A 60,974-nucleotide genomic window follows, 5' to 3' on the forward strand; every position below is an offset into this window, starting at 1 on the left:
TTACAATCAATTGATCGTCAAAAAGGGTTACAAACCAATTAAATGGGAAAAGTACACTCTTCAACAACTGATGCTGGGAAAACTGCATATCCACATGCCTTAGAATAAAGTTGGACTCCCTCCAAAGACCAAATCTAAAATTTATCTCCAAATATAACAGCTAAAGGTAAGAGCTAAAACTACAAAACCTTTAGAAGTAAACAGAAGCATAATTCGGTGTGACTACATTTCACAGTGACTTCTTAGCTATAACACCAAAAGAAAAAACAGATTAACTCAACTTCATCAAAATTGAAAACTTCTGTGCTTGAAAACATACCATCATTAAGAAAGTGGAAAGGCAAACCACTGAGAGGGAGGATACAGGATATATAAAGATCTCTTACAATTCATAAATAAAAAAGAAAACCCAGTTTAAAAGTAGGCAAAGGATGTGAATAGACATTTCCCCAGAGAAGATACATGGCTGGCTAATAAGCACATCAAAAAATGCTCAGCATCATTCCTCATTAGGGAAATACTAATCAAAACCACAATGAGGTATTATTTCACATCACTGGGATGGAATCTTTTTTCAATCAAACTGATGGAAAATTAGTATTGGCAAGGACGTAGGGAAGTTAGAGCCCTCGTACAATGTTTACGGGAATGTAAAATGGCACAGCCACTTTGGAAAATATATTGGCAGCTCCACAAAAGGTTACAAATAGAGTTTTCAGATGACCCAGCAATTTGACTCCTAAGTACATACCTAAGTGAAATGGAAAGATATGCGTACATAAAAACTGTATATGAAAGTTCACGGCAGCATTATTAATAATAGCCAAAAAGTGGAAATAATGCAAAGGTCCATCAACTGATGAAAAGATCAATAAAATGTTTGGAATATCCATGCAACGAAGCATTACTCAGTAATAAGACAGTAAGCACTGTTACGTTTTTGCAGGTGGCTGACTAGAAGCATTTCTAACACCACTTATCCTCATAGAAGAACCAAAATCGTGTGTAGACAATCACACTTTGAATATATTATGCAAGAGGGAACACAGGAGTTCAACAGAAAAGTGAAAGGAAATTAAACATTCTGGGAAGCACAGGGAACATAAGCAGCCCATAGGCCCGGGGCCAGCTGAAAACTGGGAGTGAATCCAGGATGCAGGAGAAGGTGACCGAGTTTCTTCCTGTGGTCCACGTTCCCAGTGGGGAATCACATAATCCAGGCCATGGGAGAGCACCTTGAACCTCCCCAAGCCCAAGTGTAATTTAGGGAGCAGCCAGAAGAGTGTGAGAGGAAATAAAACCAATGGAATATTTAGGGCTATGTTGTTCTGCATAGGCTAGACCAGTGCTGAAGTGTAAGTTCAGGGAGAAAGCTTCACGAAGAAGAGGAAAATTGTGTGCCAAGTCTGAATAAATGAAGCCAGATGAACAGAAACTGAAAAGCCAAAAGGACAGCGTGAGTATGGTGGAGAGATGTTGCAATCAGCCCAATTAACTGTGAGGATAAACTCCAATGGCAGGCAAGTAACAACATGCGTCCACACAGTAACTTGGAAATTAATATTCATTCATTTTCACATTACTCATAATAGCCAAAGAGTGGAAGCAACCTAAAGGTCCACCAGCTAATGAATGGGTAAGTGGTATAGCCATACAGTAGAATATTAATCAACAATAAAGAGAAATGAAGTGTTGACACATGCTACAGCACAGATGATCCCTGAAACATTATCCGAAGTGAAGGAAGCCCATACTAAAGTAATATATTGTATGACTATTTTAATGAAATGTTCAGAACAGGCAAATCTATGCAGACAAAAAGTACACAATGCTTTCCCAGGAAGGGGAAGGTGCAGAGACAAGGGGGAGCAGTTCATCTGTAAAACCTGGACTCAACTGTCAAAATAGCCCACATAATGGAATCTTAACTTCAAAATCCTCATTTCAGATAGGAACATTTCCATTTATCTCCTTCTTCATGGTCTTAAAATGTAGCAACATAAAGATATTAAAATGGTATTTTCAGCACTATAAGTCTCCATTATTAATATTAGTTTATATCTACTGAAAAATTGTAAATTAACCCATAAAAATCTCATAGGTGACACAATGTCTTTATTCAAAGTAAAGCATGTCTCAGCTCTAACTTTTATTAGCTGGAAACAAGGTGCATTTCCAGGCTGGTGTTGCAAATACATTTATCACCTAGATATTTTTATATTCAACTAGATTCAAGGTGGCCATAACCAAATATATTGCTTTAAATTTTCTTTCTAGAAGTTTGAAAAGTATGTATCTTTCTTAATACTTACTTCTGCTTCCCATTTTGAATGTTGATACAGTCTTTCTTTTACTTGATTGAATTCATTGATTAAGACATTTAATCTTTCTTCTGCTGGAAGACTTTGGTTTCCACTCTGAGCTTGAAGATTTTTCACTTTGTCATACAATTGGTCTTGCACATTAATGACTGCCTTGTCCTTATTGTTAGCTTTTTCAGCACCTTCCAGTTGCTGACCAAGCAACATGTTTTCATTTTCCTCTTGTGGTACTCTAACCATGTTTGCCATCTTTTTACTTTTTCCTGTAAGTCTTTCACACAGAACATTTTTAAGTTCTATTTCTCTAGCACTTGAAAGAACCACATCTTGCATTCTCAAGACGCTAGCAGAATCTGTATCTGTATTAGGGAGAAAACAAGATAGACATAAACGATATGAGTACTTTTTGCATATGAAGCACTGTATGCTTAACATTCACCCATTCATACACTGAACAAACATATATTGAGTGCCTACAAAGTGGAAGACATTATGCTCAGCTCTGCAGATAAAACAGACATCTGTTCTTATTTAAATGCTTCCAGTGTGGTGAAGAACAAAGACAAAGTAAGTGACAATTATAAACTCAGACAGATACTGTAAGAAAACTGAGTTCTATGATCACATAAGAAAAACTGATCTACACTGGGCCCAGGGAAGCTTTCTCTGAGCAAGAAGTGGCTACCCTGAGAAAGGAAGGATGGAAAAGAAGCGATCAAAATGAGAGAAGGAAAACATTCTATGGACTGTGGTGAAGCTCCGCTGCAATCTTGTTCCAGCCAACTTAGAGTAACAAGTGCTGGCTGTCCTTATTACCTGAAAGAACCAAAACCAAACAGGTAAGGTACATTAAACAAGGATTTTCAAGACAGTGGACCTTCAGGCAATGGAGACCAGGATCCTTGAAAGAAAGGAAACAAGTGAAGTAAGCCTTATGAATGCCCCAGCTCTCTGCCTTGATCCACGGTCCAGGCCATGAGTAAGGAAGGAAAAACCTCAGGTACAGTCTCCCACACTCCCTGAGTTGAGTTGATGAAACTGACAGTCTGGTAAAACCAAGGCAGACAGAGATCACGGGACAAAACACTGGAGAGGAGAGAGCAGCACAGGGAAAGAAACTGGGAGATCTGCAGAGATCCCCCGTGGGGTATTTAGCAGAGTAATGAACAGTGCATGTGTGCTAGGAAACTACCTAAGACCAAGGGGGGAAAAACAGTTAAAAGAAATAGAGGAAACCATGCCTGGTGTTCACACAGAGCCAGGAAGAGTGGCCATTCCCCTGAGCCAGGCTGCAAAAAAAATCATACTAGAAATAAATAAGCAAATTAAAATTTTAAAAATATTTACAACTTTATCAAACAATGAAATACAGATAAAACTGGTAAAATAAGGAAAACCTGTATACTAAAAACTATAAAATATCACTGACATAATTAAATACAACTTACATAAATGGAAAGATACCAAATATGAACTCAAAATGGAACATAGATCCAAATATTAATATAAGTCCTAAAAGCATAATACTTCTAGAATGAAGCACAGGAGAAAGTCTTTGTGATCTTTTGCTGGGCAAAGACGTTTTAGACATGACATAAAAAAGAAAATCTATAATTGAACAAACAGATAAATTGGACTTTATCAAAACTATAAACTTTTTCTGTTTAAAAGATACTATTAACAGAATGAGAAGTCAAGCCACAAACTGGGACAAAGTTCTTGAAAAAAAAAAAAGACATTGTTAATAAAGTAAAAATATCCAAAAACTAATTTTTTAAGTGGCAATAGAAGTGAAAAAAAAGTTCACAAAGAAGTTATACAGATGGCCAATAAGCACATGAGAAGATGCTCAACATTATTAGTTATTAGGATAATGCATATTGAAACCATTATGATATGCACAGTACACACGCATCAGAATGCCTAGAAATTAAAAATTTTTAAAAATGGCAATACATGATGTTTGCGACAATACCGAGCAACTGGAACTGTCAGATACTGCTGATGGGAATGGAAAATTGTGGAAATACTTTGGGAAACAATTGAGTAGTGTCTTAATAAAAGAATATAAAGTGGTATGAGAAGACGTTTGCGTGTGATGAATGTTAACTACCTTGACAGTGGTGATGGTTTCACTTGTCTCCATATATGTCAAAAATTGTCAAATTGTATATTTTATATATGTGTTTATCGTATATTAATTATACCTCATGAAAGCTATTGATTATAGCGACAAGCATCTAAGACAGTGGCTGGGACACAGACAGAAAGAAGGGTAGAAAATAACGGAGGATAATGTTGGAGAATTGAGATTTTTAACGTTATAGCAATGAGAAATGATAGCTGTGTTTTAAGCAAGAGAGGACCATGATCAGATATTATTTTTCAAAATATATAATTATGGTTGAAGAGTAGACCACAGTTGGGGCAGCTAGGGTAGAAGGGGAAACAGTGTAAAGTTTATTCCAGTATTCCAGGGGGAAGTTAATGGAAACCTGCCCTTGAGTATAGGTTCAGTGGAAAAGAGAGTCAACAAAAAGACTATGAGGGCCATTCATACTGAGAAAAGCACACTAGAATTATAATAACTCTTCGGCTCAGGGTGTACAATATACCTTAGTTCTAACTCTACATTAACATAAAGTATATTTCTGGGATGAACGTGACTAAAATACATCGGTGCTATATGGTGCAGTGCTAAGCAATGGGTATATACATTACTAAAGGATACGGAAGAAGGCCTTAGATTGATACAATGGTTCTACCTTTACAGTCCATTCCAAGCTGTTCAACAGGCAACATAAAATGCTGATAATAGGAGGAAGGCAAGTCATAATCCTCTGGGGCCATTTCAGATGACCAAGTTAAGTCATTATGGTCACCCATAGAATGTATTTGTTCTTTGACCTGCAAAATAAATAACACTACTTCAATACGTCTCCAAAATACTCATAGCATAAACAAAATGTACAAAAGTGCTGGTTTTCCAACTTTTATGTAAGTAAAATCACAGGTTCTTCTAAAACGAACTGATTTTTGTTCAAAGGATACCTTTATCAATGGCTACTGCGTCTTAATCGCTTTTTCAAAGTAAATGTCTTTACAATAAAATATTCTCTATTTTCTTATTTTATGTTGTATAGTCTATATTCTAACCATAATACTTTTGATAATTTATTTTTAAATACCTTGTTCTTCTCCTTAGATGTTTGCTTTGCAGGCCTGGAAAAATAAAGCAATTTCTTTCAGACAAATAATAAATATGTAAAATATAAAGAATAGCTAAAATTTTTTATACATAAAATGTCTAATTTTTATGTAATAAAATTCATATGTAAATTTATTTCTCCTATTGAAAAGATTAAGGGTAATATAAAATATAATAATTTTTACAAGGAAGTTTAAATGATAGAAAGTAATTTTAAAAGGTAAAGAAAATATATTAATAATATCATAACAAAGAATTAAATTTAGATCAAGCTTTCTGACATTCAAAGCAAAAGGAAAAACATGTTATCTGCATTATTTAATAGAAAGAAACATACCAGGGTATATTTATTGTTGTTATTCTCCTTTTCACTAAAAACAAGCTTTTACTGGCACTCAAACCTGTTTGGGAAATAATACTGATGTCCTTATATGAGGGAAATCCCTTTTTGACCATGTTATTAGCTAGCTTATTCAGGACTTACTATACAGATACTTTGCATTATTTTAAGCACTGTGCACGCTGGAAACTCATTTTTGTCCTCACCATAATCCTGTGAGGTAGATAACACATTAGGTATTTCATAAAGGAAGAAGCTAGGCACAGAAAGGCCACAGAACTTGCTCAAGCTCACACAGCTTGTCCATAGGCCGAGTGCGGTGGCTCCACGCCTGCAATCCTAGCACTCTGGGAGGTGGAGACAGGTGGATCGCTCGAGGTCAGGAGTTCAAGACCAGCCTGAGCAGGAGTGAGACCCCATCTCTACTAAAAAATAGAAATTATCTGGACAACTAAAAATATATAGAGAGAAAATTAGCCAGGCATGGTGGCACGTGCCTGTAGTCCCAGCTATTTGGGAGACTGAGGCAGGAGGATAGCTTGAGCCCAAGAGTTTGAGGTTTTTGTGAGCTAGCATGACACCATGGCACTCCAGCCCAGGCAACAGAGCGAGACTCTGTCTCCACACACACATAAAAAAATCTTGTCCATAGCAGACCCAGCATTCAAACTCAAGGTTTCTGGCTCCAAAGCATGGGTTTCACCATATGCTGTGAAAGTAACACTTGTAAGCAAAATGTTTGTACCCCCATAATATCCTGAAATTAATTAAATAAATAAATATTTTTTAAAAGGTTAGAGGATAGCAGAGAAAACCATATTATCATTCCATTTCTGGCTAAAATCATATATAATGATTTCTGAATCTTGTAAATGTTTTCTCAAAAGGTTTTATACCCAGGCAAATTTGGAAACCTACTTTTAATAAACTAAAAATTTATTTTTTCTACAGAAAGTCATCAACAGGCATTCATTCATCTATTCAACTGTTCATTCATGCATTCAACAAATACTTATTCAGCACATAATACATATCAATGACACTGTTGGTACAAGGAAACTGTTTTTTATACTTTAGAACTTTATAATCCAGAACTAATAACCTGTAGTAGATAGTAAGAGTTTGCTTTTTTTTTGCACTTGAAGAAAAACCTCCCCTTCCCCCCAGAATCTAAATAATTATAAAGTTGACACATATACCTGATAATTTAGAGCACCTTACCAAATCATAGGTATTCGTTATGCTACTGGCAAAGGTACTGTAATATATACAGTTAAAAATGAATGTTTAAACTATAACAAGTATGGCTTAAGTGTTTGTAGGTTTATAACTGCACTTTTTAAAATCTATGTATTATAGTTTAACTTTTAGGTCATCATTGGCATCTTTAATTATATTAGACTATTTCATTTTTGAACCAATTCTGAAGAAATAACATCCTACTATAAAATCATACATGAATAGAACTTCTAAGGACAATTCATTTACTACAAATGGTCAAAACATAATGTATCAAGCTTTGTAGTGCTTAGACATGTAAACAAAATTAAATTTCACATACATGTCCTTCTCTACTGGATCATTCCCAACAGCATACAGATATACTCTCTAAAAGCTTCCAGTTTAAAATAAAGAAAGAAAACTCCCTTGAATCCCACATTCTTCTTCAGTTACCTCCCGTTTCTCCACTGCCTTTCCCAGGAACATTTCACTCGAGAGTTGTCTATGCTCTCCACTACAGTCAGGGTTCCATGGCGAACATTTATGAAACTGCTCCTTGTCCAAGTTCACTTGTCTTCATCTTAATTAATCATTCCACAGCATTGATACAGTTGAGTATTCTCTAGCTTTGGCAGACTACACTATTCTATTTCCAGTGAAAGTAATCACTGCTGACATTCTTTCACAAGGACATAAAGGACTTATAGATTTTTATCTTCCTTCATTCTATTTCACTTCAAGTTCTGTCATTCACACCACCAGTTACTAAACTGGCTTTCTCATACATTGCTCATTACAGATTCGTTTGAGGTCCATTTTTCATTTTCATTTTTCTTTACTTCCCTTATACTGCAATGCAGGACCAATACTTTAAAAAAACACATAAAAGAGATAATGTTTTCTAATAGTTATATTGACAATATAGAGACAATTTTTAGAAAATTAAGAGTCTTCTCCATTTCAATTCATTTATTAATTCAAAAAACAGTTATGAAATACCAACAACATGCAAGGAAATGTATATTCCCTGCTTCAAAAAACAAGTAAATTGCAATTATGATACAATGGGATACATAAGAGTGGATCTTTCAGCAAAGTTCTATCTGAGCACAACGAAGGCTTCACGGAACAGACAAAATGTAAAAGGAGCTTACCAGGCAAAAAGTAGGAGAAAGCCAACCTGCTTAAGAAAGAATGTGAGCACAGAGATTAGGGACAGGGTGTCTAGGTATTTCTTAGGAACTTGAAAGGAAAAGTATAAAAGACATAGAAGAAAATGATGAGAGGTGAATGATATGCTAACCTTGAATGCTACCCTGAAAGTCTGGAGCTCACTGCCTACAAGCAATGATTCTTAGGCACAGAGGCCATAATTAGATTTGTGCTATATTTTTGGTTTTCTGTTTAAATATGATAATGTTTCATTTCAAAAGCTATAAAATAGCATGAAGTACATATAACATGAATGTAAGGAATCGGGAAATATCTTGGGGGAAATCTTTACTTTTAGAATACTTATACTTCATTCTATAGTGTTTGAAAATGGTAATATTGTAATGAACTATAATTTTGTTTGAAAATAAAATAATTTATTGATTTTTGTATACTTTTAGCCTAGCTAATTGTAATGTAAATAGTTGGATTCACCAACAGAAAAGTGTATTTACCTTTTTTGTGCAATAAACACATGTGTAAGAAAATCACTATCATATACCTATATACATTTACAAAGAAACTGAAATTTCCCACAAGAGATTATGTTAGGAGTTGAGCATGAGCCTCTAAAAATATCAAAAACAAAGATAAAACAGTTATAAAACAAATCATGTAGATAACTTCTCTGGTTAAGACTAAGCAGGCAAAAACAAAGTGGTAGGGGAAAATATCTTCCTGAGAGCAATTACTAAACAATTGCCCTTGACTCAAACTGCAAAAATAAGTCTACAATTCCAGAATAACAAATAGTTTTCATTTTGAAAATAGTTCATAGAAGGCAACTTTTAAACAGAAAATATCTGGTCCTCATACTTAGAAAATGAGTGATCTGTAGCCATGGTAACAAGTAGGCACCCCCAAGTAGTTTTAAATCTAGTCAATCCATCAGTGACCACTGGCCTCATTCACCAATCAATGTCAGCCACTTGCTTCTGAAAGACAGCCCGTCAGACACAAACTCATTCCAATGAACATGCCTGGGAGTGCCCAGCACTCAACCACTGCCATCACTCAAATAACCGTGCCAGTACAGATCATGTCAGCCTATGTATTCCTCTGAGAGGCTGCCAGTCCTCAAATGCCACTTCTCCCAAAAACCCCGTATAAGATCAGCAGCTGCTCTGTCAGAAGAAACTGTGCCTCACCAGCATAGCTCTCTTACTAGAGAAAGCATTAAATTCCAACTTTATCTTCTTCTTTCAGATATTGAAGGCTCATCATCCTTTGGAAAGAATTTTTTTAAGTACATTAAATTTACCTCTCTTCTATTTCACTTTTCTTAATAAAACACAAATGGAGGCAGGGCACAGTGGCTCACGACTGTAATCCTAGCACTCTGGGAGGCCGAGGCGGGTGGACTGCTCGAGGTCAGGAGCTCGAGACCAGCCTCAGCAAGAGCGAGACCCCATCTCTACTAAAAATAGAAAGAAATTATCTGGCCAACTAAAAATATATATAGAAAAATTTAGCCGGGCATGGTGGTGCATGCCTGTAGTCCCAGCTACTTGGGAGGCTGAGACAGAAGGATTGCTTAAGCCCAGGAGTCTGAGGTTGCTGTGAGCTAAGCTGATGCCACAGCACTCACTCTAGCCCAGGCAACAGAGCGAGACTCTGTCTCAAAAAAACAATAATAAAATAAAAAATAAAACACAAACGCAGTTTGCAATTCCTTTGATCTGTCTTACTATATTTAAAATGATCATAATTACAGTAAAAGAAATAATACTGAGTAAACACATTATTGGGCTTTTCTTCCTAAATGGAAACAAATTAATAGACAGAATATAGCTTATTAGAAATATCCAAAAGAATCCAAAAAATGCATAATTGCCAAGTAAAATTGTCACAATGAACCCATGTCACACTTTTTTATTCACAATTTTTTAATATTCTATTTACTTGGAAAAATAAGTTCATAATGAAATAAAATAGCATTTATGCAAAATATTTGTATATGTGCTTATGTTCATATTTTTAATGAAGGGATTTTGGCTTTTATAAATCTTACAGCGGAATCTAGTGATGCTCACAAAAATGAAAATCCTACTCTACTAAATGATCCCTAAAATATTTCTAGCTTTATTTTTTTTTAATTCAGGATAGCATGGAGGTACAAACGTTTTTGTTACATGTAATGCATTTGTCTCACCCAAGCCAGGGCTACAAGCCTGCCCTTCCCCCATACAGTCCGCTCTGCTTCCATCAGTTGTGGGTTCATCCCCCCAACCCTCCACATGACCAGGACCCAATGAGTATTACTACCATGTGAGCACCTTAGTGTTGAACAGTCAGTACCAATTTGATGGCAAGTACATGTGGTGCATGTCTTTCCATTCTTGTGATTTTAAATGAGAATTAGTCTGATGATTAAAACAATACCCACAGGGTAAACTCCATACACTGTTAATACAATTCTATGGAGTAGCTCCTTACTACGTTACATGCTAGGCTGTTTTCTAGGCACAGGGAATATGGCAGTGAACACACAAATGTCCTATCATGAGAGTGAAGGAAACACACAATGACAACAAACAGAATAGACGGGCAAACTACATCGCATATTAGAGGAGAAAAGGTAAAGCAGGTTAATGAAATGCTTATGTGTGGGAGAAGAGGGATGGTGGAAGTGTTAGCATGTCTAGAAAAGGCCTTGCTGAGAAAATGGTTGTTAAGGAAAGAACTGAAGGAATAGACAAAAAGTGGCCAGGAAGCTATCTGAGAGAAACCATTTAAAATAGAGAGAACCGCCAAGTACAGAGGTATGCCTGGACAATTTAAGAACAGCAAGAAGTTCAGTGAGGCATTAGCAGAGCTAAAGGGATAGAAAAATGAAAAATTAAGTCAGAGGTACTAAAGGTCAGATCATGCACAGCAATTTAGGTATTAGGAGGAATGGTGACATATACTCTGGCTGAAAAGGGAGGCAATGGGGACATTCTGAGCAGAGGAATGACATCATCTGACTTGTTTTAATAGGAGCAATGGGTTAAGCATTGATGGAAAGAGGATTAGGAAAAAAAGGCCATTTAGCAGTGCGTTACACTCATCTAGACAGCAGATGGTGGTGGCTTAGACAGGCAAGTGGTGAATGGCTTCTGCACATATTTTGAAGGAAGGCCTGACAAGGTGTGCTGAGAGATTAGATATTAGATGTCAAAGATGAGAGAGAGGGGGGGGGGGTGTCAAGGATTACCCCAAGGTCTTTGTCAGAGTAACTGGAAGCGTTGCCATTAACTCAAGTAGGAAAGACTCCATGAGGGGGAGGTATGAGGAAGAACATCAGTAGCTCAAATTTGGGAAAAGTTTTCAATTAGCAATAATCGCGCCTCAGATAAACCTCCTTGGCTATGATACTGCCACTGCACAAAGCTCAATTTTCAACCTGGTAATTTTGTGATACCTAACAGCTACCCAAAGAGAGGGGTCAAGTAGGCAGTTTGGGATATAGGTCTGGAATTAAGGAAACCATTAGCACACACAAGGTAATAAAAGTCATGAGAAAGAAGATTGAGGACTGAGCCCTGTGACACTTCAATGTGCAGAAGGTGGGGTGTGAGGGCAAGCACACAAAACAGACTAAGATGGATGAACTAGAGAGGAAGGAGGAAAAACCAGGAGTGATATCCTGAAAGTCAAGGGAAAAAATGATTACGGAGGAGAGAGCTTTTCACTGGGGAAAAGATTGCTGATAGGTTCTGTAAAATGAGGTCTAAGAAATTATATCGAGATTTATTAAAGTGAAAATCAGTGGGAACTTTGAGAAAACCAACTTTGCAGTAGTGGTGCGGGTGAAAATTGCTGGAATGAGTTCAAGAATGAATGGAAAAGAAATTCAAGTCCATGAGCAGAGACAGTTTTTTCAAGGCCATCATACCTAAGTGGCCTGATCATGGATGCTCTAATGTTCTTCTTGTTTAGCTATATATTTCAATCACTATACAATAATTATATAGTATATTTTCACACTTTATAGGTTTCAAAATTATATACATATGGCATTTTAAAAATGCCAGACCAAGGTATTAAGTAATGGATTCGCAATAATTATAGAAATACAAGACACCTTGAACATTACTCAATTATATAAGCCGATTATCATTTTGCTCATACTTATAAAAAAAAGACCACAGAAAGACCAAAATGTTCAAGAGCAGTATTTTTGCCTTTAGAAAAATGATCCAACTACAAGATATTTTACACTCATCAAATATACAAAGCAATCATCCATACTAAAATATTGATTCATCGACAGGAATAAAAGGAGAAAATGCAGAAAATAATCTCATTTTTAAACTGAATTTTTGTAAGTTACGTAATGTGAAGTCACTGTTGAAAATATGGTGGGATGCATACTGACACATGTTATCTTTTTAAAAAAAAAGGTTAATGGCATGCAGTTAGGGTATCTTTAAAAACAAAATTCACTGCTTTAGGAGCACCTTGGTTTTGGCACAAGGGTCAGCAAATTAGGGGCCTTGGGGCCAAGTCAAGCCTACTGTCTGTAAGTAAAGTTTAACTGGGACACTACCATGTCAATTCACTTACTGTCTATGACAGTTTGTGGACTACAACAGAGACCCTGTGGTTCACAAAGCCTAAATCATTTACTATCTGGCTTTCTACAGAAAGAGTTGGCCAATACCTGGTTAGTAGATTAAAGATCCTTTGATGTATTTTAGTAAGTTTTACCCAAAATATGGAAATGTTTATACGGAATATAGATATGCAATCCTTTGGCAATATCTGGATTAATGTGACGGTCCAATAGGTCAGCATTCACACATTGAGAACAAAAAGCCAACAACTGAATAACTAGCAGTTTTCTTGGGAACAAGGTAGAGCTTCAGTGTAGCACGTGGCTTCCTTTTGAACCTCAGCAGATATTACAAGAATTCTAACACAATTTGCTTAAGATATGTCATGAAACTAAACGTTTTAAATATCTGTCAACTGTGAAATAATCAGTACACTATAGATCCAACCTCATTGTTTCAATGGTTGCATATGACATTATGATATGGATATGACAATGTAACTATTTCCTTATTGAACGGTATTTAGACTTTCTCTAAGTTTTTGATATGATGATGTTACAGTAACTATCTTTAACATACATATACATGTATGTACTTAACGCACTTGTATAAATATTCTTAACACACACATATTATGTATCCTTAACATACGCTATCTGCCAGGCATGGTGGCTCATGCCTGTAATCCTAGCACTCTGGGAGGCCGAGGCAGGAGGGTTGTTTGAGCTCAGGAGATCGATACCAGCCTGAGCAAGAGCGAGACTCCCTCTCTACTAAAAATAGAAAGAAAATTATATGGACAGCTAAAAATATATATATAAAAGTTAGCCAGGCATGGTGGCGCATGCCTGTAGTCCCAGCTACTCGGGAGGCTGAGGCAGGAGGATTGCTTGAGCCCAGGAGTTTGAGGTTGCTGTGAGCTAGGCTAACGCCACAGCACTCTAGCCCAGGCAACACACCGACACTCTGTCTCAAAAAAAAAAAAAAGAAAATGCTATCTATGTATATATTGGTTTCGTGTATGTTATGTATAACATAGAATAAACATACTTAACTTGTGTTTATGTGTGTTTACACAAGTCATGTTTTCCTGTAGGATCTAGTCCCAGATCTGAAGCTTCTGTTAGGTTAAAGGAGTGACATATCTGAAATGTTGATACTTGCTACCAAATTGCACTTCAGAAAGAAGTTACCAATGTCATTTACCAACAGTGTATGAGAATGCATTCTCCTCATATTTGCCAACACTGCTTATCTTTTTCTAACAAAATGCCAGTATGATTGAAAAATATGTTATCTCATTGTTAATGTGCATTTCTCTGATCACCAAGTAAGGCTGAATATACCCAAGAAATGCATAAAATTTGTTAATGATGAATATTGGTCTAATTAGAATTAACTGTATTGTACAATAAAATTATCTACTGTTAAATATTGCTACAGGCTTACCTATCACACACTTCTTTCTCCATCCTAGGAAACTGCCCACTTTCAGTTTTCCTACTCTTTCTTTCTGGAAGTAATGCATCATCGTCACCGTCATCAGCAGCACCATCATATAGGTTTTCTGATACTGCCATTTTATTGCTTTTGTGCTTCTCTCTTTCATTGACCTTTAATGAAAGTTTGATAGTAAGAATAATTATTACTTTATCAACAAAAATAATTTTTTCTCTTTTCATTGATTTTATCCCTTGACTCACCTTAACTGTCACATTTTTAATCATTAAATATTTTGCGGTTACTTTAATTGTATTATTACACATAGTTATAATTATAGTATTATTGAAATTTTTATAAAGTCTAGTTCATTTGTGTTTGACTGAAAAAAACAGAATTTTCTAAAATTTCTACAAGGGCCCTTTTTTTTAATTTTTCTGTTATTCACCTCCACTCTTCTCTGGCTAATAGGAATTTCCACCCCCAGAAACAGAAAGAAAAAGACAAAGACATAAAACATGTCTTCTTCTGTCCTACCGCCTGCATTTTACATTCAATAGCCAGATTTAGAGGATGCAACACTGTAAGGCTTCAGGAACAGAAAGGAAGCTTTCCCTTTTCTGTAGCAAGTTAATCTTTTGCTCACTGCCTTTTATCATTCTTTTTTCATTTGGATACAGAGATATCAAAAAATGAAGGTACTCACTAATATATATGAACCAAGTTTGCCACAACACAAGTAGCAGAGTGCAACTGCTGAGTTGCTAGCGTGGAGTTCTGAAAAATGAGATGCTTCCCAAATTTCACATTCAGTAACCATAAAATTTTATAGCTGGAAGATGTACAGTATAAGTAACTCAATGTACAGAACTCACACTTTCCACTTTGGGGTGAAATACTAAATTTTTGGCTGACGATTTTTCTACTTCTATGATAGAATTCATACATGTTAAATCTTATACCTTATTAGCAATATAATGTAAAGGTTTGATTCAACAAACATTTGAGACTGCTGATTTTAAAAACTATGTGGAAGTATGTGTATTTCTGGTCAACAATATTTAAAGTGGTCACGATGGAATTATAAGTTCCAACAGTTTGAGTCAAACAGATAAACCTTGCATACATAAAAGCACTTTAAACAGATGCGTTTGGCTGGGCGTATTCGTTGCAATTCTCAAGGTTAGACACATATTAATGCCTTTTCAGTCACTGCTTCCTTCCCATTCCATTTTCATTTTATTGTTCAAATAAATGCAACTCCTCTTTAAGATACCAAAGGGTGAAAAAACCCTAGACTTTATTACATACTTTTATTAACTTATTTTACATTTATTCTTGTTCAGAAGATTATGTGGTATATGGATAAATGAGCTTCCCGGTCCATATGCCACTTGGAAGAGGGATGATACAGAAACCTAGGTTGATTAAGGAATAGTGATTATGAGAACATTACTCTGAACTCCTATCATTTAGATAACAGACATAATCTATTTCTACATACAATTGTATCTTTAGATAACTCCATTTTACATATGAGCTTTTTATAATTAGAAAATTAGAATGGATCAGGTAATTGATGAAGAGAAAATAGAAAGAGTAGCACTTCAGTGCTTTTTCTAAAGATTGCTAACTGGGAAGTGTGACACTAAATTACTAGGAGCCAAAATCAACACACCCATTAGAAAGAAAAGCAATTTCTTACATTTTAATTCAAATCGTATGCCATAATATGACAATGTCATGAATCCAGATGGACGATCTATTTAAGACTAGTTCTAATATAGTCTTCCTTAGAGGAGAAGTTTCAGAGACAGGGCTGAGATCAGATGGGGGGGGCTTGCAGAGTGGGTGCAGGTGTTAAAGTAAATAACCCTTAGGCAGGAGCTAACTAGAGGGGCTGTTCACCACAGGCAAGAACCAGCTTCAGCTAGCTTGTCATTATTCTCTCTGTCATTTTACATGAACTTTGGCCAATGTAATGTTATTTACATTGTGGTTTTAAAATTGCTCCACCCCTAAAATCACCAGGACAGCTTAAAGACAACCATATAAAGTATTAAAATGTGAGTGAACCCAATTTTAGGAATTACTACCAAAATTCTTAGTACAAGTCAGTCTGTTAGTTATGAATATTCCTCTCCTCAATTAGTAAGACTTGAAAACACCAAAATTCACTTCCTCCTGAAGCGGATGCTCTTTTCAAGCCTCCCCACTCTTACTCTTGAGAGAGTGCACCGTTGCTTCATTCAACAAAAAGCTTCTTGCTTGTATTATGTGATCCATCTGGAAATTCTTTTCCTGAGGCCACTAACAGTCTAACATCCGCTAATGACAGTGACTTTTAAAATGTAATAATATTTCATGATTTCCCACATTAAAACAAATTAGAAAGTTCTTTGTGCCCTAACACCAGAGGTCCCCTTCTTAGAGGTATGATTCTCTTAACAGACAGTAGAGATGACTTTATGACCCCATTCTCCCCCTGGACATAGACTATGAAGTCAATCAGAGACCATAAGACAGAATAAATCTTTAACCATGGCATTAATGATTGACAATATAAAACTGAAAATTTTGAGCCACTAGCAATGGTTACTCCTTTGACATGAATCCAACTCATTGGCCATCACTGTTAAATTGCTCATAATTTCTATTGCTTATAATTCAATATTTGATGTCACCCTCTTTATCATGTAAGGAGGTTATAAAAATGGAAGAGCAAACAAAATTCTCAAATACATTTACCTCAATTCCAAGGTAAATATTAGCTATAAGTTACTAGATATTCTAAGAATATTTTAAGTTTTATAACTATTTTAAATGCTTTAAAATTATAAAATAGTAAATCATGAACTATTTATTCTAAAAGCTTAGTCCAGTTGCATTATTAAAAAAATGATGTTGGGGCATGGGCAATATACATAACCTAAACTTTTGTACCCCCATAATAAGCTGAAATTTTAAAAATGATGTTAAGTCAGAAACTTAGATTTCAATCTTTACATACCTGTGGCTGATTATTTTTACTTTCTTCGTGCCTTTCTTGCTCATCCTCCGATGTCACTTCTAGGTCTTCTTCTGCTAACAAATCCACACATTGAGTTAAAATGGACTACTTAGAAGAGTGAGGTAAGAGGCAGTCTTTATAGAAATAGATAGAAAATAACATTTTTATTGTATAAATTGAGAGTTTAAAGGAAGTTAAATCTGTGATAGAATACTTCCTGAAGAAATACTTCTAATTAAAAACAAAAAACCTTCAACAAACCACTTCGGGAGACACCAGATGTCACCTGGTCCCCGGCATACAACATCTCAAAGATTCATTCACAAATTCTATTAACTATTAGCTATTTTTATCAACTAAATAGAAAAGTGGGCATAGATCTGTGTGAACATGCTGATCAATGAGAGGAAAAGGGATCATTAATCAGTGGAGAAAATCATGACCCTGAGAGGATAACCATCAAAGCTGACGGTAGAATGCGACAGCATATCTTAACACAAGCCATCAGAATTAGCTGTACCATTATACTATAATTATTTATCATGTCCTTTAATTTATCCTATGATTTAGGAAGTACGCAGTTGCAATGCAGTTGAGTTGACAGTATAATTCATCTCTCATCAGAAAAAGTATTCTGATCAGCTTGGATTCATTGGTAGAATGTTAGTTAATGAAAATATTAATTTTTTATATTAGTTATATGGGCTACTGGTATGCCTACATTTCTTGTATCCTTTGGATTAGTCATCTTAAACTTTCTTGATATACTTATGCAAGAAGCCACAACAACACATCTAAGAAAAAATGCATAATAAGTTTTCAATATTGAAATAACAATTTTAGAATTTAAGGAATGAACTTTATAATTTGCTTTCTTTCTAAAATTAGTTTGGTTACCATGTAGTCTTTAAAAGACTTTTATGGGGGGGAGGGGATGGAGGTATGACTACATGGTAAATGCCAGGCGCACTGTCTGGAGAATGGACACGCCTGAGGCTCTGACTCAGGGGGATGGGTGGGACACGGACAATGTATATAACCTGAGCTTTTGTACCCCCATGAGAGCCAAAATTAAAAAAAAAAAAGATTTATAAAAAAAAATTGTAAAAAAAATAAAAGACTTTTATGAAATAATTATCTTACAAAAAATTCAGCTATGTTAAAAAAGCAGCTGATGCTTCTGTATTCAAATTAATCTCATTTGATTAACTAATATTAATACAACATGTATATTTGATGGCTGACAGCTATGGGAAGGAAAATTAAGTTACTATTATTCACTCCCTCCTGCTTCCAGTAACCTTTAGAGCAGCAATAATCTAAGCTTCTGTTTGAGTGTGAACATACTGAAGTCATCTGAAATCCTCCCAAGTTTCCTCATCAACTCCAAAATCACCTTCCTAACTTCTTTCTTTCTTCCCTCCTTCCCCCTCACAATCCTTCTTCCTTCACAACAGTCATCTCGAGATCTGTGGTCCTTATTCTACCCCTTCTACATTTTTTGATGTATTATTCCCACCACATCTTTCCTCTTTATTTAGCAGTACTATCTTACATCTCTAATTTCTCCTTCCTCATCACTTGGCTCCTTCCCCTCTGGCTAAAAACATGCTCAGACATAAATAAATAAATAAATAAATAGATAAATAAATAAATAAATAAATAAATAAATAAATAATGTTTTCCCCAATCCTGTAATGTCTAAACTGTTATCCAATACCTCCTCTTCCAGATTTCTCTAAAAGGAAGTCTATACCCAAGGACCACCAGCACCAGCATCAGGTCAGAACTTATTAGAAATACGGAATCCCAGACCTGCTGACTCAGAGTGTGCATTTTTAACAAGGTCCCCAGCTGACTGATGAAAGTTTGAGACGCTCTGGTCTACACTGAGTATGCTTCCACCTTCCTCTACCTGAACTGACCCTTTTGGAATCTAGCCTCCAGTTCCTCCCTATCATGTCACCCAAACTGAAACTGCATTACAAGTCATAATGTTTCAAATGTGCTGTTTATCAGCCTCTATCTTCCCTGATCTCTCCATAACTGACCCTACTCTCTTCTTCTTTCCAATGCTTTTATTTTGAACTGTATAATTCTATCCTATGAAGTAACACCGTTTCATACCACACTGAATTATACACATGCATCGCTGACTATATATGCTTCCATTCCTCTGTAGGACAGAAAATGTAGTTCTACAGGTTCACGTGCCTCAATCCTTCATACCTTCCCAACAGTGAGGGAGATAAGAAGAGTGAGAAATGTTTGCTATATTTCTCTGACACACTCTGGTATTGGAAGCTCACTTTCTATTGGTCCCACCTTTCTAACACTCTGCTCTTCCTTTTTCTGAAGAATTATTTTAGTTGAACACCCTTGATTACATATGCCTGCTTCTTGATGCTGGATGATATTTTTTGGATTGTAGAATATTATCAGTGCACATGTTTTTAAATAAACAGTCTTTTAAATGACTTTCTTTTAATAAAATATGGTTCTTACCTTCTACTTGTCCATTGGCTGTATTTTTTTGTTTGTTAACTTCAGACCCACATAAATCACCACCATGATCCTGTGGAAAATTCAGGGAGATACTCTGTAAAAAGTAATATCAATAATGAGTTTTAATTAAAAAAATAACAATGAGTTCCATCAAGATTTCATAATCACATTCTTAAAAATATCTGAATTTCCTATTTTAAAAGCAATTAGATTTAAAAATAAGAGAAGCATGTATTGAAAATCAAAAAACATTTCAATAGGGAACCTCACATATGTTATCTAGATCAAGCTTACCTTTTATCTATTTATGGCTATTGACTCTGAAAACCAAGAATGGATGAGAAAGGGAGTATATTCACAGACAAAATATTAATGGGTATGCACATTTCAACAAGGAAGTAACTTCAAAATACCTAACTGTGTTTTGCAATCCCCACCAAAAATAAGAGAGAATTTAAAAAATATATTTAATACACTTACTGTAATAATTAGGTAATTAAATATTTAACATAATTTTAGCTATAGAAATTTTTAGTGTTAAAATAAGATACTTAGCATGCTAAGAAACATCAGCATATGTCAAGTTCAGGATGAATAGCTCATTTAACAAGCTGTGCTATTTTGGAAACAAGGGCTTGCAGATACCTAATATATTTTAATAAAATTTTTACTAATAGTATGAATGTTTGAATAAACTGATGAAGTAGTAAGAAAAACATTTCTTTATGTCATATTTCAATAAAACCAAGCAAATGTTAGAGATGTAAAAAGTAAAGTAAGCAAACATTAGAGATACCCAAACTAAATCTTTCACAATGAGAAATAAACTTCAAAAAAGAATAGAAAGGCCGGGCGTGGTGGCTCATGCCTGTAATCCTAGCACTCTGGGAGGCCGAGGTGGGTGGATCGCAGGAGGTCAGGAGCTCGAGACCAGCCTCAGCAAGAGTGAGACCCCGTCTCTACTAAAAATAGAAATAAATTATCAGGCCAACTAAAAATATATACAGAAAAAATTAGCCGGGCATGGTGGCGTATGCCTGTAGTCCCAGCTACTCGGGAGGCTGAGGCAGTAGGATCCCTTAAGCCCAGGAGTTGAGGTTGCTGTGATCTAGGTTGACGCCACGGCACTCACTCTAGCCTGGGCAACAGAGTGAGACTCTGTCTCAAAAAAAAAAAAAAAAAAGAATAGCAAGCCTTAATAAATAGGGAAGAATAAGAATATTTATTCATGAAGCATCTGAAATGTGCCGGACACTGATTTCCACATTTTTTCCTATACTTAATAACAAGAAAAATGAGTAGGATGGTAGTTATCCCACTTCCTGGTCATTCCGGGAAGTTAAGGGTAAAATGAAGAGATGTGATCCACTGAGCTCTCCATCCAGAATGTTCTCCTAGACTTTTGCATGGCTGGCTCCTTCTCTAGTCATGTGAAAGTGGGCAGCTAAAATGTCACCACCCTCAGAAACATCTTCTCTGAGTACAGAATTCTACTCCCACTTCCATCCCCATCCTAACTACAAATTACCTCAATATTTTCTAAACAAACCGTTTGTTTCATTTATATGCAGAACTTATAGTGATCTATAAGTCTTTTTTGTTTACTTATTTTTCTGTTCCTACTCCTATAGCATAGTCCCTCATCTTGTATTTTCAATGTCTTACTGCTCAGTATGTAGTTGGCACTCAATAACAGACATTTAATCAATGGTGAAACATTTAAAATCCCCTCAGGAAGGTCTCAAGCATCAAATCACTATATTCCTATAGGACATCTTTAGTAATACTCTGCTCAAACTTAACATAACCCAAATTAGGAATCCATATGCCTGTTATAACTTCCATTCTTTTCTTAGCACTACTGCCTTCTGTTTTGCAAAAAGTACTTGCAAGCTTTATTAAGTCACTGAATATCAGTGTAATCATTTGGTCCTCCATTGGTATAAACACTCTCCAGTTTACAAAATGTTTTCACATTTCTTACCATATTGGTTCATTACACATTCTTAAGGAATAGATGTCAGTACCATGTTTTCGAAGAAGGTCCCTGATATCTGAATAGAATAAATCATTACTTTCAAGATTCCATGGCTAGTAAGTGACAGTACCAGGACACTAACATGTCTTCCACTCAGTGCTAGTGCCACCGTGCAGCAGCTCTTCTATCATCAGACCCTTCCCATCTCTTTCCACAGTTGTCACCTTAATGTACAGTGTCATTATTTTATACTTACACTAGTACAAACATGGGTGCCACAAAAATATCCAATGTGTTCTATTTTTAAAAAGGAATTCTACTTACTAAAACAGCACTAAACCAAACTGTTACTACAGTCCTACATATTTACTGTTCCCATACCTTTCCTTCTCCTGAAATGTTGCTTGCAGATCTATACCTGACAACCCAATTACACTAACACCTTCAAGTTATGGATATTATCTTTTTATGTTCCAAGTTGGAAAATGCAATAGTCCAGATGGTTTCTCTCTGAATATCATTAGGACTTTCACACATCTAATGATTCATTTGACCACAGGTTGACCTGGAATAATTCTTTAGATTGTAGATAAACATAACATCGGAACCCAAACTGATTCCTGTTCTAAGCCTTATTTTTTTGCACTATACTATAGTAGTTTCTTAAATGAATCCCACAAATGAGCAGAGTTGTACTATGTAATAATAATCACCTTTTTAATTATGAGCTGAAAATATACGAAAATAATTTCTTATGGGCATATGCAGAGGTGAGAATGTAAAGTCAAAACATCTCCTTTTAGGTTTTAACATCATTTGATACTTATATTTTAAAATAATAACAATAGGCGGTACCTCCAAATCCCGAGGTGATCCTGCATCTTCATTTTGTCCAGGTCCCAATGCAGACATCTTGTCTAAAACGTTATTCACAGATACATTCATGAGAACATTTTTAATGTAAATTTTAAATTCATATACAAGTCTATCACCATTCATTTTTATTTCAATAAAATAAAATTAATAGCAAAAATAATTTCAAGGTTGAACCAGTTTTAGGAAGAAAAATTAGATGGTATAAAGAAAGACAGCACAAGAAAAATATTTAAAAGAAATGAATAATATACTTGGGTCTACATACTTTCAATGTTTTTTTCATGATGGCATTTAAAGATCAAACATTGTCAAGGGTATTCACTAACTCACCACTTCTATTATTTGTGTGCACACATATGAAATTGACAATATTTTTTTGCTCTCTTGGAGCATTTTCAATAATACCAATACCATTTTCCTTTTGTCCGGATAGTGGCTTCATTGTTTCATCCTATTAAAAAAAAAATCCCAACTTCAGAAAACATTGCACTTATTATTCACTCACTCACTCACTCACTCAGTAAGACAATAAACATTTACTGCGTCTGTCAAATCATAGGCACTATCCTGGGAGACGCTGATAAGATTCAAGAGGAGGTTGAGATGCATGAAATGTATGAGATATATGAAATCAGATAAATGAAAGAAAGACAGAAAAGAATAATTCACTGCTGACAGTAAGAGTACAAAGGAGAGAGCAGTGAGTTCTACCTGGGAAGCACAGGAAATGCTCCAAGGTATATGGCCATATTATGAAAGACAGACAAAGTGTTGGAAAAGGACCTAAAGGGTTTTTAGACAGGGCAGTGTGAGAAAAAGGATGACTATTTGTAAAATATACTTAGATATACGAAACTGGGTAGAAGTTAGTAATGAAAACCTACACAGAACTCTGAAATTTTGAAAATGAATACAAGAGGAGGAAAAAATATGATTCAATTTTTCAGTTATACCTTTTAATATTTGAATGATATGAGATACAATAGTATTAATATGTGAAAGTATTTATTTCTTGAATATTATGGTAATATGCACTGTTAAATTGAATAAAAAAATTTAATTCTAAAATGCCAATTTAAGATGCTGCAAGATTGTTTTTAAAACTAATCTTAAAATTTTAAACTGTAGAGGAGAAATGCTTATGTGTTGCAGAATTATGAGGTATTTCTAAGTACTACCATCATGTAAGAAAGAAACATAAAATCCTCCACTAAATTTCACGTGGTTTTCTTACTCCCACGTAAGCAACATACTCATAGCTGTAATTTCGTATTTACATTATATAAGAAGGTAGTTAAAAATTGGGGATATCATCTATTATAAAGAAAATAAAGCTATGATTACCCAAATTGAAGATTTAAGAATCTTCAAACACATCTACAATTGTCAATCAGGCCCCAATATTCACATGAGGAGTGGAGAGAGGACTACAAAAGCAAGTCTACAGGATTTCTGAGTTTTACAGATGAATACACATTTATGTGCAAAGTATAACAACTATCAATACTGAACTTGATAAAGCTTCCTGAGAATAATATAAAATGTCCCCAATGTTGGAGATATTTTTCAAGGTAAAAAATCATCTTCCAGGGATGACTGTGTATACTCTGTTGGCAGGTGCCCCTTCTTTATAATTCTATGATAATAAGTAAGTTATTGTAGAGAACAATGATCAATTATGATTGCATTTATGTGATGTATACATAGGTGTGTCCATTATATGGAGAAATTATTGGCACAAGATAAATCAGAATACCTCCAGAAATAAATAATTGTTACCTTTATTTCTTCAAGAGGGTTAGTTCTTATTTAATGGATACAGATTAAGAACCTCCTTCATATAACCAGAAATTTTAATTTTGATTAATAAAAGGATCAAATAAAATGCTTATTCCTTTCTCTCACTCTATTCTCAAACAGATCTAAAATGGCTGTAAAGATTGAATGAAACAGTAAGATAAATTAGTTAAGTAAGTTATGGATACACAAAAGACAAGTTAGAAACCTTAAAGAAAAAATGAAAGAGTCAAAAATTAATAATTCATAAAAATCAGATAAGGCCTAAAATATATTTCACTTTGCATTATCTGGAAACATGGGTTTTACTTGATTAAATATAAGATTACTTCAATAATTTTTTTTAAATGATGATTAAATTTTTCCTTTTAAATTGTTTTTAATTGATATATAAAAGATATACATATTTGAAGGGACATGTGGTTTGATACATTCATAGAATCTCAGTGTAATTGGGATATGTGACATGTTAAATATTTGTCTTTTCTTTATGGCAGAATCATTTCAACTTTTCTCTTACAGCTATTTTTAAATGTACAATATATTAATTTTAATTATACTCACCCTTACCTTCTCTTTTCTTTTTTCATAAAACCATCTATAAGTCATTCAAAAGAAATTGAGCCTCTTTTTCATTGCCTTTCTTTTCTTAATTTGCATGAAAATAATTGCTAACATATAGAGGGTTGCTGCTCTCATTTAACTCATTTCTGTTTTCTTTTCATAATACCCTGTCATCTTGACTCTCTTATTCAAACTTTGTATTCATCTTGCCCTTTGTCAGTGAATTCTTCCCCTTCTTCCCCCTCCTCATTTCCCTATCTGTTGAGCTGTTCTTTTGGGTTGCTTTATAATTCCTTCCTTCCACAATTTCTAACCTATAATGATTTACTCCCCTCAACTTTTACAAATCCCAATCCTGTACATCCTTCCTTTTGTTATTACATTTGTTTGCTATTATGGCCTTGAGGAGGTCCATTTCTTTATAGTATTTTTGTCTGCATTCTGAGGATGAGGAGGTATACTAAAAAATATGTAGAAGAGAAAAGTGTTTAAAATCGTAACTTGCCTCTGTAAGGCCACAGTTCTCCAATGACGGAAAGGAAGGTTTCAGAGGAGCATCAGGTGATGGAAAGGAAGGATGTGAAAAGCCCTGAACTTTGGCTGATGTTGTAGGAAAGGATTCAAGCACATCTTCATTTGGATGATCACAGATCTTGTCCTCAAACACGATTCCATCATCTGTTCTCACAGTACAATATTTTGCTTCTACTACAGTAAAAAGGAAGTAAAGAATATATGAAAATATTTGTAATGAACAATCAGTGAATAACACAAGAATAGGTTATCTTCAAATAGCTTACAGTTTTTCCTGGATCTCTGAGAAGCAGTAATTAAGTTTGTTAAGCTTCGTTGTGGAACACCCTAGAACAAAAAACAATAGCTTTAAGAATAAAAAGTATCAAACTGGTAAAATAATTATAACATTGACCATTACTATATGATCTAACACAAAGAAAAGAGGATTTGGAGTCACTTGGATGTAGATTCAACCCTCAATTCTGTCATTTACTAATCTACATCTTCTCATGGGTGAAGATTATGAAAAGATGATACAAATGTCCTCAAAATGTTACTCCCTTTACCCATACTTGATTCTTCTACAAATACTATAATATCCATTAGATTATATTCTTAACCAAAACAGCCTAGGACAAAAATGTACCTAGTCAGCTTAAAGGATTATTAAAATAACTATCATTAAGATACTTAATCAATTTTGAGTTATATTGTGAGATGTGTTTGTATGATTCACATTTGGACAAATTATCTCTTGCCAGAGAAAATGTTCAAGTTTGGTTTTTAGTAATAACTTATTTTAATGGGTTGGCTTTGCAAATAGTATAAATCGCTTCTATTATGTTTGTCAGAATGCTAAAGATAAATTATTGTATAGATTCAGGTTCTCCCAAGAAAGAGAGAAAAAGGAAAAATAAAGCCCGTGAGGCAATGATTGTTGAATGAAAGCCACAAAGAGCTACTCAATAAAAAGCTTTAACTAAATACGATTACAATGAAGACAGAGGCACTGAAAGGATAGACAACTGAGGAAAAGTATTCTGCAAGGAGAACTTTAGGCTGGGGTAAATCATTTTTAAAAGGTGGAGGAGGAAGAAGAAACAAACAAAAAGAGACAGGACCACTCAATCAAGTATGTGCTGAAACCATGGCAGAAAGAGAAAATAGTCTGTATGATAAGGTACATGGAGAAATACATATACATATATAGATAGATACAAACAGATAACAGATTTTAATTCAGAGTATATCCATAATAAAACTTCTTAGTATTTACAATTCATTTTTGTATATATTTCTGTAGTAAAGAATTTAATTTTCACTCTCTGGCTGGCTGGAGAGGCGGCCGGCAGCGGGGCTGGCTGAGGGTGCGGCAGCGCAACTGGGATGGGACCGGCTCTGGGACGCAGGAGCCGCGGCGGCGGCGGCGGGGGCCGCGCAACTCGGGCCAAGCGCGGGGCGGCGGGCGAGGGCGCGGGGCGCGGGGCTCCGGCGGCCCCCGGCTCCCCGCCCGCGCACGGCCGAGCCCAGGAGAGCGCGCAGAGGCGCAGCCGAGGAAGCCCCGCCAGAGCCGGCGCCGGCGTCTGGGGAGGAGCAGCCGGGAGCGAGCCGGGCCGGGCGCCCGGGCGTAACTGCCGGGGCTGCTCCCGGGAGCCGCGGGCCAGGCCGGGCGCGCGAGAGGACCAGCCCCGCGGCCGCGCCCACCGCGCGCCGAGGACCGTGCCGCCCCCGGGCCGGGCGCCGCCGCTCGGGCTCCTGCTGGCGCTGACCGCGCTCCGGTGCCCGGGTAACGCGTACCCAGACCCCATCCCCGACCCCGGCTGCCGCGCATGGAGTTGGCTCCCAGCGGGCGTCTGCCTCCTCCTCAAGTCCGTGGCAGCTTGCGTCTCCTGGACTCGGATAGATCTGGGGGGACCCTGGGAACCCAGGAGCCCTCTGCCCAAGTTTGCCTTTTGCCCAGCGCGGGAGCCCGCCTGCCTTCACCCCCAAACCCCAAGCTTCCCTGCGGACCCTTTCCGGGCACACGGGGCAGCAGACGGGATGCGCTCAGCCTCTCCAGGAGGGTGGGGACGCGCCTCCAGGCATCTAGCCCCCTCCCCACCCCGCCCCGGGGCAGCATCCTCAGGCCCTGGTTCCTGCGGGGTTTTGCCCTGGTAGGATGTTGGTGGACCCCTTTTCCCGCTCCCAGCTGCCCGCGGTCGCATAGTTGTGCGCTCCCGGGACACCTGCGGGGCCCCAGCCTTGAGGTCCTCTCAGCCCGCGCTGTGTACCTTGGCAGCAGCCCTTCCCTGTGCCCCGCGGCCCGCCCCTGCTTTCCCAAGGCCTCTCCTCCAAGGTTTCCCCTCCCCAATGGCCTTTCCTTGGCCAAAGTGGAGCCCCTCTGCTCGCCTATTGGAAACGCAGGCTGCCCCAGCGCCCTGACGCCGAAGCGGGCGGGAGAGGATAGCGGTGGCCAGGCGGTGATGCCCAGAGCCACTACCTGGGTACCAGGGAGCTGGACTCCCTCCTCACACCAGCGCAGCTGTCGCCAAAACCTAGCCAGTGGGGAAATCAAAATAGTCTGGTATGTTCTGTCTCCAATGGAGTTTGGGAGCTTTCTATCACCTTGATGTGACTACATGTTGGTTCTAGAAGAAGCTCATCCTAAAATGACAGTTCCCCCCCTCCCCCCTCCCCCAAGCAGTGGAGAAAATACTAAAGGCTCGGATGAACCGGGCACAGTCAGGAGCAGCATTCATGTGCATTTGAGATCTCCGTTCTGCAAACCTTTCAAGATCAGGACCCATGATTTGGCGACCAGGTAGCTTTTGCTTTAGAAGATCTCTCCTCATTTCTTTTTTTTTTTTTTTCTTTTGAGACAGAGTCTCACTCTGTTGCCCGGACTAGAGTGAGTGCCGTGGCGTCAGCCTAGCTCACAGCAACCTCAAACTCCTGGGCTTAAGCGATCTTTCTGCCTCCGCCTCCCATGTAGCTGGGACTACAGGCATGCGACACCATGTCCGGCTAATTTTTTCTATATATATATTTTTTAGTTGGCCAGATAATTTCTTTCTATTTTTAGTAGAGATGGGGTCTCGCTCTTGCTCAGGCTGGTCTCGAACTCCTGACCTCGAGCAATCCACCCGCCTCAGCTTCCCAGAGTGCTAGGATTACAGGCGTGAGCCACCTCACCCGGCCTCTCCCCATTTCCTTAAGAAACCACACAGACAGGTAGAATGCAGTAGAAAAATAAAACTTTAACTTTTCCGCTTTAACTATCTTGGTAAGGTTGCAGTTAGGAGCAAACCTTGTATGTCAACTTGATGTGTGTTGTATTTGCATGGAAAGAAGTAAGTATTCCTTTGAGATGCCCTTAAGTGACCCCAAATATTTCATAAAACCTTGGCTTGGAGAGGAAAAAAAAGAATTTAATTTCATTACCATAAAATAATACATTACATTATTGAAACATGGTCATCTTCCACTACCTGGAAGCTATGCCATTATTACTACAGAGATAAAAAATCAGAAACAGAAATATTCCATCAATTTTGTACTTGGAGAAAAAACTAGTAATCTGAATTTTAAAGATTAATGTATAGTTTTAAAAGATATTTTTAACAGAACTTGTGTTGAAGATAACAAAAACTTAAGGAATTTTAATCTAAAATCCTAATCTAAACTTCTAGTTGGAGAATACTAGAAAATAAGTACCTTTCCTATTTATATGTTTCTAATTTATTCCTTTTTATGACATATTTTCCCATAATAACTGTCCTGAAGTTATACATTCTAATTATTAAAAGGGAACATAAATTTAAAATATATTTTAGAAATTTAGTAGATTCAATTCTTAATTATATTATGAATATTATATTACTTCTAAGATTCCTTTATAATATTAATATTCTAACATTTTATTTCACTAAAATTCATTTATCCATTCATTTATTCACATCCAAAAAATATTAAAATGCTTCTTACATGCAAGATTGCATTCTACATACTCCAATACACACACAAATACGTTTCCTAACTTCTAGTAGCTCATAGTAATATAGAAGTTATAAAATTATTATTGAAATAACTAGGAAAAACATGGAGTGGATATAGGTTAGATGGCTGACTAGAGACATCAGAAGCCAGATCATCTCAAAAAGAAAAGAAAGTTTCAGGTGTTCAGGTGAAATCAAAGCCCAGGTGATCCATCTTTTGCTCCTTCCCCCACCTCAGTGGGGAGCAGGGTCCAAGCAACCCTGGGAGCTACATGACCCCTCCCAAAGCTTAAGGCATTTGTATACCCTACCTGGGGAACCAGAGCCTACCATGGGCACAATAGATTAGCTCAGTAACTGGCTCCTCCACACAAACTAAAATCAATGACAGCAGAAACAACACCATAGCTAAACACAGTGCCTTCCATCTCAAGCCATTAGGGAGCAGTGGATTCGTATGCACAAGTACAGTCCACCAGCTTGGAGCTTAAGCTGGGGGACCAAACTCCCTACACTCCATTGGGAAGAGGTGAAGACAACAAGTCAGAGGTAACACAGGTGGTTCATCAACCTTGTATAGAATGGTTTTCTGTGACCAATTTTCTACTATAAACATAAAATGATGATAGGGAAGCCACTGCTAAATTTTAAGAGAAAATACTATACAAAATTAGATTCAGAGTAATAAAATTAATTTCACATGAAACCAATTTACCTTGGTATTGACACTGAAGTCTTCACCATATGATGTAGGTCGTAAATCATCAATACCCATGTTGCTGGAAATCCTTTAGAGCAAAAATGTACAACAAAAAAAGTGAATTCATCTCCTTAAAATAAAAACATCTGCAGGGTTATATCCCAATGCACCCACCCAGAAACAATAAAACAAGGTGAAAGGTCAGTTATGTCTATACTAAATTATGTTTCTTGATATAATTATTAATAAAATTTGGTCTCTGTTTTAAGAAATATTCCAGTTATTTTACTTCTGTCTTCACCTCTCACAATCTATGAAATAGTCAATGAAGACTTACTGTTAGTTTCATAACAAATATTGACAGCCAATATATTGGCAAAGCCTGAGTATAATATGTCTTCACAAATTGTCTATTCACCTAATGACTGGCATAACCTCTCTTACCTGAACTGGAAGACAGAGATAGAAAACAAGGTAGAAAAATATGCTGTCCCTTCTCCACTACATATCTCTGTTTCAAAGACTGTATCACTCAGAAAATTGGCAGTCTTTCTTCTACAGGAAGGAAAGCACCTAAGAAGGCCCTATTACTTCCCTTTACTCTATAAACCATACAGGGATTCCCCTGAAACATTTAAAATGTTTGAAAGATAAATGTACAAAAGACAAAGAAAAATTTATATGTTGTTATTGGGGATATTCTTTCAAGAAAGAGTACAAAATAAAAAATTGTAATTTCCAATTATTTTGCCTATATAGGTCCAGCCTTATGCAGTTCTATATAAACTAGCAAACCCTTACAAAACCTTAATAGGCACTCAGATACTCAAGAAGAGAGACTACTGGAAAAAAAGAATGCTGGTAGTCATACTTCTATTTCCCAAAGTACTATCTAAGTATCTTCTTCCTATGGGCTCCCGATTCCAGATCCCTCTTCTGCAGGGCTCCATGGCAGTCTCCACCCTTTGGATCTTCAGTCTAATAAAGCACAGGTTCCTGAAGAAATAGGCTCAAATGACCAAGAGCAGGAACCCTCTATTTCCCCCCTCCTGATAAGCAGACTAAATGGAGTCTCAGTCATCCTCTCCCAGGACAGGCATGTTACCAGCTACCCCAGCTCCATGACTGATTTCCCAGCAAATCTTACCCCTGCTGTACTCTACATGTACATGGGAAGGACATCAGTGAAAGGGGAACAAAGGCAGAGGTGAGGGGACACATGCCATGGGCCACAGATCTATGTAATTCAGCAACCTCTACCCTCCTAGTACTCAAGGGGCTGTAAGCCACCCCTGTGTAGGTTGGAGTGGAAGCAAACGATACCACATTCCTATCTGCTATAGAGAGTCGTCCCAGTGGCTCATATTCTTTTAACATCTTTTGACAGAAACTTCAAGTTTGCCAGTTCCTTCAATTAAACAAACAAAAAAGCAGCAACCTGTTCAGAACTCCCTTGAAGCCTCTATTTTAATGTGCCTTGCTAGATAAATCCCAACATCCTTACTCATTCATTCATATGATTTGTCTTTATCAAACTTGTCAGAAGCCCCAATATTCTGATCTCTTTTCTTAAACCTGTATTTCTCTCCAACCCAGCATTGTTTTTCTTCAAACTTGGCCTTCCACTGCTAATTCCACCCTTATCCACTGCCACTGGGTTCAGCAGCTAATTCCTTTCTTTTTCTCTTCCACTGGGTTCACTAGACCCACTCCTCCATCCCTTTCTATTATTAAAACACTCACCCACAGGATGATAAAGAAGGAAGAGTACTGGGCTTTGAATGAAGAAAGATGAGTTCAAATCTCATTTCTACCATTTACTATATCCAAATAAATCACTTAAATATCTTTGGGTTTCTATCTTTTGTTATTTACCAAAGTAAAGAGTTTCAGGTGTGCTACCTGAACAACTACTTGACCAGGATGTTAAACACAGATAAAAGTACCAGAGGATATTTTTATTAATCTCTAAGATTCCTTAAAATCCTGAATTTCTCTGTGCTTTGGATTCTCTGTGTGGAAAAATGGGGAATATTTAACTGGCAGAAATGAAAACAAAAAACCAATAAAAAAACAAGAAATGCAAAGTAGGAAGCAAAAAAAAAAATTAAGACAAAATTATAGAAAATCACGGAACAACAAAAAAGACTCTAGAAAAAAAATAATAAAGGTTCATTGGATTAGGCAGGGATACCAGCCTAATGGGAAAACCAAAGGGGGAAGTCAATTAGAAAAATCAATTAGAAACAACTTCTAAATAGACACTAAGTATAATTAACATAACATGTCCTATATGTAGATATCCTTCACTAACAGTAAAATAATTCCTCTCTAGGACTTGCCTGGTCTTGCTTATGTAAAACCTATGGTCCTATGGCCACAGTGAAGTGAGATCTGCCCTAAAACATTCGATGTTAAAAATAAGGACCACTGTAATTGTCAAATATGTCAGGACAAGCTCTTGGAATAACCAGACTTCTAAGAAAAACTCTTGATGAGAATTAACATATAACTAAATCTGACTTTCTGAATTGATCTTATTTGTACCTGTACCTTGATCCCAATACTGCACAGGTTTCTACTGATCTATGCTAGGGGGCAAGAAAACAGATTTGGGAGCCAGGCAGGCTGATAATCAAACTATGGGATCATGGGGCAATTAATTAACTTCTTGGAACCACAGTTACTTAATTAGTAAAAAGTAATAGCATGGGTTCTTTGTGAAGCAGTTATGACGACTATAGATGATATAAAATGTTAAGCACATAATGTGGTGTGTAGCCCAGAATAGAACACTCAAATATTAAGTTATTTTCTCTGCATTCCCTTAGTTAACATACAGTTTTTAAAAATCTGCAAAATCCTACCTGATTGTACGGTCTTCAGAAATTCCATCCACTATTAAAGAAAAAAATAAAGTATTTTTAAATCAACAGTAGACAAATACAGAACATTAAAAGCATAGAAGAGCATGGTGTTATGTGCCTATAATCTCAGCTACTCGGGAGGCTGGAGCAAGAGAATCCTTTGAGGAGCCCAGGAATAAGACCAGCCTGAGCAACACAGCAAGACTCCACCTTCACAAAAAATAAATAAATAATGCACACTTCTGTACATGTTTTAGACTTTGTACCAAAGTAAGAAAAAGACTGATGCTTTGTTATAAGGTATTGTTTCGGGGTCATACCTGGGAACTATACCAGTATTAATATTATGTGTACTACTAGTAGGTAATTAATGCATTAGTAACTCTTGCCTCCCCTCCTTTCATTTTTATCAAATGTAAGGAAGACTGGAATTTATCAAAATTTTGATACCTACAAGTGAACTGCTGTGTACAATAATCATAATCCCAACTGAAACCTACCAGAGTCACAGAAAATGGTCTCACTAATAGAATAAATATTACAAGAAGACAGTGTCAAACTTAAACAGCATGATTTCTGGACTAACACACTGGGAGCTATAAGAACAGAGTATAGAGCAGTCACCCTTGTTGCTATATGTTCTCACACCACAACAGCAATTATCAACACAAAAGACTTCTGTGACCAAATGTGGTGGTGGTGCAGGGGGTTCCCCACAAACAATCAAGCAATTCATTCTGCAGGAGTCACCGGCTGAGATTCCTCTGATTCAATTCCAACACTATCTCCGTGGAGATAGATTCAGATCCCATGGGTAGAGGCTCAGTCCCCAAGGCTGGCTTTTTCACACACTGGTCACAAATATGGGCCTCCAGAACTTCTGACTGATTACATTCAAGCCAAGCTTCCTGCAATCTCCTCTTTGCATTCCCCTAATTTCCTAGAATGGCTCACAGAACTCAGGAAAACATGTTCCAAAAATTGTGGGTGAAGAGATGCATAGGACAAGGTATGGGGGAAGGGGTAGGGTGATTCCGTGATCTCCCAGGGCTGCCACCCTAGAAGAACTTCCACATATTCAGCTATCTGGAAGCTCTCTAAACTCAGTCCTTGGGTATTCATGAAAGCTTCATTACAGAGATATGACAAATTAAATCATGGGCCATTGAAGATCAAGTTATCTTCAGCCCCACTCTCCTCCCTGGAGGTTGGAGGTGGGGTGCAAGTCCCAATCCTCTAATCATGCCTTGGTCTTTGTGATGACCAGTCTCCATCCTGCAGCTACCTGGTAGATGCCAGCCATCAGTCAATCCTTCACACACAAAAAGACAGCACTTCGGAGAGTCTAAAAATTTTAGGAGTTGTATGCCAGGAAACCAAATAAAAGACCACATATATATTTCACAATATCACATTCCCTGTTTTGATTTCTGTGGCATCAGTTACCCATAGTCAATCATGGTTCCAAATTGTTAAGTGGAAAATTTTAGAAATGTGCAATGCAGCTGCCATTCATCACGCCATTCTAAGTAGCATGATGAAATCTTCAACCACCCCACTCCACCCTGTCTAGGACCTGACTCATTGGCTTGTCCAGCATATCTAAACTGGACGTGCTATCAACCCAATAGTCATTAGAATGCTCTGCTCCTGATATCCAGATATCAACATCATTGTGGCTCCCTGATCAGGATCATCCAAAGCAGGTATTTGTCTTTCTCATATATAGTCAGAAGGTCAATTGTAGCCTGAAACTGCTATGTTATTCGATGTAATTCACCTCATTATGTAGACACTGTATCATCTCACATCATCATTAGAAGATAAAGGGTGATTATGTACAAGGAGATCATTTGAGAGGCCACATTTCCATAACTTTTATGACTGTGTAGAGATATAATTGTTCTGTTTTATTGTTATTATTGTCAATCTTTTACTGTGCCTAATTTAGAAATTAAACGTTATGATACGTGTATATTGTATGTGTGTACATATCATATAAATGTATATATACAGGAGAAATCATTATATATGTAGGGTTTGGTGCTGTTCAGAGTTCCAAGCATTCATTGGGAGTCTCAGAACGTATCCACAGATAAGGGTGGACTATAGTACATATTTTGCTATGGCACAACACAGCCTCTCCTGTTCAGTTTAGGATAAAACATCCCACTGAAGGAAAACTAGGGATGGGGGCATTATACTTTGAAGCAAGGCAAAACAGTAAACAGGCCAGGGACAAGTGTCCTTGAAAGACTTGTTGGCTGCAGTGGAAAAGAGCTCAAGAGAGATCAATGTACTTACTCTCACTAATCTTCTGAGGCAGATGCTGGTAAGTTTACTTACTTCTAGCTATTTCTCTGCCCTATGTATGTTGCAAGCAAGTCTCACATTCACCTGCCATTTTTATCTCTCATGGAAAGAACCACTGGATTGATCACTCCCTCAGGCAATAGCTTATCCACTCTGAACTGTATGTCATACTCAGAGGAAAGCTTCAGAATACTGGGGAGGTGATGGTAAGTTGCCAAGGAGTGCTCTCTGATATGAAAAAATATGTCTGTAGCTAAAACTATTAACTTGCTCAAGCTCCAAAAATGGGCCAACAGTTGTACCACTCAATAGTGGGAGGGAAAAAAATGCATTTTCACTTCACGTAAAGCAAAACAGTGTGACTCTCTTGGCATTCCTCATGACTGGTAATCTAGTTTGTGAGCCTTGTTATAATTACATAGACCTTTGTCAAACTCATCCCTCAAAGGAAGAGAATGAGGATGGAACATATTTATTCACCTATAGTATTCACTGTTGGGTCTCATTTCCAATTGCATGGTAAGTATGAAATATTTGTCATCCAAGTTTTATAAAATACAACCTTGTGAGATTGCCCTCTTCCATTGCGAGAGTCTATCTGGACCCAACTCATACGGAAAGATGGTCCAGTTAGTGCTGTGTAGTACTGCATGATGTCATTCTTCTCAACCCTCCCCATTATGTGGCAAATATCTACAGAAAGCAAGCTTTTCTTCAGTATGTAAAGCATATGTCATCAGAACCCACATTGATGAACAAAAAAAAAAGGGGGGGATCAGGAACAAAGAATTATCTTAAATGAATACCTTTAATTGCCTTAGAATTTTAATTTTTTAAGTGTTTGAAAAGATATCTATTGTATTATTCAAAATGTGTGACTATTCTGGGAAGAGCAAAATTATGCAGAAAACAAAATGATTGGCGGTTGCCAGGGATTCATGGGCAGGGAAAGAGGCAGGATGAAAAGACACAGTATAGAGGATTTTTAGAGCAGTGAAACTATTCTGCATATGATACTACAATGGAGATACATGTCATTATACAGTCATCTAATCCTATAGAACGCACAGCACCAAGAGTGAACCCTAAGGTAATCTATAGACTTTGGATGACAATGATGTGTCAATGGAGGTTCATCAATTGTAACAAATGTGCAACACTGGGAGGGATGTTGATAATGGGGGAGGCTGTTCATGTATGAGAGACATGGGGTATATGGGTAATCTCTGTACCGTCCTCAGTTTTGCTGTGAACCTAGAAGTGTTCTTAAAATAAACTCATTTATTTGAAAAAATAGATATTCAGTTAACCTGCTACTACCATATATTAATATTATAGCAGAATGCAGTCACCTTGAAAATTAGGCATATTTAACCACCAAAGTTACGGAATATGTGCATTACTTCCCAAATTGAAATATACAAAAATATATAAGCCAAATAAGTTTAATTGCAACTTAGGCAAGGAAATAAATAATAAAATGATTATTTTTTATTTCATAATTACAAATAGTGAATTAATACAAGAAGAATTGAAACTGGACTATTCATATAATTAATATAAAAGACAATCCTTATTCTAACTTTAAATCTGAAATCAATACGCTTATTTTGCCTAAAATTTCAGCGAAAACTTGATCAGATGAGGACAGATTGTAATTGACTGTATAGGCATAGTAACGTATGTACAAATATCTGTAAAATATTCACTCACAGTCAATAAAAGTAAACAGCATTGCAACTTAATATGGATCATGCAACTGAAACCAGTATCATGTTATGTTCTATCATTACATTATCCGCTATTAAATAAAATTTTAAAACCACCAAAAGTTAAGTTGGGCAATAACTGCTGTCCTATATTTCATATAGCAAGCATGAGACTGCCATCATTGGAAAGGCATGCTTGTGAGACTGGCCCATGGCTGGCATCCGGGACCTTGGATTTGAGAGCATTCCCACCATTCCATAAGTGAAAAGAGTGGCACACTGTGCCTAAACTCTTCATATAAACAATGTGACTCACTCTGAAGAGCTACTTTCCTTCTGGGAGTCTGGAATTTTGGTACATGTGAGGGACAGAATGCCTATTATGACTACCCTCCATAGAAAACTTGGACACTGAGTCTCTAATGAGACTCTGGTACAGGTAGATAAGACTGCACAAGTGTTGTCAAAATTTGGGGCTAGGAAGCGCATCCTGGTAACTCTACAGGAGAGGAGTCATAGAAGCTTGTGATTGCTTTCCTCCAGACTTCACCACATGTACCTTTGCCTTTTGCTAATTTTGCTTTGCATCCTTTCACTGTAATAAATGAAAGCCCTAAGGAGGACCATTTTCTTAGTCCTGTCAGTCCTTCTGGCAGATTACCAAACCTGGGTGTGGTCTTGGGAAACACTGACACAACTGCATTGTATAAATGGTTATTATTTAAGTTGGTATTATTTCATGGAGTAATTATCCCTAATCTGCCTTTTTTGATATTTGCCTTGGATATTCCTGCATTTCTATGAACATGTGCATACGAGGGATAGATGAAATAATGAAGCTAGAAAATAATGAGAAACAAGGAACAATCTTACTTTTACCAGAATAAAAAATAGAGAATCTTAATGATTGATGATATATTCTATACTATGAAAGTTTCTAGAAAAAAATTAAGAAGATAACAGTCAATTTTCTCTGATTCAGCAGGGATTAATTCATTTTTATAATAATTGCACATCAGGCTGGGTGTGGTGGCACATGACTGTACCTCCGGCTGCTCAGGAGGCTGAGGTGGAAGGATCCCTTGAAGCCAGGACTTCCAGGCTGCAGTGCAACATGACTGCACCTGTTCATAGCCACTGGACTGTGGCCTGAGTGACATAGGCAGACCACATCTCTCAACAAATAAATGCATACATAAAATCATTTTTTATCATTCAAGTAACTGGAATAATTGCGGAAAACCACATGGCCATTGAATATAGTATAATACTATACTAGTGATCATAGAGTTACTTTTATTGATTTCAAATATTTCTTAAATTCTTCTAAAACTAAAAACATGGCTCATCCATTAAAGGCAATTCTTGGCAGAACAAGTCAAAGGTCAAAAACTTTGAGTCCAAAGCATAGGATGAATTATCCACTGCTACCCCAAAGGGTGGCTTTGATCATTAAGGATCAATAGGACTTTTAAGTACTGGGAGGAAAAGGGGAGTTATCTCATAAATAGATGCTTAAAAGTGTGCTAATCCAATTCACCACATATTGCAGTTCAATCACAGATCACCAATTTCTAAAGAAATGTAATACCAGAAAAGTACTTCACAGGAAAACTATGTCAGATAAAACAATTCATATCTGACATCCAAGAAGACACTTAAAATCTTGGCAAATCATCATCAGAAATACTGTCATTGTGACACAAAGAAGTTTAGCAAGAAAGTAAGTTTAGTCAGAAACTAAAAGTATACTGGGTATACTTTAGAAAGGTAGCTAGTTCTCTTAACATGAAATAATATCCATTTGGCAGACATATATATGTTAGAAATGTGTCTTAATAGGATTTTCTTTCTGGATGAAATTCAAAAGGAAACAGTAAGAGCAAAGATACCAGAAGGCAAATAGAAAGAGAACTGCACTAACAAAAAGATTCAGGGACTGACTTTTCTACTGATGTCACCAAAATTTCTAAAATAGTGAAAACCAGTATATTCAGAATATGACCTGATATGATTCTTTATGATATTATGTTATTTTCTGCAAGAAAGTATTTAATAGAAGTCAGATTCTCCAAACTGCTTATCTGTAAACAATTTCTGATCAAAACTTCAAACTCTGGCAAAACATGGCTCTGGCCAGGCCTGGTGGCTCTCCCCTATAATCTCAGCACTTTGGGATCACACAGTGGGAGGATCACACCAGGAGTTCAAAACCATACTGGGCAATAGAGTGAGACCCCATATCTCCATAAAACATAAGAAAAATCAGCCAGGCATGATGGCACATGCCTATAGTCCCAACTACTCCAGAGGCTGTGGTAGAGGATTGTTTTAGCCCTGGAATTCAAGGGTGCAGTAAACTATTAATATGTTTGGGCCACTACCCGCCAGCATAGGCAACAGAGCAAGACACTGACTGTAAAAGAGAAAAAAAAAAAGAAGGCTGTTTTATGATTCCATGACAGAGGGAGGGTATGCATGTCTGACAGTGGCTTCCAGGTGTTTCTGCCAGATGTTTGTTTCTGAATGCATCCAGAACAGCTTATCAAGGACTTGAGTACAACAAGCACTTCCACAAGAATCAGATAAAAAACACAGTGTTTGTCCTCACATGTGATCCGTAGATTTTGATAATTCTAAGAAAATGGTAGCATGTAAACTCAGCAGTCTAGATGATTTTCCCTAACTCTGTAGATAGCTGCTGCAGTTACAAAAAAATTAACTAGGATCACAGTAGATATATTCTGCCAAATTGGGACAACAGAAGTATAAATCACATAAATAGTAGAACTTCCAACTCCAAAATTGTTCTTTTGAAAAGGGTACCACCAAAGAATTTTTAAAAGTTCAACCAAACTTACTTTTTAGTAATCCTATGTGGAAGAATTGATACTTCCTGCATGAAATTCTCACATTTCTTTCTTTTTTTTTTTTTTTCAATGTCATTTCCTCTGATTTCTCTCCTATTTTTCTGTAGCCACTTCTCAATCTTCTTCACTAACTCCTTTCCTTCTGGGAAATGTGGCCATTCCCAAAGTTTTGTCATGGGCCTTCCTCTCATTGTACATCTTTCCCATTGTGGACAAGTTCATTTAGACTTAGGACTTTGTCTATAAATATTATTAATTATAACAACATCACTCCAAATCTGCATCGCCAACCTCAGTGTTCCACCGACAGGTAGAAACACCTATCATGCAACTACCAACTGAAAATACTCTATACGAATAGTCATTAAACTCAACATTTATAGAAAAATGTTCATCTTCCTTGTTGACCTGCTGCTCTTCTCTATTCACCTGACAATTCTCACTCTTTCCTAATATCCAGTTTAAATGTTAGTGTCCACACCGGAAACCTATGCATCATCTGAGATTTCTCTCCACCCCTAATTTTTACATTCAGTAATCACTAAATCATATTAACTGTACCTCCCTTCTGCCTCTGCTTTATATTCCACTGCCATGAGAAACATCAGTAAATGTTTTTCTTCAATTTTACTTAAGTTTGTTTCATGTTTATAGATCCAGGTTAAGCAATGCTTTTAACTGATGGCTTCCACGGGGAAAAGAAAACCAAAATCACAAACAATTATTACTATTTCTTACTGGAAAAAAATATATTTTAAGCAACAGAAGTGAAAAAGGTCCAGTACCAATAAAAATACAATATTTTAAAATGAATAAATCCACCTTGCTAACTACTTCACAAAGGATGGGTGAAAACCTCATCATAGATTGATACTAATCCAAGGACTGGTAACCAGGAAACTATGGCTTGGATTATTGCAAAAGCTGCCTTTGTCTCCCAGGTTAACTCCCATCTATCCCCTATATGAAGGGTCAGCAAACTATAGCCCACAGGTCAAATCAAGTGAGCCATATGGTTTGTAAAACAAAGTGTTACTGGAGCACAGTCATGCCTATCTGTTTACATATTATCTATGACTGCTCTCACACTACAATGGCAGCGTTGAGCAGATGTGAAAGAGATAACACGGCCTTAAATATTCACTACTAGGTCCTTTGCAGACAAAGCTTGCCCATGCCTGATTTAGACCATGTACAGAATGCCCTAAAACTCAAATCTAATCTTCAGACTCCCCTGCTCAATATTCTTCAATGAATCCTTACAGCAAACTTTTCTTGCTGAAGAAACACAATTCTATTTGGATATTTATCATCCTAATCCCCCTCCATGGGTCCACAAAGAGAAATAATTATTCTAAGCTAATCACAGTAATTAAATCTGTTTCCCAGTGACTGCTTTAAAAATGAGCATGTGATGTAACCCAGATGTTAAATGTTACCAGGAGTCTACTGCATCATTCTGAGTTTTCTCCCTAGTTACAAGAAACATATGAAGAAGTGCAGCCCCTCCCACCTTTGGATATTGTCTTGTGAGAACATCATAATTGGAACTGGTGCTGATTAGCCAACCAGGAAAGGAGACACAAGCATAACACTGCCAAGAGCACCCCCAAAAAAGGGACAACAAATGGGATCCTGATGACATCACTGAAGCACCAAAAAAACTTGGTTCCTATTGTTTCAGCCACTGTTCCTTAGGTTATCTATTACTTGCAGCCAAAGGCATTGAACCTGAGAAATTTTCCATGGCCTAAAGTAAGATTTATTCATTTCTATAACATTAAAAAGACTTCCACAGTCTTGCCTTACCTAAGTGTTCATCTCATTCCCAACCACTCCCATTTTATGCTTTTTGCACAAGCAAAACTGAACTGTTCACGCACCCTGCAAAGTTCACTCATGCATCTCAGATTTTGCACTTGCTGTTCCTTCTGCCAAACATGCAATCTTGTTAGATGTTCCTTCTGCCAAGCCTCATTCTGCTGCCGCTCTACCTGGCATGATTACCTGACATATTACCCAATTTTTTAAAGCATGAATTCCTTGCCATGGACTCAAACTGTCTGGCACATATTTAACGTGGTAAGTACATAAGAAATGATAGTTATGAGCTCACAGAGGGCATCAGACACATAGTAGGCACTGAATAAAGTAATAAATAATAAGAATGGCAATAAAATGTAAAGCTTCTGAGTGTATTTCTTACATGTTTGTATTCTGTAACATTACAAAAATGCTTATTGCCTAAAAGACACTTGATAGTTATTTGTTAACTGGGCAAGGAAATAAATGAATAAAAATGATTTTTGACAATTTTGTTGAAAAAAACACAGAAATTATATAGATACAGCTGTATTTTATTATGAGAACGCTAAAGACTGAAACTGCATCTATCATCGTCTCCTGCAACTTGCAAAACCTAACTTATAAAAGTTCTTTGATAAATACGTACTGAATTAAAGGTGTCATCATACAGTTCAGATTAGGAGGTGCTTTAGGTGTCACACCTACGTAGCATAGCAGCATTTTTGTCACTGTGAAATGTTTTTGTACTTCTATTACAATTTGTTAAGCCCAAAATTACTCTATTGCAATACTGACTGTGATAATCTTTTGGCTAATGGTAACAGGGTACGCTATGCTGATAAAATTACTGTTATCATGACCATTATCTGGCAGATAGAACAATATATCTTGTTTTAATGAAGTAAATGTATCTCTTCCAGTTTCAATTTATGGGAATGAAGTCAATAATAGTGAGACCACGTTAGCATAAAATTGTGTAAGATAGCTTGTGCTTCTCAACAAGGAATTTCATTTCTGACTTCTATACTCAGTATCTTTAAAAAATAACCTGCTGTTGGCACTGGTGCACACTGGCCAAGTTTAACAGTTCTTATTGCTATTTGTTTATGGTACCAGAAATCTATTGCCGAGTTCCCAGTTTTAAAGATAGTTACTTTCTTAGTGACAGGAATCGCTATGTAATACCCTTGATCACTGAACAAGGATTTGAACTGCAGGGGTCCACTCATATTTTCTTCTGCCTCTGCCACACAGAAACACTACCACCAACTGCTGTTCCTCCTCCTCAGCCTACTTTGTGTGAAGATGATGAGAACGAACACCTGTCTGATGATCCACCTCCACTTTGTGAATAGTAAATACAGTTTTTCTTCCTTATGATTTTCTTAAAAATGATGTTTTCTCTAGTTTTCTTTATTGTAAGAATACAGTATATAATACAACATATAACATACAAAACACGTTAACTGACTGCTTATGTTATCAGTAGGCTAGTAGTAAAGTTTTGGGAGAGTCAGAAATTATACACAAATTTTTGACTGAACAGGGAATTGGTGCCCCTAACCTGTGCATTCTTCAGATCAAGTGTAATTAATATTCATTTCTGAGATATATAAATATAAACAACTCATTTTAATAAGATGTCCAATTTATTATAATGTGATCATAGAGGAACCATATAACATATTAACTTTAAAACCTTTTTTTTATTTATTCAAGGACATCATAGAGCATTTTAGGGACCATAATTAAATGAAGACTCTTTTTAGACAATACTGTTTGACATTATAAAGTCCCTACAACTACCTTATTAAATAATTCTAAATTCTAGACTACTAAGAAATAAATTTTAAAAATACACATGCAATTTACAGATTGACTTTTTAACTGATCCTCTGTGCTCAAAACTTCCTTACTCTTAATTTTTTACCCCTGGTAGAACCACCAAGAATAATTCACTATTAGAAGTTTTACCTGCATTGTTATTTTGAGAAGCGTTGTCAGGTATCTTTTCTTCTTTATATTCTGAAGTTTGGTGGTGAATACTGTGTATAAAAATGTAATAAATAATATTACTATTTTAGTGCTTATATGAAAATATTTACCAAATATATGAAATTCTCAAGAGTATTTCAACAAAATCAGAGCTAATATCAGAACTTTAATTACCCCAACACTTCAAATCCGTAAGCTCTGCAAAGTTCTTATTAAGCTTCTAATTAAAGAATAAAAAGGTAAGGTGAAGTCCTCATGAAGTGTGGGCAGTATAGTTCAGTCAACTAACTACAGTACGCTTGACATAATGAAAAGTGTCCTGAACATAAAAGAAGTCTTAGCGCTATAACCAACAGTTATTTGTTCATTGACAAGTTGCTTTTCTTAGGCTCAACATCTTTAGGACATGAGAATTTTTCTGCCTTCTGTCAGTATTAATAGGTTGTCATATATATTTGATACTGACAATATAACATTTTTACAATGCTTGAAGAAATAGTGAAGTAATGGAATATTTTGTTCTTGAATTTAATTGCTGATATTACTTTAGAATCCCAAATGCAATTCATTCTGAGGCCAGGTGTGGTGGCTGATGTCTGTAATCCTAGCACTCTAGGAAGCCAAGACAGGAGGCTTAAGCTCAGGAGTTCTAACCCAGGCTAAGCAAGAGTAAGACCTCATCTTTACCCGAAACAGAAAAAGTTAGCAGGGCATGGTGGTGAGTGCCTGTAGTCCCAGCTACTCAGGAGGCTGAGACAGGAAGATGGCTTGAGCCCAGGAGTCTGAGGCTGCTGTGAGCTAGGCTGATGCCACGGCACTCTAGCCCAGGCAACAGAGTGAGACTCTGTCTCAAAAAAAAAAAAAAAAAAAAAAAATTTAAAACCCATTCTGTATTTTTTCCAGATGTTAAAGTTTTCAGGAAATGTTATTGAGTCCTAATTTCAATTATTAGTTGTCCTATTCTCTGTGGCTCATAATTCAGGGTATCTCAGCTATTTTATACTTTGAAACAAAATGTATTAATAAATATATTATAGCCTTAAATTAGATAAAATAAATGTCCCCCATTACTGACCTAATCAATCACACCAAGGGCGGAAAACTAATAAACGTCAAGACCTGGTTTGGACTGCTACTGTTCCTTCTCTACCTACTCAAACTCTGAACCAGCAGATCTTTGTTAGCATGATGCTTACTCTCCATGTTTCTCTCCAAGTGACGTGGAAAGCAACACGTTACTTTTATTTTTTTCTAAGTTCAATGAAGGGGATGCTAGTTAACATTTTCTCATGTCTGAGGTAAGTACCAACAACATATTTGCACGATAACATTACATGTCCAATACTCAACTCCACTGTCATTTCACAGATCACTTTACACAATTTTCTTTTTAGTGAAAATCACAATTTTAATATTGGGTGACACCTGTTTTGCTCTGACACACCCTGTTTCCTTGGAGCTAGTCAGCAACTAGTCAAATGATGTTCAAAGGACTGCACAAAATATGAAATGCTTCATAAATTTTTATGCCATCCTTGGGCAAGGACCATGATAATCTTCTCCATATTCTTTCAATTTTACTGTAAGTGTTGATGAAGCAAGCACAAAGTCCTACTTGGACACTGACGAGTCATGGATGAGGCTTGGCCCCATTGAATCCAACCAACCTCCTGTTTATTTATTTATTTATTTAATCAACAGAGGAGCCAGTCAACCAATTAACCTACTTTAGACTCAGAGAATTCTGTTGACTGGCTTCCTTGTGTGGTGGAACTTGAAAATATTTAATAAACTTGAGGTACAGATGCATGTATTGATAGCTTGGGAGATTTTCACTGTGAAAAACAGATCACATGAGGGGCCAACTACAAGTTTGTGACCGTAACTCTGCACAAGGATGAAATGTAACTTTCCGGTACCTAAGAAAAGGCACCACACAGGGGGAAAAGGGGGCTTAGCACACAAATCCAGTAGCAAAGAAGAAAGGAAGCCCTAATATCTTCCTGCAACAATATTTGAAACTCTCTGACTATTTAGAACAATCCCAACTATTTGTTAGAGGGAAGACAAAGAAGGGCATCAAAGGATAACTTACCAAGAAGATCTAGGCTAAGTCCAGGCTGAGATGAGGGCCCCATGTGAGGTTTTGAGTGTGGAGGGAGGGCCATTTTGCTGACTGTGTGTGTGGGCATAGCTAGGAGGCCCAGCTGCCAGACCAGGGTACTGGTGCTTTAGGAACAATGGTGGAGCATATGTGCCTATGCACATGAAATCAAAAAAGATGTGACATTGAAGGCTAAGTATGGATCACCGTGAACACTGAGGGATGGGAACCTGTAAGGGCACCCTGGTTGCAAAGGTCAATCATTTCCAGATAGCAAGACCAGTGTCAAATGCAACGACAGAATCAAAGGAGGCAATAGAATGATTGAAATGTCCTTTCATTCCCCTCCTTCTGACTTGTAAAAATGGCTGTCTTCTTTGCACTTAGAGAACACTTTAATTTCTTCAGAAATTCAAGGAGGAGGCTATAGGAGATAGCCCCTAGGAGACAGTACAAAATTTTCTGTTAACTAGACACTTCAAGACCCAAATAACTAATTAGAAGAATCAAATATGTCACATGATTATTATCCCATGCTGAGGGGTTATTCATCTAATGAAATGGAAAACATTGATATCACTAAAGATAATGGCCTTAAAACTCCTGAAATGAAGAATTCTGTACCTATTACTACTTTTAACTACTTTAGCCTTTTGCTTCATTTCTGACTGATCAATTGGACTAACTCACTGCCATTCCCATGCTACCTGAAACACACTATGAAATTTCACCTGATGTATGAGCGAAAAGACTGATAATTATTTTAAACCTCAGTTTAGTGTTAATTAGTCTTTTAATGTAAATACTTACTTATGTAAACCACTAGCAGTGGGATAATCTTTTGCAGCCCATCCAAAGATATCTTCATGAAAAACGTCAGTATCTTGCTCAAGAAGAAGAGTGACTATACTTGGTGATTTACAATGTGCAGCAAGCACAAGGGCTGTTCTAAAATAACAGAGAGATAACTTCATTCCTAGGAACTTTAAAAAAGTTATTTAAAATGCTAATTTAATATATATTACCAGCTGAATATTCTGCCTGTCATTGTAGAATTAACCATTTACATGTACTAACTGGCACAAGCATCTTGGATGCTCAAGTGTTTATCTTTATAAATTACCACCAAGGTTAAAAGCAAGGGACAAAAGGTAGCATTTTGTCTCATTAAGGTATAACATAGGAGGAGTTGGTCATTCTTTGCTGAGATCACTTATCTAAAGTAAGCAAGGTATTAACTGAAGTACTGTCCATGTCCTCCCTATTTTGATATAATGTACTGTAATTCAAAGTCAACCAGGGGTCAGTTAAATAGGAGCTATCTGCAGGCTTAAAACAATAACATCAATAATAATGATAAAAATAGGAGTCATATTGGTTTCAGTTAATCATGCTGATGAGCATGCGCTGGGCACTGAATTCAATGCTCTCTATATAATCTGACTTGTACACAACCATCCTGGAAAGGCATATTGTTATTCTCCTTTTCATGTTAGAATACACATTTGGTGATAAGTAGTGTTCCCAAGGTCACACACTTACTTAGCAAGTGGGAAAGCTAGAATTTAAACCCGGTCTTATGTGAATGGAAAGCCTCTTTTCCCTTTATCATCCACTTATGGCTTACCTTCTTCATTAAAGAGAAACATTATCCAAATAAAGTTCTCTTTCTCCCTTTTCTCATAACAATTAAAAAGAAAAAAATCAAAATATGTTAGAAATAAAAACAATAAAAACAACAGATGAACCCACAGTATCTAGCTATAGCAATTAATAATCCTTTAGGAATCACCTAACATCAATATTCTTCAAAGAAAGCAACTTAAAGCAAAGAGTTATCAAAAAGACAAAATGACTTTCAACTTCTATTTATGTTTCATATAGCATTTTTGAAGGAAAACTCTAGAAGAAAAAGTTAAAAAATATTATGAAAGGGTTAAGAACTTCGATATTGAGGCATAAAGTGAACTAAAAGTTAAAGTCCACACTTTAATAAAACTAGTATGAAACATCTTTAGCTGATATAAGATCACATGATCAAAAACATCAGATTACAAACAACAAATATCAGTCAGCATTATAAGAGATGACAAATCCTACTGCATACTGTTCTTTAGGTTGCCCAGTCCACGTAGTTGCTTTTATACCTAACTGATGATTTGTGTTGACATTTGTCACTCTATCCTCCCAAAAATTATGTTAATCTTCTTGTTCTTTTAATACTTCTGACTTGAATGACTCTTACTACCCTAAAATAACATTCACTTTTTTTTAAAAAAAAAAGCACTAAATACTATACCTGTTCATTTTATCGACTGCATTTACATTTGCATTCTTCTTTACCAAAAATTCTACCATTTCCTCTTTTTTTCCACTCACAGCAAGTAAAAGTGGAGTGAGGTGATCCTGTAATACAGCAAAATTGATATATCATTTACAAAATTTCATATCTACCAATTGAACTGAAAATTTGATGTAAGATCCTATGAACTTAAACATATCATACAGAAAGTAAATGAAAGGTAGTTTCATCCTCTCGCCCCTCTGTGCTTTCCCATGTGCTGCTCCTTCCCTTAGAAACTCCCCTCCTCTCCCTCTCCACGCCAGCTCCTGCTATCTCCAAAATTCACTTCAAACATTTATGGGTTCCAAGAATCTTTGTTTCTATCACATTTACAATGGTATACTGTACGTATTTTATTGTTTTCTATCCAAACCAAGAACTTCTTGAGGGCAGGGGTTGTATCTTTTATCTCCTCATTCCCAAACCCTAAGACATAGTAGTAAATGCTTCAAGTACTTTTATTGAATTAATGATCTCAATTATTATATCTACAGCAACGTTTCTTAAATGACATTGCAGAGAGTATTTATTTACCACAATTAAAGACTATACCCCAAGAGACAGATTCTATGACCATCTATGCTACAGAAAGTGTGCAAAATTGTGTATCATATGTCCAGTAATAAAGAAATCTCTCAAACTTTGCCTCATCTCCATGTGACAATACTTTTCTTGCAAAAGAACATGTGAAGAACTAAATCTTCAGAGATACAGTTTTGAGAATTTTCCAGTAAATATGGAGGTTTCCTCCAGGTGACACAAACTCATGTGATTCTCTTCTAACAGTGGTGTAGGACCCCAGGTGCCAATGTCAGGCACTACTTCCCCAAATGGGTCACTAAGGAAATGGGCTCTGAATAAATGAACTTCAATTCCTTATTATTACATGATCCATGTTGTTTCTCCTATGACAAGATGATGCATGACTTTTCTCCTCAATTATAATGACAATCCTGGGATGCTAATGCATATCTACTTTATTATATTCCACCTGTATTCTGATTTCCATTTTAATTGGTACTTACAAAGTTATTTTTACTTTATGCAAAATATAAATCAGAAATAAAAATATAATGGCTTATCAATAAAAGTTCTAATGGTGATCTGTGTGGATTATTGCTAACATAATGGAATCCCCTAAATCATTTGCACTTCACAGGGTCTACGCAGAGGAGAAAGATATACTGTTGTCTGAATTATGCACAGCCTAGCCAACTATAACCATGGGTAACCTAGAAAGCTTATAGGCTTGCTAATAGGAGAATGATTATTTATGGTATATATAAAGAAAAATAGATTTTGTAAAAAAGAACTTCTATATCCTAAAATCCAACCATATTACTAATAGATTAACATATAATATAGATGACATACATTATCAACAAGTATAAGCTCTCCTGAAAACCTTGAAATCATTTCAAAATATACCATGAAACAAGATTTCTCCTCTCAAATGCTTATGTAGGCAAAGTAGGTGACCTGAACATGGAAGCACCTAGGTGGGCACAGGAGCAAACTGGAGAACATACACCTTGTATAAAGGGGGAAGATCCGCACAGCACAGCAAACAGTCATATGAGCTCAAGGGACAATAGGTTTGATTCTTTGGGGAGGCCTGAAACCCAGTTTCCTCCATGTCTCCTAAATTTTACATGTGGACTCAATTTATGGAAACAAACTAAACCTATTGATGGGCTGCATTTTGACTATAGTGCTTGTGTTCTCAAATTTGCTAAAGATGTTTCCAAATAGTTGTACATAAAGCACATACGTACATGTGAAATCTTTCCTTTCTTTAGTATCATAGGTTTTACCAAAATACCAAGCCCCAACGTGTAATAAAAGTTGCTATTAAGACTCATAATACCCACTTCAAGAATTTTTCAAGCATCTGTTCATCTACTGTCCATTTGTGTTCATTTTTCCCAGATTGTTAACCAAATGGTTAACTGATGTAGGGTTAGTGTTAGCTCACAGGACTGATAAAACTGGATTATTAAAAGAATTTTCACAGGTATAGAAAGAGTAATTCTATGCTTTGTGTGGAACCAGAGAAGACCCCATTTAGCAAAAGCAATTTTAAGCAACAAAAACAAAATGGGAGGTATTAATTTACCAGACTTCAAACTATACTACAAAGCTGTGATTATTGAAACTACTTGGTATTGGTACAGGGACAGAGGCCAATGGAAAAGAACAGAAAATCCAAATATGAAACCATCCTCATATAGCCATCCAATCATTGACAAAGCAGACAAAAACATACTCTGGGGAAAAGATTCCTTATTTAATTAATGGTGCTGGGAAAACTGGATAGCTACATGTAGAAGACTAAAACAGGACCCACAGCTTTCACCTCTCACAAAAATCAAATCACGGTGGCTAACAGACTTAAATCTGAGGTGGGAAACTATCAGAACTCTAGAAGAAAATGTAGGAAAGACTCTTACAGACATTGGTCTAGGCAAAGAATTTATGAAGAAAACCCCTAAGGCAATCACAGCAACAACAAAAATGAACGAATGGGACCTGATGAAATTAAAAAGCTTCTGCACAGCCAAAGAAACAGTCACGAAAATAAACAGACAGCCTACAGAGTGGGAAAAAACTTTCGCATACTACACATCAGATAAAGGACTGATAACAAGAATCTATTTAGAACTCAGGAAAATCAGCAAGAAAAAATCAAACAACCCTATCAAAAAGTGGGCAAAGGACGTGAATAGAAATTTTTCAAAAGAAGATATCAGAATGGCTAACAAACATATGAAAAAATGCTCAACATCCCTAATCATCAGGGAAATGCAAATCAAAACCACAATGAGATATCACTTAACTCCAGTGAGAATGGCCTTTATCAAAAAGTCCCAAAACAACACATGTTGGCGTGGATGCGGAGAGACAGGAACACTCATACACTGCTGGTGGGAATGCAAACTAGTGCAAACCCTGTGGAAAGCATTATGGAGATACCTTAAACAGATTCAAGTAAACCTACCATTCGATCCAGCAATCCCATTATTGGGCATCTACCCAGAAGAACAAAAGTCATTCTACAACAAAGACACCTGTACCCAAATGTTTATAGCAGCACAATTCACAATTGCAAAGATGTGGAAACAACCCAAATGCCCATCAATCCACGAATGGATTAGTAAAGTGTGGTATATGTATATCATGGAGTATTACTCAGCTATAAGAAATAATGGTGATACGACATCTCTTTGGTTCTCCTGGAGAGAACTGGAACCCACTGTATTAAGTGATGTATTCAAAGAATGGAAAAACAAGCATCACAAGTACTCACCAGAAAACTGGTTTCCCTGATCATCACCTAAATGCACATGGGGGAAGGGTACCAAGTGGATATCAGACTGAGATGGGGGGTGGGGGGAGGGGATGGGTGTATGCCTACATGATGAGTGCGTTGTGCACCGTCTGGGGAATGGTCATGCTTGAAGGTGCTGACTCGGGGAGATGGGGGGTGGGGGGAGGGGATGGAGGTATGACTACATGGTGAGTGCCAGGTGCACTGTCTGGAGAATGGACACACTTGAGGCTCTGACTCAGGAGGATGGGCGGGACATGGACAATGTATATAACCTGAACTTATGTACCCCCATGATGAGCTGAAATAAAAAAAAAAAAAAGAATTTGTATCTATGTTCTTAGGAACTTCAAGGCTCTCAGTGTTTAAAACTGCCATCCTCATTATGCCAAAGCTCTATGAACTTAACAGACATACAGAGATAGTCCTTAATACAGCTGTACCTGAATAAAAGGTTCAGGATTTGCTATCATTCTATTTGAGAAAATCCTGCTTGTAGTAAACATTTGTTGAGCTAATCCCCTGAATGTTAACAAAGAAATGTGAAATCCTGAAAGGGCCCGCTGCTACTTATTGAAAGACTGTCTGAAAGCAAATTTCTAAAGACTCTCTGAATGGCAGTGAAGGATTGTTAAAGAGAAGGAAAAAGGTGTTAGTTTATAAGCTGATAGATATTCCCAATGATATTCTTTTGAACTGCTCAACCACAGAGCTAGACAAAGGCAGATAAAGTCAGACTGATATTATTAGAAAGGAGAGATTTGAAGGAAGTAGCATCTATCAAACTCCAAATCTTCTGGAGATTTCTTCAGTTTTTGAAATATGGTAATATATATTATATTTATTTATTCAGTGATTCTTAAATAGGAGTGCATCAGAATCTCAAGAAAATTTTTTTTCATTGGTTACAGAAGCGTTTCATTATGTTGCACAGGTGGGCTTGAACTCCTAGGCTCAAGTGATCCTCCTGCCTCAACTCTCCAGAATAGCTGGGACAACAGGCATATATGACTGCAGCCAGCTTTGAGGAAATCTGTTTAAATATATATGTCCAGGCCTTATTGGATTTACTAAACCAAAGTCTTCAGGGATTGGCAGACTTGTAGATTCTTAAAAAATTTTCCCAGGTCACTGTGGTATACAACTCTAGCTGAGAATCAATGGAGTAGACAATCACTTCACTGTCTTATCTCTCTCACATAGCCAAGTCCCTTGATCATTTGGAGATCTGCCCAAAAACAGGAAATAGTAAAACATGGAGTTATTTACTGAAAACTCCACTTAATTTTACTGCACAGGGTTAGAACAGGGACTAAGAAACTCAAAATACAGCCTGATTTTGCTTTTTATAAGCTCTGTATCACCCACTTTCCCAACAAGAAATTCTAGTAGAGTCTTGTCTAAGTGGCTGTTTCTGCAAGAGTAGGATAAGAAGTCAGTTGAGTACTTACTCTTCCCTCTTCTGAAGTCTTCCCCACATCATCACCACCTATTCACTGCCAGTCTGATTTCTGTGCAAGTTTACAACTCACTACCACTCTTTCCCAAAATGAGAATTATTTTTCTGAAAATTGAAGATCACTTTGTCTAAACATATAAACTGGGAACAATCAAACAAATAAACATACAAAAAACATCTCCATTGTATTTTCCCTAAATTACCTGATTTCCAAACTGGCTGGCATATTTCTGATTGTTCTCTTTTTCCCTTTCCATTTTTCTCTCTTAAGACTTGCCAATTAGAGATAAGTCACTTTGATATAAATCACATTTTTAGGGAACTTGCCAACAGCAGCAAGACTTCCATTTGCTGTATAGTGCTTTAGATATGAGTTTTAAGATAAAGCCTACTTCCAGGGCATATTTGGCATCCCTGGGTTATTTTATACGAATTGGGGGGGGGGGGAACTTGTTTGGAAAAAAACTTGAAAAAGCAAGTTTTCCTTTAATACATGGAGGGTGTTCACAAATATTAACCATGAATGTATAAAAGAAAGCTGCATCCTCTAATGTTTCTTTAAGTGTTTAAATATTTAAAGTAAAATCTTAGACAATTAAGTTATTTCAAACTATTTTCATTCAGGGAATATTTGAGCTTCCAAATATGGAAAATTGATGGTTACATATGTCAGTGTTCTATATTTTGAAAACAAAGTTGGTTGATCTATACCTTGTTTATTGCTTCTATATTTGCGCCATGTGAAAGGAGTTTTTCTGTGATTGACAGGTTCCCATGATAGACAGCATAGTGAAGAGCTGTGTTGCCATAGACGTCACTGTGATTTGGATCCGCACCACGTTCTAACAGGATGCTGGCACACTCCTCTTTCTGGCATTGTACCGCCTATCAGTATCAGATCAAGAAATACATCATAAATTCTAGGAACTCAAAATATTCCACAGATTCCACCAACTAGTTCTGTTTAAATGAAATAAATTTATTCTTATTGTGTGTATTGAAATCAAATCCATCTCATACTGAAATAGATGGCTGCTACATACCTTAATCAGAGCTGTCCTTTTTTCATTGTCGGGGACATTGAGATTACATTTTCTGTCCACAAGGATAGTAACCATTTTTGGATAGCCACTGGCACAGGCCAAATGGAGAGCAGTCCTATGAAAGTGAGAGGGATTTTTAGGAAATTGTAGTGCACTATCTTAAAATATACAGTGATTCAGGTAACTGTAAATATTAAACAGCATGTTATTCCTCCACCTTCAAAACAAATATATAATTTTCTTGTGAAGAAAGTACAACATTTATTAGCTCCTATTCCTACTGCATTAATAAAGGAGCAGCCTATTTGAAGAGAAAGAGCTTGGCTTTTGGAGTCAGTTCGACTTGGGTTTGCATCCTACTTTAAGCTCTATGAATTACTAGCTATCACTTGGCCTTTTCTGTGCCTCAATTTCCTCTTCAATAAAATAGGCACACACAAAAAAATAGTAGCTATCTCATAGGACATCACCGTGATGCTTAAATGAGAATCTGTACAAAGTATTTTGAACACTTCCTAATGCAAATAATAGCTCAATGATTGTTAGATAATATAATTATTACTACTATTAAACAAAGACATTTTAATTAAGTAAAATGACACAATTATACCTATTTTGTGAGGTATTTTTTTTCAAGACTAGAGATAACACTATTTCAATGATGCTAGGGTGCTCATTTTCTCACATTTTAACATCACTGATACTGGAATGGTACTTTTTATTCATGACTTATTTCAACTATAATGGGCAGCATTTAAAAATTATCTCATTGATAAACAAAATAACAGGGCATCACACAATGAATGGTGCCCTACATTAAGTGAAACATGGCATCTACAATAGGTTTATGGCAGTTCTACTGGTATCATTGCCATTTATATAAATTTCAGAATCCCATTACTGGGCATCTACCCAAAGGAAAACAAGACATTCTATTAAAAAAGACATCTGCACTCAAATGTTTGTTGCAGCACAATTCACAATTGCAAAGATGTGGAAACAACCCAAGTGCCCATCAATACGGGAGTGGATTAACAAAATATGGTATATGTACACCATGGAGTTCTACTCAGGCATGAAAACAATGGTGATCTAGCACCTCTTGTATTATCCTGGATAGAGCTGGAGCCCATTCTACTAAGGGAAGTATCACAAGAATGGAAAAATAAGCACCACATGCACTCACTATCAAATTGGTATTAACTGAACAACACTTACGTGCACATATAGTAGTAATACTCACTGGGTGTCATGCAGATGGGAGGGGGGAAGAGGATATGGGTATATTCACACCTAACGGGCAGGTGCAGTGTGCACTGTCTGGGGGATGGACACACTTGAAGCTCTGACTCGGGTAGGGCAAAGGCAATATACATAACCTAAACATTTGTGCCCCCATAATATGCTGAAATAATAAAAAGAAATGCTATGATAAAAGGAGGTTGAAATAACAAAAATTTTAAAGCCAAGTAATTCTTACTTTGATTTTCAAATAACTTCAAAGCAAAGGAAACCCAGGACTCAAATGAATAGGTATGTCTCCTTTATTCAATATTCACATTTACATGATGTGTGACAATCAGATATTTTCAATGTTTAATATTAGTATTTAATACTGTTACAAATTTTAAAAGGGCAGTTAAAGCTCATCTTTTATAATTTTCTACCTTCAGAAATGCTTTCATTTGAAAGGAGTGAGGAAAAGCTTTAACTGAAGTTAAGCCCTAATACTTTTTTTTTTTTTTTTTTTTTTTTTTTTGAGACAGAGTGTTGCTTTATTGCCCTGGCTAGAGTGAGTGCCATGGCGTCAGCCTAGCTCACAGCAACCTCAGACTCCTCAGCTTAAGTGATCTTACTGCCTCAGCCTCCCGAGTAGCTGGGACTATAGGCATGTGCCACCATGCCCGGCTCATTTTTTCTATATATATTTTAGTTGGCCAGATAATTTCTTTCTATTTTTTTTAGTAGAGACGGGGTCTCGCTCTTGCTCAGGCTGGTCTCGAACTCCTGACCTCGAGTGATTGACCCACCTTGGCCTCCCAGAGTGCTAGGATTACAGGTGTGAGCCACCGCGCCCGGCTCACTCCAATTTTTAATATTTCAATTGCTCAGGCTGGTCAGGTAAATAGGAATTTTTTAAGGATGGATGTATCCTAAAAGATAGTAGAATATGCTGCTACATAATAAGTATTCACACTATGTTTGATGAATAAATGGATTGAAAGGATAGAGTTGAAAAGTTCAATATTTTTAAAGAAAACTCTTATAAAGTGTTAACTCTGTAATACTAACAATCAGTTATACTTGCTATTTTTCATTTTCATAATTATACAACTAAAATATGATTAATCTCAACTTTTTACATATAAGTAATAAATATATATGTAACAAAACATATGCACATTATACAAATGTATCTAAAACAAAATCTTCAGGTACAGATAAAAAGATCCCCTTTATTTCTGAAGGGCTAAAAGTTGGCAGAAGATTCCAATCCACAAAAAAATTAAAAATAAATCAATAGAAATGAAGAAATTATTTCTGTCTCTGCAAGACTCGTATTACTGCTCTTCCCAGGGATTATATCATTAATAGTAAATTTTTACTAGGACTTTTAAAGCATACATGCTAATTGCAGAAATCACAGATAAGAAAAAGGAAAAAAATTCACTTGTAATACAAATGCCCAGATATATCAAATTGTATCACATTTTGTACAATTTACAGCTAACACAAGACCACAGTGTGTTTGTGTATATGTATAATCAAAATAAGTTTTATTCTTACTTGATATACCTAAATATTCTTTACCTGTCAGCACACATACATATGTATGCCACCTTCTATGGTCACATATTATTTCATCCTATGGACACAACCAAATTGATTTATAAAATCCATCCTATGTGTTTCTCCTAATACATTATTATTTTAAGAAGTGCTAAGAAAAACAAATTGTATGATCTCTGTTTCTTGAAGATATTTTAGTACAATGGAATTCATGTGTAAAGGGCATATATATTTTGTAAATGTGTAGTTACAGTTGCCTCCTTAGTGCAATAGGCAGCGTGTCAGTGTCATTAAGTTCACAGTTACCACCAAGTTGTTTATGTGAAAAGAAATCAGCAACAAACTATAAGCACCAGTATAACTATTTTCAATTTTTAATATTAGTATTTAATATCTTCATTCTTATTAACTCTGTGGCTAGATTAACAGTATCTCATTCCTCTTTTAACTTAAAATCCTTCTCTTAGCTAGGACACTATTTTTTCCTATGTGTGTAGATCTGCAAAAAATGTACTTTGCCCAGTTTTAAATTACCAGTCAGTTTTTTCCTTGTTGTATTTGTCACCATTATCAAGTTCTAAATTTTTTCCTATATTTGGGTGTTTCTGGATTTTCTATCCTGTTCTGTTCATTTATCTGTCTCTGTAACTGTTAATAAATGATTAATTTGTGGAAATTAATAGCACATTTTGAAATCTAGAAGAACAAGCCTTTTTCACTCCATTACAAAACACAATAAAAGAGAGATACCCTGTGTAACTCAAAAATGTGAAAACCTTAATACTTTTATTTGGCTTATGTAAAATTGATAAATATAGAAGGAACTCACATTTTCAGAAAAATGAGTCTTCCTGTTGAAGACTATGGTACCATATACCCACTTGAAAGTTTCCTTCTAAGTTCCCTGAGTAAAGGACACAGTCACATAGATGTACATTGACATAAAACGGATATTGGATTTCATGCAAAGATGTTTTGGCCCAGAATTTGATACATTATGTGAATTATTACTCTCATTATGTACCTTTCTATAACGTATATAACCATGTTTTAAAAGGTGTACATTAAAAATAAAACACTGTATGTACTTGTGTTAGTTAAATAGGTAAAATTGGCAATAAAGTGTTCTAGAAGGGGAATCATGAGTGGACGGGGAACCAGCTTAAGTTTGGCTTTTGTGCTGCTGCCCATGAAGACGGCCTTGGCGCTGGACGCCTAGAAGGTTCCCACGTCCCAGGTGCTGCGGAGCCCGCAGGGAGGACAGCCTGGCGCCCTGGCTGACAGCAGTCCGGGCTCCCGCCAGTCTGGGAAGGGCGTTTCCCCCACACCCGCCGGGCACCCAGGCCCAGGATGGCCATCCCATTACCTGTTCTTTCTATCTCTGGCATCCAAGGCCTTTTTCTTCAGTGAAAGGATCCGCTCCAATTTCGCTAAGTCACCAGCGCTGGCAGCTTGGTGAATTTTGCTGAGATCTTTTTCCCGGATGTGGTACCATGGCTGTAGGAAGGCGCTGTCACCAGTCTCGCCTTCCAGGCCCACCCTGGTCTCGCCATGGTTGCTGGAGGGGCCGGAGGGCGGCCCAACCTTCTTTCTCCCGAAGCAAAAGATCTTCCTCATGGTGGTGGCTTCGGGCTTCACAGGAACCTCAGCTCACCCCCACCTCCCACCCCACCCCCTTGCTTATTCCCCACCTGGGGAGCCCAGTACAATCAAGACAACCCTATCTGACCACGACCTCCAAGGAAAATCTCGGTTTCTAACGACTGACAGGAATAAACTGCCAGGAAGAGCCAAGCAGCACCAAGCACAGCCAAGCACAGCCAAGCACAGCCGTTAAAGCAAGTGCGCATGCGCATCAGAATGTGATGTCACTGCGCATGCGCACAACTGCCAACGGACAAATCGTCCCCTCCACCAAGCTCCTCTGGACGCGTGGCCGGTTGGGGCTGCTCTGTCCCCACCGTCCGCGTGTCATGCACCTGCGCAGGCTGGCTGGGCTCGCCCCGGGCAGCCTCAGTATCTCCCAGTGCGCCACCCACCGGGCCTATGGCCCAGCAGCCTGATTGAATGCACAGCCTGTGCCTGCTCCTCCTCACCCAGAGTCCATAGGCAGGGGTCTCCAGTGCTGGGCCCTCGGCTGCCACTGGGGATAGAGGCTGAGCAGCCCTTGCCAGCCTCTGTGCAGCCACACCTGCCTGGCTGTCCAGCAGGCTTGGCCGCTTCTATGGCAGGTGGCCGGTCTCTCTGCTACTGGCACGGGGGGCGGCTTGGAGGTTGCTGAGCCGCTGCTGCCCGCTCCCTTCCAGGCTGAGCTTTGGGCAGCCAGTGAGCTTAGAGAAGTGTCTGGCCTAGCTGATGGCCAGAGGGACTCCCTGGACCCCTCCTTCAAAGCATGCCCTGTGGCTGGGGGTGTCGAAAAGGAGAGAGCAAAGGTGAACAAAAGTACATTGAGGTGGTGATTAACAGGAACATAAAGCTGGAACACAGTGTTAACTCCTGTAAAACAGTTCCTTAAGTTCAACTTTGTGGGGAAACTTTTGGGCCCACATGGCAAGTTTCTGAAGTGTTTACAAGAAGAAACTTTGACAAAAATGTCCATCCTTGGAAAAGGTTCCATGAAAGACGAGGTGAAGGAGGAAGATTTGAGGAAAAGTGGAGAACCAAAGTACTTCAAAGTACTTCCATCTCCATGTTCTGTCACTGAAGTGCCTACAGAAGCTTATGCCTGGATGACACGTTTTCAGAAAACTCAAAAAAGTTTCTCATCCCTGACTGTAATGATGAGGTGAGGCAAGTACAGCTCCAGGAATTAATACATTTGAATGATGGTTCAGAAAATGCAGATCTTCCAGTGGTTGGAGGGAAACCCGCCTTGGATACAAGAGATGTACCAACCCCAGCAATTACCAGAGGAAGGGGAGAAGTCGCGGCCCAGCTGGTGGAGTTCGTGTACCAAGAGGGACACCAACTCCTAGGAGAATCCTTTCCACTCCAAAGCCAGTGAGTTGCAAAAGAGGACTTCTCACTCCAAGATCAAGAGGAGTGTCCCCAGCTGGGTGGAGATCTCCACCACCACCCCCAATGTAAGAGAAATAAGGACAATATGACTAAGGTGATGGAGACGGCACCACCTATGATGAACAGAGTTGCGATTCCTATGCTAACAGCTACAGCACCCCAGCCCTAAGTTGTGCTGATTACTATGTTATGGGCTCAGACTCTGTGGGGAGACTTACGATTCTTATGGGCAAGAGGAGCGGAGTGACACGAGACACAAGGGACTTGTTTACCGGAACAGGGAAGGACGTGTTTACAGAGAACATCCATTGGCAGATACTGATTGCACTGTCTGCTACTGTGAAACAGCCAATCTCCACCAGTTCTGAAATTGGTGAAAATAATTTCTTTCCTCTGAACAATCCCTTTTTAAATGAATGAAAAATGCATAAAACTTGAATGGATGGAATTTCAAACTACTTTTGTGAAGCATCATCCTGTGCAGAAAAAAAAGATAAAATCTTGTTATTTCCAGTCTGTCTGAAATAATAGGTTATAAAAAGAAAACAACAACTTTGGTTAACTAGTGGTAAAAAGATGAGCTCCCCTCCCACTGATGCTGATGCTGGGTGGTGGCAGGAGGCACAGTCATGCTGCTGGGGGAACACACATGCATGGATGACAGCCAGGCAGGCATCTCCAGGCACACAGAACTCAGGGACTGCAGCACTTCTGTAGGGCTGGTTGGGGATACTCTCAGCATCAGAGAACATTCCTCAAACATGGGGCACGGCCTCAGGGGCGCTGGGCTTTTCTGAGGAGATCACTTAGTCACTGTTCTAAGACTAGAGTTACGCTTGAGAATAGAAAGAACCCACAAAAGTAACAGAAGACAAGTGGGCTGCCTTGGGGAGATGACTGGGGTTCTCCCTGGGGAGCTACTCAGGGAAGGCTTCCTGGAGGAGGTGATGGTGAGACACTGTGAAGTAGGATGATGAGGGAGGACACTGCAGAGGGAGGGCAGTTCAGAGGTCAGAATACAGTAATAGGAGAACAGGCCGCTCCTCTCTCTGGGCTGGTGTGGAGGTCTGCAAGAGAAAGCAGCATCAGACGAGGCTGTCCCCACGGTATCCTGGGCTGCCTCCTGGA

At 37.3% G+C, this 60,974-nt stretch overlaps 1 protein-coding gene, 1 non-coding gene and 2 pseudogenes across 2 annotated transcripts; 1 reads left to right on the plus strand and 3 right to left on the minus strand.

Moving 5' to 3' along the window:
• Positions 1–11,592: 11,592 nt before the first annotated feature.
• Positions 11,593–11,676, minus strand: LOC123629999 (annotated as a pseudogene).
• A 33,582-nt stretch (positions 11,677–45,258) lies between these two features.
• Positions 45,259–45,365, minus strand: LOC123630000. Its single transcript, XR_006732515.1, has one exon. It is a non-coding gene; the product is annotated as a U6 spliceosomal RNA (small nuclear RNA).
• A 2,775-nt stretch (positions 45,366–48,140) lies between these two features.
• LOC123629980 (ankyrin repeat domain-containing protein 26-like) lies at positions 48,141–58,445 on the minus strand. Its single transcript, XM_045539320.1, has 4 exons — positions 58,195–58,445; positions 54,039–54,153; positions 53,707–53,880; positions 48,141–48,270 (listed from the first exon to the last, which is right to left on the minus strand). The coding sequence occupies exons 1-4, from the start codon at positions 58,443–58,445 to the stop codon at positions 48,151–48,153; spliced, it is 660 nt and encodes a 219-aa protein (XP_045395276.1). The 3' UTR covers positions 48,141–48,150.
• A 775-nt stretch (positions 58,446–59,220) lies between these two features.
• On the plus strand, positions 59,221–60,214 carry LOC123629981 (annotated as a pseudogene).
• The last annotated feature ends 760 nt before the right edge of the window (positions 60,215–60,974 follow it).

Source organism: Lemur catta, unplaced genomic scaffold (genome assembly GCF_020740605.2).
Source record: "Lemur catta isolate mLemCat1 unplaced genomic scaffold, mLemCat1.pri scaffold_66_ctg1, whole genome shotgun sequence".
Lineage (NCBI taxonomy): Eukaryota > Metazoa > Chordata > Mammalia > Primates > Lemuridae > Lemur > Lemur catta.

Excerpts from the sequence above, each read along its gene's own strand:
- LOC123629980 (XM_045539320.1), bottom strand. The coding sequence starts at position 58,445 with ATGAGGAAGATCTTTTGCTTCGGGAGAAAGAAGGTTGGGCCGCCCTCC. Across the intron at positions 53,881-54,038 it reads AAAGGACAGCTCTGATTAAG|GCGGTACAATGCCAGAAAGA; the intron begins GTATGTAGCAGC and ends TGATACTGATAG. Across the intron at positions 48,271-53,706 it reads ATATAGAAGCAATAAACAAG|GATCACCTCACTCCACTTTT; the intron begins GTATAGATCAAC and ends GCTGTATTACAG.